The sequence below is a fragment of the Aquarana catesbeiana genome, linkage group LG13 (assembly GCF_042186555.1).
Source record: "Aquarana catesbeiana isolate 2022-GZ linkage group LG13, ASM4218655v1, whole genome shotgun sequence".
In the NCBI taxonomy this organism is placed as follows: domain Eukaryota; kingdom Metazoa; phylum Chordata; class Amphibia; order Anura; family Ranidae; genus Aquarana; species Aquarana catesbeiana.
The window spans coordinates 134,238,744-134,310,832 of record NC_133336.1 but is presented as its reverse complement, the minus strand read 5'-3'; the positions used below and the strand labels follow the sequence as shown (position 1 = coordinate 134,310,832).

The 72,089-nt window shown below is 44.2% G+C and overlaps 1 protein-coding gene across 1 annotated transcript; it reads left to right on the top strand.

The window, feature by feature from the left end:
• The first annotated feature begins 35,456 nt into the window (after positions 1-35,456).
• Positions 35,457-58,044, top strand: PPP1R14D (protein phosphatase 1 regulatory inhibitor subunit 14D). The gene is made up of 4 exons (XM_073610437.1): positions 35,457-35,843; positions 47,546-47,635; positions 53,570-53,602; positions 56,556-58,044. The coding sequence occupies exons 1-4, from the start codon at positions 35,559-35,561 to the stop codon at positions 56,622-56,624; spliced, it is 477 nt and encodes a 158-aa protein (XP_073466538.1). The 5' UTR covers positions 35,457-35,558; the 3' UTR covers positions 56,625-58,044.
• The last annotated feature ends 14,045 nt before the right edge of the window (positions 58,045-72,089 follow it).

Genomic DNA, 72,089 nt, shown 5'->3' with positions numbered 1-72,089 from the left:
TGTTTGATACGAATGAATAATGTGCCCATGAACATTAAAGTTGACCTTTTAAAAGGTTACAACTAATAAAAGCATATGGAGCAGAACGAACGTAATAAAGACAGAAAGAATAGGAACACAGCACAACTACTTACTTTTTTGCAGCACTCTCTGGATCTTTCGGTACTGCTCTGGCTCTCTCAACTTCAGGTCCGACCACCGCTTCCTGAGCTGATCTTTAGACCTTCGTACCCCGAAATTCCGCTCTAGACTCCTGACCACTTTCGCCATGATCTTGGCCTTTCGGATGTTCGGGTTGGGGTAAGGCCCATATTTTCCGTCATAGTCGGACTTCCTCATGATGTCGACCATCTCCAACATCTCCCCAAACGACATATTTGTGGCCTTAAAACGTCTCCTTCTGGATCGGGACGTGCCTGGATCCGCCCTTTCCTCCTCCTCCTCCTCCTCCTCGTTGCTACAATTAGACCGCACCTGCTGTATGTCCGCCATCATGCTCTTCCCCCACTGCGCCGAACGAAAAGGGGCGGGGAATACACTAGAAAGAACGTCAGGGGCGGGCAGAGTTACACGCATGCGCAGTGTGTATAAAGCGTAACACGCGTGCGTATTACGTTTGATCTGTGAGCGGAGGAAGGAGCATTGGACACGCCGATCGTAAGAACGAAGGTAAGAGACAAACTTGTGCCTATACTGCTTCTAGATTGAGGCCTATATTGTAACAAGATTAGGAGAGTTTTGTGTGACATTAGGCTTTGTCTTGTGTTGTGTCTTGCAGTGAACATGGATATCTTAATGAAAGATAATGACTTCATTTCAGTATTCATAGAGATGCTAAGGGAGCTGCCCTGTCTGTGGGAGATTAAACACCCCCATTACAAGAACCAAGCAAAGAGGAAGGCAGCACTGGAGCAATTGTGTGAAATTGTGAAGCAGGTGATCCCCACGGCAGACATCACTTATTTAAAGATTTTCATTGGTGGCCTGAGGAGCACATATCTGAGGGAGCGCAATAAAGTCCTTGATTCGCAGAGATCCGGAGCAGCAGGTGACATCTATGTCCCCAGGATGTTGTACTACGACAGGCTGCACTTTCTGGCAGGCCAGACTGAACCCAGGCCATCCCTCTCCAGTCTTCCTTCCACGCTTCCTTCCCCCCCAGCTGAGGCTTCTGACGCCCAACCTGGGCCTTCCAGGCCACATGTGGAGGAGCCCAGATTGAGCCAGGTATAGCATTCCTCTAAATATTTCTGCTTGTCCAATCAATGATGTGAACTATATGTTAGTTGGGAGTACTAATTAAGGATTGTGATTGATGATGCAAAACATTACAACCATGTCCCTTTTTCATACACAGGGAAGTCTCAGCCAGGAGGTGGCTGGGCCGAGCCGGCTGGCTGATATCAAGGTCCCTCCACCCCCCCTGAAAACAGAAAGTGGCAGTAGGACGAGTGCCCTAGAGGAGGCAGCTATCAGATTATTTTGGAGGGCTACAGAGGTCCTGGGAGCACCACACACCAGGCAGGAGAACATTGCTGCATTCATAGCCTATAAAATGCAGAGGATGGAGGAGGGCCAAAAAGCCATGTGTGAGGCCCTCATATCAGAGGCTCTGGAGAAAGGTGTGAGGGGCCAAATTACACCTCACACACAGCTTTGGGATGGTCCTCCTCCTCCTCCTGCAGGTCCTACTCCTCCTCCAGGTCCTACTCCTCCTCCTGCCACATCTCCAACTGCACAGCCACAGCCGGGAATGAAGCGTGAAAGGAAGACCAGACAGTGAGGACCCTGGATCCAGTCTGTTGGGCAAAAAAATGCAGCCTCTTGTGGTACCACAGCCTGCGGACACACATGTCATCTGCTGCTATCCAAGTCTCTGTGAATCCCGGACCAGACTGCCCTCCCTTACATATGGACTCCTCAGGCCACCAATTTTGATGTTGAAGAATTGATGTCTGCCGTGGGGGTCCCAGGCTTCGCTAATTTCTCTTGTTGATCCAGTGTTGCCTTCCTCTTTGTTTGGTTCTGATCCCTTAATAAAGGATTTTTGTTTTGAATTATACTCTCCTATGTGTTTTACTTCAAAAAGGACAGTTTGTTTGTGAGGATTCAGGTACATTTCAAATATACAATGTGAAATGAACAAGGGACACCAACAACAAACAATCTCCTTGAGATTAAATAATAAAAGATATCAATGGTGTTGGGGTAACTTGACACACAAAACACACCCAAAAATATTCTGGAGTAAAAATAAAAATAACATTGAACAAAGATCAGCCTTGGAAAAAATCCAAACATTAAAGAAAAAAAAAGGCTTAAAATCCAAAATTAAAAAAAATTAAAAAATATCAAACTGTCAGATGTGACAACTAATAACAATATATTCAGGGAATCCCACTAAAAAAACACAAATAAAAGTTTGTGAGAAGTGTGTGTGAATACGAGCAGCAAAACTACTTAATTCTTGTCACATTATAAAGAAGAAGAGAGTGCGCTGTATTAAACCATTTTTAACATTGCAGCGTGACGAAAGTGCTGTATCCATTGCGAACGCTAAGTTTACCAGAACGAGCTGTCCCGTGTTGGAATTTCTTCTGAGCATGCGTGGCACTTTGTGCGTCGGAATTGACGTGATCGGATTTTGTTGTCGGAAAATTTTATCTCCTGCTGTCCAACTTTGTGTGTCGGAAAATCCGATGGAAAATGTCCGATGGCGCCCACACACGGTCGGAATTTCCGACAAGACGCTCCGATCGGACATTGTCCATCGGAAAATCCGACCGTGTGTACGGGGCATCAGGTGTTGAATATGCTGGCGTTTGCGTATGAGTTTATCAGCTGAGCCGGTCAGAAAAAGATCTAGATCAAAGACAGGCTTTTTCTAGTTTAGAGTTATTAGTGGCAGTCAGGGAGGATTGAAAAGTTTGGTGACAGTCATTAAAGGTAGATTCAAGTTTCGCAAATATAATTTTGCATTCTCTTTTAAGGGCAGTTGCTTGTTGTATTAATCGACCCCTAATAACAGTTTTATGTGCCTCCCACAATGTTAGGGCTGAGACATCACCTGTATCATTGGATATAAGATAATGGGAGAGTGCTTTCTCATTCTCAATACGATGAGAGGGATGGGCTAGTATAGAGTCATACAATGGTATGTTCATGGGAGGGGAATGATTTTGGATGAAATGATTTCTGGTAACATACTAGATGGAATAAGGATATGATCTATCTCTGAGAAGGAGTTATGTGGATAGGAATAATGAGTGAAACGTCTACTGGTAGGGTTCACTTCTTGCCAAGTATCTACTAAGCCATATGTAGTAAGTAAATGTTGAAAAGTTAGGTTTATTGTACCTGTAGTAGGTCCTGGAGGGGATTTATCCAAAAACTGGAAAATAGTTGCATTTGAATCCCCACAAAGAACAACTGTATCAAACTTATGAACCTCTATAACTTGAAGGAGATGGGATAAAAAAGCCGTTGGATGTTTGTTGGGGGCGTAATAGGATACAATTGTGATCGGATTGTCAGAAATATAACCTGTTAGAAGTATATATTGTCCCTCAGGATCAGTTAATTGTGATACAAGATTAAACGGAGTGGAACGATGAAAACCAATAAGGGTTCCACGCTATTTGATCGTAGCGAAGGCAGTATAAAATTGTGGATAGTAGGATGAAAGAAATTTGGGGTAAACCTTATCGGTAAAATGGGTTTCCTGCAAACATATAATAAGAGCTTTCTTAGTTGCAAAAGAACGTAATGCCTTGGTTCAGTTATGTGGAATAGTAAACCCTTGTACATTTAATGACAGGACATTAATAGGAGCCATAAACCAACTAGGACAAACATTATAACATAACAAGCAAAGTACTTACCGAGAGCCAGAACCACCAACCGTAGAGTCGAAAGGGAATAGTAAAAGATAAAGAGACCCCAATAATAATGGCAGGAGTCATTAGGTGGTATGAAGGGCAGCAAGAAATTCCTAAGGGATGAACCACACCAGAGAACGACAGGAAAAATTTATGAGCTATTGTGGAAATATTTAAATTCAAAAATTGTTATAATTTTAACAGAACCATGTCGCCAAGCTCATTTCAGTCATGAACATGGCTAATTAGATAACTCAACCAGCATGAGGAGCTGGGAACCTATAATGAGAGAAGGTGACTAGTTTAAATTCAGATGTCAGTTCATTGTGTCCTCGTTATTGGGTGGTGAATGTTCAAAACGTCCACGCTTATTGAAATTTTGATGTGAAGAGGAGGTAAAGCTAGATCCTGCATCTTTATTTTGCTGCGGAGATCGAGAGGCTGAACGTCTGCGAGACTGTTCTCTAGGCAAGGCTGCTTCAGCCAAACCCATATCAGTTAGGGCCGACTGTAGGTCTTCTGAAGAGCGACAGACGTATTTGGTTTCCAGATGAGTAAATCGGAGGCAAAAAAGGAATCCCCAATGGTAAGTAATTTGGTTTCGCGGAAGTATCTGCAATTGGGGTTTGAATGCACGTCTCTTTGCCACCATAAGTGGGGACAGATCAGTGAAGAGCTGGTAGACATAGCCCTGGAAGCTGAGGGAGTCTCTACCTCTGGCAGCTGTTAGCAGCTGTTCTTTAGTTCTATAGTAGTGCAATTTGGCTATTATATCCCTAGGAGGACCATTGGTTTTGCGTGGAGCTAAGGCTCTATGCACTCTGTCCATTTCAAGCCTGTCAATAGGAGTACCAGGTATTAATTCCTGAAAAAGCACCTTGATAGTAGCCTGCAGATCCAGAACTGATTCAGGGATTCCCCTAATCTTCAGATTCGATTGGCAGTCCCTATTTTCTTGGTCTTTTAAGCGCGACTGTAATGCAAGGTTTTCCCCTTTATGGGTTATATGCTCAGATATGTACTTCTGTGTATTATTATCAATTTCGTCCACTCTTAATTCTTAGTCTGCAGTTCTCTGGCCCAGTTCTCTTATTTCTTTTGTTAATTTGTCTGTTATTTGGTCAGAAGTCTATCTGAGTGGTTTCTGGAGCATTTGTTCAGATTTTTTGAAAATGTCAGGTTGTACAGCTGTTTGTCAGTCTCCAGTGTCACAGTCAGACTCACCATTAGTTGCCAATGTATTCTGGCTGAGAGGCAGAGATTTCTTGGTGTGTGGTCTGCTGCGCTGTGAGGGGGTGGATGACGCCGCCATCATGGCCGTCACCTGCTGTGCCGTTTTCTTCGTTATTTCCACTTTAAATTTGCTCCTTGGGTCTCTCAGGACCATAACTTACGCAGCAGATGGTGCTGGGGTGAGTTGTCTTTAGTTTTGAGCGGTGTGTGGTACCACTGTCACCTGTAGTCCTCCGGTGGGATCTTCCGCGCATGCTCCCCTCGTTTTATTTTTTCAATATATGTTTACAATTTTTCAAGTAAACTTATACATGACTGTGGTTTCTCAGAACACTGTGGGCTAAATACAAAGCAGTGATCATCTTTTTCCAAGCATCTGGCTCTCATGTAAACCCTGTAATGAACTACTATAATGACTCATTCCGTTCCATGTGTGAGTTTTACTTTGAGCTACTGTGCAAATAGGTTAATAGACTTAGATTACAATGTGAAACATATCCTAAAGCTCTACTTACTGTAACAAAAACAACAAAATATTTATAGCCAATATTTTATTTTTGCCTAAAAAAATTGCATGTGATATTTTAGTTATGATCAAACTGAGGAGGAGTAGTGAAGTTCCTCCTTAGGCTCGACTAGGTTGGGGCCTGGAAGTACAGGAAGGTGACTATTAAGGGGGGCACCTTCGTAACAATTCTGACAGTCTATGGACAGTCCCAGCTTAAATGTCCACTACTAGCTTATGAAAGGGGCTGAAGATTTTATAGGTAGATGCCTGACTTGCCTGCAAAGTTCTACATTAGCCTGTGGCAAAGGCAAGGATACTACAAGGTATTATTGAGTGTAGGGATCTTGTCACTATTTGAAGTATCATACAACCCTTTGCCTCTCTACCTTAGACATCCATAAAGTTTGCATCAGGAGACTGAGTGGATATCTGTCATTTGTTCGCTGCTGGTGGGTCAGTGAGGTCGGTGGGTCGGTGAGTGTTTCGGAACAGCTATAGGTCAGAGCCCTGGTTGAACAGCTGCGGGGGGGGGGAGGTCACAAAATCCAGCACCTTTTTTAGGGGGTCATTGCTACAGTAAAATGATTCTTCTATTTGGAATTGTCACAGGGAGACTTGGCCATAATTTAATAACCACAAACAACATTTTTCCAATTTGTGCAATGTTTAAACATCCATCAACTGCATCAGATGTTAGTATTTAAAGTATATACTGTATCTAAAAAAAAGAAGTATGGGTTGGGGCTTTTTTTAGATCAATAATACTTATGACTCATTTATTCTGCAAAAACCTGCGCTCCTTGCAAAGCACCCCACTCCAGAAATGCAATGTCCACGGTCTTCCTGATCACTTTGTCATTTTTTTCTTGTTTTCTTCAGAGTTCATAATCTTCGACTATCTTGACTGGCCAATCCATGGGTGATGTAACTATCACATATTACTTTGTAATGATACAAAATAATTCAGAGATTATACAGTGAACGGTAAATGCAGAAAAAAACAATGCTCGGAGAGTAACATTTATGGCAGAATTTTCATACTTCCTTAAACAATTGTGCCTAGGTTGGACATTTTACTCTTGTTCGTGCGTTTTTTACAACTGTACCTTGGTCAAAGTTTTGCTATCTTTTCAAGAATTATTAAACCAAGGTGTGTCTGTTGATACTGAATGGTCAACTCACGACATACAACAATTCCAGAAGGTAATAAACTTTTAAACATTCATACTCTGACTTAGTTAGGGTGTGTGGAGCATAGAAATGGGTGTACTATCAGGCTAATTCTATAAGGCAGTAATTTAAACTTCCATAATAATCAGGAAAGTGCAATAACCTTGAGAAACCAATTAGAGTTCTGTTTGCTACTGTCAGGTCACTTAAAATATTAAAGAACTCTAGCGGAACATACAATAAAAAAGGAATATAAAGATAAAATAAAAAGGCAGTATTTGCTGCAATGAACTTGTTCAATCCAGAGCTTTACTCTGCAAATATTTTTTCTATCCCTAGATGTCCCCAGTTTTCTGCATTGAATGACAGGCAGCATCATTCAGCTCACTTCCTCTAAGGCAGCCAGGCCATCATGGAGCCACCACCAGCCTGTGACTGGACAGTATCCAAAGTCAATCAACCTTACAGGATACCTCCCTGGCCCTGTCTCTGTATATTCGGTATAATTTTTTGCTTTGCTTTGTATTACAATTGTCTGAATACATTGGGCACTTTCAGTCTGATGACCAGAAAGTGTAAGCATATTCTGTATCCTGGCTATTTTCCAGGGGCGTACCTAGAGCATTTGGCACCCGAGGCGGATCCTATATCTGCCCCCCTCCCAACTTTAAAATGTAAAAACACCCACAAAAAAACACCCTCCTCTGCCAAGAGCACCATTTTTGAATTCTGACATTTTTTTTAAAAAATGGCGCTGTCCCCCCCCTTTTTCTTTCCCCTCTGCTACTATACTCTTGACTCTGTTCTCACCTGTGGTTTCTGTATCAGCGTATTTAAATAAAGAATTTGGGGGAAAAAATGGCGCTGTTGGCTGCCGAGTAAACCGGAAGTGACACTGTGCTGTCGCTTCCGGGTTTCTACATCGGAGACCCGATCAAAGGCAAATCCAGCTTTGTTCGGGTCTCCAGCCAGCCGGCGGACATGCCAGCTGGTGGCTCAGGTCTCCGGGTGGGATGGGAGACCTGGGCGGAGCGTAGGGGGATGGGGATGTTCCCTCCCGCTCCTTGTAATAACAGCCAATGCTGTTAATCCATGGCAGCCAGTGACAATAGACAGGACAGGCGAGAGGTGTCAGTCACTCAGGTGTGAGCAGATCCCACATTTTTGGACAGATCGTACCATGGTCAGGGAAGTTGAGAGCTGAACTGGAGCTGCTATGAGGGAGACATCAGAGTGAGATGGGGAGACAGCTGACAATACAAAGTATGGCCCATACTTTGCATTATCTGCTGTCCTCAGGGACAGATCCAATCCAGAGATCCCACTGTATGGCGATCTCTGGATCGGATCTGTCCCTGGGGACAGCAGACAAAGGCATTATTGGCATTGATGATTTGATTCAGATTATGGAACTGACCTGCTGACCCGCTGATGGCCCCAGGGAAGATGGCAAGATGCTGCTGTGACCTGCTGCTTTCTGGAGGGATCTGATGGCTGCAAGATGTGGGTGTAGGTCAATATACCTGGGTGGTGAACACAGCAACACCCCCCTTATCAGGTAAGCTCACAGCTCAGCTACTATAGGTGGGTGGTGGTCACACAGAAATATACAGCACACGCCTGGATTCCGCACCCTGTACATAGCACACGCCTGGATTCTGCAACTTGTACATAGCACACGCCTGGATTCTGCAACCTCTACATAGCACACGTCTGGATTCTGCAACCTGTACATAGCACACGCCTGGATTCTGCAACCTGTATATAGCACACACCTGGATTCTGCAACCTGTATACAGCACACGCCTGGATTCTGCACCCTGTATATAGCCCACGCCTGGATTCTGCACCCTGTATATAGCCCACGCCTGGATTCTGCAACCTGTATATAGCACATGCCTGGATTCTGCAACCTGTACATAGCACATGCATCGATTCTGCAACCTGTACATAGCATGCACCTGGATTCTGCAACCTGTACACAGAACACGCCTGGATTCTGCAACCTGTATATAGCACACGCCTGGATTCTGCAACCTGTACATAGCACACGCCTGGATTCTGCAACCTGTATATAGCACATGCCTGGATTCTGCAACCTGTACATAGCACATGCCTGGATTCTACACAATAGTACATGCCTGGATTCTGCAACCTATACATAGCACAAACCTGGATTTTGCAACCTGTACATAGCACACGCCTGGATTCTGCGAACTGTACATAGCACATGCCTGGATTCTGCAACCTGTACATAGCACACACCTGGATTCTGCAACCTGTACATAGCACGTGCCTGGATTCTGCAACCTGTACATAGCACACGCCTGGATTCTGCAACCTGTATATAGCACACGCCTGGATTCTGCAACCTGTACATAGCACACGCCTAGATTCTGCAACCTGTATATAGCACACGCCTGGATTCTGCAACCTGTATATAGCACACCCCTGGATTCTGCAACCTGTATATAGCACACGCCTGGATTCTGCAACCCCCTCTTATCAGGTCAGCTACACTATACTCTGTCAGACCAGCACAGGGTGGCAGGGAAGACACAAACACTCCTCCAGCCTCTTCTCACAGCCCACACACCCCCTATCACCAGCTCACCTCTGTTCTCAGCTTCAGATAGGGAGGTCCGGACTCTGGAAGATGTGTATCAGCAGCTGCCCCAGCAAGGAATGATGACACACTCAGCTTGGCTTGGCTGCACAGCAGTGGTGGGTGGAGCTAGCAGGAGGAAAACAGTAAACAGACCAGGCTAGTGCGGCTGTGGCGTTGGGGGTGTTTCAGCTGAAAAAAAACTACCAAAGGGAGTAGACAGAGCCAGGGATGCCCTCAGGATGGTGTTCAGACAATGTCACCCGACCAGGGTGCGGAGCGCACCCCCATAGCAATGCCACATAGGCACTGACGCCCCCCTAATGTGTGGCACCTGGGGCGGACTGTCCCCCGCCACCCCCCCTTGGTACGCCCCTGCTACTGTCCACTCCATAAATCAGTTTACTTACATTTCTACTGATTATACATCTCTTTGATCTAATGCTCTCTCTTCTCTGACAGCTGGCTGCATGTTACCACTTTTTTTTTTAATACATAGTTTATTTTTTTCATACTGTTACATCTCGTCAAATTTGTTTATTATTTTTTAAATATAACAAAGATTGACAAATTGAGTACATATAAGGATGGTGGCACATCATTTAAATAGCAATAAAGCAAAACATGTTGATTTATGAACAGGATGAGTACATAATAATGTAAAAATGTAACGAATAGAGCAACGAATAAACCAAGTATTATATCGAAAGCATTATAAAATTCTATCAGAAGGAAAAAGTAAGCTAGCGACTATTGGTTCATTTTGCAAGAGCAGTAATAAGGAGATCGATCTAATAGGTATATATTAACCACTTCAATACAGGGCATTTATACACCAATTTTTAGCTTTCAGCACTCTCACACTTTGAATGCCAATTACTTAGTCATGCAACATTGTACTTAAACAAAATTTTTATCATTTTTTTTCATACAAATAGAGCTTTCTTTTGGTGGTATTTAATCACCATTGGGTTTTTCATTTTTTGCAACATAAGTGAAAAAAGAGCGAACATTTTGAAAAAAAACACACTTTTTTTTAGTTTCTATGATAAAATTTTGTAAATAAGTAATTTTTGTTCATAAATTTGGGCCAAAATTTATACTGCTACATCTCTTTGGTAAAAATAACCCAAATTAGTGGATATTATATAGTCTCTGTGAAAGTTTTAGAGTCTACAAGCTATGGTGCAAATTATTGAAAATTGATCACACCTGATCACACTTGATGCACTGACAGCCTATCTCATTCCTTTTGGCCCTGAAATGTCAGGAAAGTACAAATACCCCCCCAAATGACCCCTTTTTGAAAAGTGGACAGTCAAAAGTATTTAGTAAGAGGCATGGTGAGTTTTTTTAAGTTGTAATTTTTTCCCACAATTCTTGGGAAAATTAAGAATTTTTTTTTTCACAAAATTGTCATAATAACAAGTTATTTCTCACACACAGCATATGCATAATTCCAGTTACACCCCAAAATACATTCTGCTACTCCCCCTGAGTATGGAGATACCACATGTGTGAGACTTTTACACAGCCTTGCCACATACAGAGGCCCAACATGCAGGGAGCACCGTCAGGCGTTCTTGGAGCATAAATTACACCTCTAATTTCTTAACGACCTATTAAACTTTTGGAGGCCCTGTAGCACCAGAACAATGGAATTACCCACAAACACCCCAACGTATACTTTATGAGGCGTTATCAGTCTTTTGAATGGTTAATTTTTTTACACAAGTCTTCAGAAAACGTGGAAAGAAAATGAAAATCTCCTTTTTTTACGCAAAGTTGTCAATTTATAAGATATTTCTAACACATAGCATGTATATAGCAAAAATTGCACCCTAAAACACATTCTGCTACTACTCCTGAGTATGACTATACCACATGTGTGAGACTTTTACACAGCCTGGCCACATACAGAGGCCCAACATTGAAGTACTACCTTCAGGCGTTCTGGGAGCATAAATTACACATCCCATTTCATTCCTACCTATCACACTTTTGAAGGTCCTTGAGCACCAGGACAGTAGAATTACCCACAAAATTAGGCCATTTTGGAAAGCAAACACCCCAAGGTATATTCTGTGAGGCATAGGCTGCAGATGGGTACTCGGGTACTCTGATGGGCTGGAGACAGGTACTCGGTTAATCTGATGGGCTGGTGACAGGTACTCGGTTACTCTGATGGGCTAGTGACAGGTACTCCGATGGGCTGCACATAGGTACTCGGCTACTCTGATGGCCTGGTGACAGGTACTTGGGTACTCTGATGGCCTGGTGACAGGTACTCTGGTACTCTGATGGCCTGGTGACAGGTACTCAGGTACTCTGATGGCCTGGTAACAGGCACTCGGGTACTCTGATGGCCTGGTGACAGGTACTCGGGTACTCTGATGGGCTACAGATCGGTACTTGGGTATTCTGATGGGCTGGTGACTGGTACTCGGGTACTCTGATGGGTGGTGACAGGTACTCATATGGGCTTTGACAGGTACTCATATGGACTGTGAAAGGTACTCAGGTACTCAGATGAACTGTGACAGATACTCAGATGGGGTGTGACAGGTGCTCAGGTACTCGTGTACTCAGATGAACTGTGACAGGTACTCAGGTACTTGGGTACTCAGATGGACTGTAACAGGTACCCAGGTACTCGGGTACTCAGATGAACTGTGACAGGTACTCAGGTACTCAGATGAACTGTGACAGGTACTTGGGTACTCAGATGGACTGTGACAGGTACTCAGGTACTCAGATGAATTGTGACAGGTACTCAAGGGACTGTGACAGGTACTAGGGTACTCAGATATACTGTGACAGGTACTCAGGTACTCGGGTACTCAGATATACTGTGACAGGTACTTAGGTACTCGGGTACTCAGATGGGCTGTGACAGGTACTCAGATACTCAGGTACTCAAATGGTACTCAGGTACTCAGATGGGCTGTGACTGCTACTCAGGTACTCGGGTACTCAGATGGGCTGTGACAGGTACTCTGGTACTCGGGTACCCAGTTGGACTGTGACAGGTACTCAGATGGGCTGTGACAGGTACTCAGCTGGACTTGACAGGTACTCGAGTACTCAGATGAACTTTGACAGGTACTTGGGTACTCAGATGGACCATGACAGGTACTCGGGTACTCAGATGAATTGTGACAGGTACTCAATGGACTGTGACAGTTACTAGGGTACTCAGATATGCTGTGACAGGTTCTCAGGTATTCGGGTACTCAGATATACTGTGACAGATACTTAGGTACTCAGGTACTCAGATGGGCTGTGACAGATACTCAGATACTCGGGTACTCAGATGGGCTGTGACAGGTACTCAGGTACTCAGATGGGCTGTGACAGGTACTCAGGTACTCGTGTACTCAGATGGGCTGTGACAGGTACTCGGGTACTCAGTTGGACTGTGACAGGTACTCAGGTAGTCGGGTACTCAGATGGGCTGTGACAGGTACTCAGGTACTCAGATGGGCTGTGACAGGTACTCAGGTACTCGGGTACTCAGACGGACTGTGACAGGTACTCAGGTACTCAGATAAACTGCGACAGGTACTCAGGTACTCGGGTACTCAAATGAGCTGTGACAGGTACTCAGGTACTCAGATGGGCTGTGACAGGTACTAGGGTACTTAGATATGCTGTGACAGGTACTCAGGCGGGTACTCAGATATACTGTGACAGATACTTAGGTACTCAGGTACTCAGATGGGCTGTGACAGGTACTCAGATACTCGGGTACTCAGATGGGCTGTGACAGGTACTCAGGTACTCAGATGGGCTGTGACAGGTACTTAGGTACTCGGGTACTCAGATGGGCTGTGACAGGTACTCCAGTACTCGGGTACTCAGTTGGACTGTGACAGGTACTCAGGTACTCGGGTACTCAGATGGGCTGTGACAGGTACTCAGGTACTCAGATGGGCTGTGACAGGTACTCAGGTACTCGGGTACTCAGACAGACTGTGACAGGTACTCAGGTACTCAGATGAACTGCGACAGGTACTCAGGTACTCGGGTACTCAGATGGGCTGTGACAGGTACTCCGGTACTCAGGTACTCAGTTGGACTGTGACAGATACTTAGGTACTCAGGTACTCAGATGGGCTGTGACAGCTACTCAGGTAAATGGGTACTCAGATGGGCTGTGACAGGTGCTCAGGTACTTGGGTACTCAGTTGGACTGTGACAGGTACTCAGGTACTCGGGTACTCAGTTGGGCTGTGACAGGTACTCAGGTACTCAGATGGACTTGACAGGTACTCGGGTACTCAGATGAACTGTGACTGGTACTTGGGTACTCAGATAGACCGTGACAGGTACTCAGGTACTCGGGTACTCAGATGAATTGTGACAGGTACTCAATGGACTGTGACAGGTACTAGGGTACTCAGATATACTGTGACAGGTACTTAGGTATTCGGGTACTCAGATGGGCTATGACAGGTACTCAGGTACTCAGATGGGCTGTGACAGGTACACAGGTACTCAGGTACTCAAATGGGCTGTGACAGGTACTCCGGTACTCGGGTACTCAGATGGGCTGTGACAGGTACTCAGGTACTCGGGTACTCAAATGAGCTGTGACAGGTACTCAGGTACTCAGATGGGCTGTGACAGGTACTAGGGTACTCAGATATGCTGTGACAGGTACTCAGGCATTCGGGTACTCAGATATACTGTGACAGATACTTAGGTACTCAGGTACTCAGATGGGCTGTGACAGGTACTCAGATACTCGGGTACTCAGATGGGCTGTGACAGGTACTCAGGTACTCAGATGGGCTGTGACAGGTACTTAGGTACTCGGGTACTCAGATGGGCTGTGACAGGTACTCCAGTACTCGGGTACTCAGTTGGACTGTGACAGGTACTCAGGTACTCGGGTACTCAGATGGGCTGTGACAGGTACTCAGGTACTCAGATGGGCTGTGACAGGTACTCAGGTACTCGGGTACTCAGACAGACTGTGACAGGTACTCAGGTACTCAGATGAACTGCGACAGGTACTCAGGTACTCGGGTACTCAGATGGGCTGTGACAGGTACTCCGGTACTCAGGTACTCAGTTGGACTGTGACAGATACTTAGGTACTCAGGTACTCAGATGGGCTGTGACAGCTACTCAGGTAAATGGGTACTCAGATGGGCTGTGACAGGTGCTCAGGTACTTGGGTACTCAGTTGGACTGTGACAGGTACTCAGGTACTCGGGTACTCAGTTGGGCTGTGACAGGTACTCAGGTACTCAGATGGACTTGACAGGTACTCGGGTACTCAGATGAACTGTGACTGGTACTTGGGTACTCAGATAGACCGTGACAGGTACTCAGGTACTCGGGTACTCAGATGAATTGTGACAGGTACTCAATGGACTGTGACAGGTACTAGGGTACTCAGATATACTGTGACAGGTACTTAGGTATTCGGGTACTCAGATGGGCTATGACAGGTACTCAGGTACTCAGATGGGCTGTGACAGGTACACAGGTACTCAGGTACTCAAATGGGCTGTGACAGGTACTCCGGTACTCGGGTACTCAGATGGGCTGTGACAGGTACTCGGGTACTCAGATGGGCTGTGACAGGTACTCCGGTACTCGGGTACTCAGTTGGACTGTGACAGGTACTCAGGTAGTCGGGTACTCAGATGGGCTGTGACAGGTACTCAGGTACTCAGATGGGCTGCGACAGGTACTCAGGTACTCGGGTACTCAGATGGACTGTGACAGGTACTCAGGTACTCAGATGAACTGCGACAGGTACTCAGGTACTCGGGTACTCAAATGAGCTGTGACAGGTACTCAGATGGGCTGTGACAGGTACTAGGGTACTCAGATATGCTGTGACAGGTACTCAGGTATTCAGGTACTCAGATATAATGTGACAGATACTTAGGTACTCAGGTACTCAGATGGGCTGTGACAGGTACTCAGGTACTTGGGTACTCAGATGGGCTGTGACAGGTACTCCGGTACTCGGGTACTCAGTTGAACTGTGACAGGTACTCAGGTACTCGGGTACTCAGATGGGCTGTGACAGGTACACAGGTACTCAGATGGGCTGTGACAGGTACTCAGGTACTCGGGTACTCAGACGGACTGTGACAGGTACTCAGGTACTCAGATGAACTGCGACAGGTACTCAGGTACTCAGATGGGCTGTGACAGGTACTCCGGTACTCGGGTACTCAGTTGGACTGTGACAGATACTTAGGTACTCAGGTACTCAGATGGGCTGTGACAGCTACTCAGGTACTCGGGTACTCAGATGGGCTGTGACAGGTGCTCCGGTACTCAGGTACTCAGTTGGACTGTGACAGGTACTCAGGTACTCGGGTACTCAGATGGGCTGTGACAGGTACTCAGGTACTCAGATGGACTTGACAGGTACTCGGGTACTCAGATGAACTGTGACAGGTACTTGGGTACTCAGATGGACCGTGACAGGTACTCAGGTACTCGGGTACTCAGATGAATTGTGACAGGTACTCAATGGACTGTGACAGGTACTAGGGTACTCAGATATACTGTGACAGGTACTCAGGTATTCGGGTACTCAGATGGGCTGTGACAGGTACTCAGGTACTCAGATGGGCTGTGACAGGTACACAGGTACTCGGGTACTCAGATGGGCTGTGACAGGTACTCCGGTACTCGGGTACTCAGTTGGACTGTGACAGGTACTCAGGTACTCAGGTACTCAGATGGGCTGTGACAGGTACTCAGGTACTCAGATGGGCTGTGACAGGTACTCAGCTACTCAGATGGACTGTGATAGGTACTCGGGTACTCAGATGAACTGCGACAGGTACTCAGGTACTCGGGTACTCAGATGAACTGCGACAAGTACTTTGATGGGTGGTGACAGGTACTTTGATGGACTGTGACTGGTACTTTGATGGACTGTGACAGGTACTTTGATGGGGGAGGCAATCAGTGTGGTTGGTGTACACTGTAAGCGGTAACGAGCTATTACCGCAATCTCCTTCTAACACACGATCGGTGTGTGAGGAGGAGAACCCGGTAACATCTTGTTACTGCGGTTTGTTGACATTCTGTGACCGGCTGTGATTGGACACAGCCGGTCACCTGGTAAAGAGCCAATTTCATTGGCTCTTTACTGCAATCAGGGTTGGGCTGTGTCAGGGTGACAAGCCTCATCCCCAATCGCCGCTCTGCACATCTCCTAGGGGCGTGCACGAGTACCATGCATGTGGGCAGTACATGTGAGCGGCTGTGATTGGACACAGCCAGTCACGTGGTAAAGAGCCATTTGTTAGTGGCTCTTTACACGGATCTGGGATGGGCTGTGTCCGAGGGACACACCTCATCCCCGAGCGCCACGCTGCGGGCTCCCGGGGGCCCGCAGGAGCGGCGAGAAGCCGAAGACGTCATATGATGCCCACCCAGGATGGGAGATCCCATCTGCGGACGTCATATGACTATAGCCCGGTACTGAAGTGGTTAAAAACAGAAGAGATAATCTGTTTATAAGTACCACACGATATGAAAAGAAAGGTAAAAAACAAAAAATAGGATTAGATAGGGAGAAGAGGGTAGAAAAAAGGGGGGAAGGGAATGGTGGCGGGGGGGGTTGCAAGTGGTGATGTGTTTCCAAATGAATAGAAAGTATAGTCAAGGCAAATAGAGTAAAATTACCAAGGCAATAATAGTGTGTCATCAAAGTCTGGAGGCAAACAATGCTTAACCCAAGGAAGCCAGAGTTTCTCAAGTAGACTGTTTCGGTCTCTTTCGATTGCTTTCATTTTAGCATGAGTAAGAGCTTTATTAGTTCTGTGTATGGTTTCAGCTAGAATAAAATATTGAGTTTTCAATGCCTTAGCAATGGTTTGTTTTGTGGCTGTTAGAAGCTGTAAAAAAAGGCAAAATAGATTCTATGTGATCCCATCAGGTTTCAGGTTCAATAGAGCTATAGCGGGATTGGGCTGTATAGGTGTATCAAATATTTTGGAGGCTAAGTCAAAAACTGCCTTCCAGAATGTTTGGGCAATTGGGTAATCCCACCAAATATAAAGTTGAATGCCAGACTCTGAACAGCTGCGAAAACAAGCTCCAGGGTAATCAGAAGCATATTTCGATAGTCTTGCAGGGACCAAATACCAACGGGTTAGCACATTAAAGATAATTTCCACAGCAACAACATTAGAAGAAGCAGACTTAGTGGCGGACCATATGCTAGACAATTCAGTAGCATTAAATGAGCGATTAAGGTCTAGTTCCCATTTGGAGACATATGAGGGGGGACCAGTGTTAGTACTAGCAAAAATTAGCTTATAGAGAAACTAAACAAGTCCTCTGGCATGAGGGTCAGAAATACATATGCGTTCAAACCATCTGGGATAGTTAGGAGTTGGAATTGAGATAAGGTTGGAAAAAATGATTGATTTGCAAATATCAGAACAGTTCCAATTGAGGAAGTCCAAATGTATCACACAAAGTAGGAAAAGAATGTATGGAGGAGGCAGGTACCAAATTATATAAAAGGGATAATTTACCTGTATTTCATGCTTTGAAAGAATAAGGAGCGATCCAGGCAGGGTAAAAAGCGGGATTTTTAACAAAAGAAAGGAGCGGTAAATGAGGGGATTGAAAGCCGAGAGAAGTTTTGAATATGTACCAGATGGATAAAGAATGTTTTGTGATAGGATTGCGAGTAAAAGTATGATCAGTTGATCTTAACTAGGGATGAGCCGAACACCCCCCGGTTCAGTTCGCAGCAGAACATGTGAACAGGTAAAAAGATTTTTTCGAACACACAAACATTGTTAAAGTCTATAGGACACAACGTGAAAAATCAAAAGTGCTAATTTTAAATGCTTATATGCAAGTTTTTGCCAAAAAAAAGTGTTTGGGGACCCCAGGGGAAAAAAAGTTTTAAAAATGTCCGTTTTTTCAGGGGAGCAGTGATTTTAATAATGCTTAAAGTGAAACAATAAAAATGAAATATTCCTTTAAATATCGTGTCTAGGGGTGTCCTTAGTATGCCTGTAAAGTAGCGCATCTTTCCCATGTTTATAACAATGCCACATCAAAATGATATTTCTAAAGGAAAAAATGTCATTTAAAACTGCTTGCAGGAGTAATGTATTGTCGGATCCCGGCACTATAGATAAAAATACCAAAAAAAAAATGGCGTGGATGTCCCCCCCAAAATCCATACCAGGCCCTTCAGGCCTGGTATTGATACTGAGGGGAACCCCGCACCCAAATTTTTTTAAAAAATGGCGTGGGGGTCCCCCAGACACTATATACTCTGAACAACAGTATATATAGTATCTCACAAAAATGAGTACACCCCTCACATTTTTGTAAATATTTTATTATGTCTTTTCATGTGACAACACTGAAGGAATGACACTTTGCTACAATGTAAAGTAGTGAGTGTGCAGCTTGAATAACAGTGTAAATTTGCTGTCCCCTCAAAATAACACAACACACAGCCATTAATGTCTAAACTGCTGGCAACAAAAGTGAGTACACCCCTAAGTGAAAATGTCTAAATTGGGCCCAAAGTGTCATTATTTAGTGTGGCCACCATTATTTTCTAGCACTGCTTTAACCCTCTTGGGCATGGAGTTCACCAGAGCCTCACAGGTTGCCACTGGAGTCCTCTTCCACTCCTCCATGACGACATCACGGAGCCGGTGGATGTTAGAGACCTTGCTTTCCTCCACCTTCTGTTTGAGGATGCCCCACAGATGCTCAATAGGGTTTAGGTCTGGATACATGCTTGGCCAGTCCATCACCTTTACCCTCAGCTTCTTTAGCAAGGCAGTGGTCATCTTGGAAGTGTGTTTGGGGTCATTATCATGTTGGAATACTGCCCTGCGGCCCAGTCTCGGAAGGGGGGATCATGCTCTGCTTCAGTATGTCACAGTACATGTTGGCATCCATGGTTCCCTCAATGAACTGTAGCTCCCCAGTGTCGGCAGCACTCATGCAGCTCCAGACCATGACACTCCCACCACCATGCTTAAAAAAGAAAGAAGGACGGCGCCCTCTAAGTGCAGCATGTATGTTAAAAATATTTATTACAATAGATAAAAACACTCACATTTGAGTTGCTAAAAACCAGCATGTAAAGTAGTTTCATCCGCATGCTCTCGGGGGATGTGGGTGTCACGGGCCAGTGGGGGGTTCCTGGGATGTGAGTCCTGTGACCTGGGTCCTGGTAGCTGTTCCGGTGGTGCCGAGGGTCCTGTCAGAGTCCTGGATGTGAGGCCGAATTGCAGAGGGGGCGCCCCTTGCGGCTAAGTGCAGCGTAACCCTGGGAGTGAGACAGGGAGTACGGTGCCCAAAGGTGCACGGGTTGCCAGATCGCTGTTGCTGAGTAGCAGATAGCAGGGAGCTGCTGGGGTGCGCTGGTAAGGTTGAATGGCAACCGTGCAAGGAGGGATTCCAGGTATGGAGCCGTGGAGCAACCAGGAGCGGAGTCAGAGCCAGGCCAATGGTCATTCAACACAGGAATCAGTCCAAGGTGAGGTACAGCAGGATAATCAGGAACAGAGAAGGTAGCCGAGCCGGGGGTCAAACACAGGAGGACGATCAAGGTACAAATGCAGAGCCGAAGAATAGTCAGGTCCAAGCCGGTGTCAATGCAGGCGGAATACTGAAGCAGTCAGGCAAGCCGAGTAGTAACAGGAAGCAGATATCACAACAGGAACAAGGAACACAGGAACAAGGAAAACAGGAAGCTGATGATAATCCAGCAACCAGCATGCACCAGCAGCAGGCTTAAATAGGCAGAAGGTCGCCACCATGAGGAATACTGGCAGAATTACCCGTCCTACGGTTATCACCCTGACAGGTCCTCAGAGCCTCTGGGCGGCCAGGATGTCCATCATGGATCCTCCGTGGAGCGGCGTGCTGACCCGCGTCTTCACTTCCGGGAGCAGGGTGAGGCGGGCGGTGCTTCGCGTTCGGAGCATGCGTGCTCCTTCATCAGGCTAGCCTGATGAAGGAGCACGCATGGAGGATCCATGACCGACATCCTGGCCGCCCGGAGGCTCTGAGGACCCTCGGCACCACCGGAACAGCTACCAGGACTTAGGTCACAGGACTCACATCCCAGGAACCCCCCCACTGACCCGTGACACCCACATCCCCCGAGAGCATGCGGATGAAACTACTTTACATGCTGGTTTTTAACAACTCAAATGTGAGTGTTTTTATCTATTGTAATAAATATTTTGAACATACATGCTGCACTTAGAGGGCGCCGTCCTTCTTTCTTTTTTATTGTTCCAGAGCTTCTTCTAGCTTTTATAGACTGGCTGCCTTCCATTGATTCAGCATAATTTTTTCCTTACATGGGCTAATACCTGAACTTGTGAAACATTAACTACCACCACCAAGTTCCCCCTCTCAGGAACCCCCAACCCACCCCCTTCCCCCCATCATTTTTAGTTATATGTACTCGGCTATCTCCATTGTGTGTCATATTAACCCCTTGATTGTTTATTTATTTCCACCACCATGCTTAACTGTAGGCTAGACACATTTGTCTTTGTACTCCTCACTTGGTTGCCGCCACACACTTGACACCATCTGAACCAAATAAGTTTATCTTGGTCTCATCAGACCACAGGACATGGTTCCAGTAATCCATGTCCTTAGTTTGCTTGTCTTCAGCAAACTGTTTGTGGGCTTTCTTATTATCAGGAACCATGAATCAGACCGAGACAGAAGTAAAGTTAAATCACACTTGTTTAATAATAATAATAATAATAAGGTAAACAGAGTAAGCAGAGTCAAAACAAGCCAGAGCTCAGTAACCGGATCGGGTAGTCAGCCAAGCAAATGTCAGAGAGCCAGAGATAAACGTAGTAGTACAGCAAGCAGGATCAGCAGCCAGAAGGAACGTCAGCTGAGCAAGTCTTCAACAGGAATGCAGGAGAAAGTCTCTGTGAAGATGACAAAGGCGAAGACAGAGATCAAGTGAGCTGGACGACTTTAAGTAGGCAGGACTGATGAGCAGAATCAACAACAGCTGGGTAACTGTGGAGAGAGATGGGAGCTGGCAATTAGCCGACAGCTGAGCGGCTTGCTCAGAGAAGGAAGGGCTGAGCCCAGCCCTGACAGTACTCCCTCCTCAATGACCCCTCCCCCTCAGAGGACCACCGGGCTTGAGGGGAAAACATCTATGGAAATCACAGGGGAGGACAGGGGCATGTACGTTCGAGGATGAGACCCAACAGTGTTCCTCTGGACCGTACCCCTTCCAATGCACCAGGTACTGTATGCGCCCACGGAACCTACGGGAGTCAACAATGGATTGTACTTCATACTCCTCATGGTTCTCAACCAGTATAGGGTGAGGACGTGGCACCGAGGTGGTAAAGCAATTGCAGACCAAAGGTTTCAATAAGAAGACATGAAACACATTTGAGATGTGCATACTAGAAGGAAGGTCCAAGGCATAAGCCACTGGGTTAAGCCTGTGAAGGATACGGAAAGGCACAATAAAACGAGGTGTGAACTTCAAAGAAGGAACAGGAAGTCGGAGGTTTGCGAGATGACAGCCAGACTCTGTCCTCAACCTGATAGGAAGGCGCAGTCAGGCGTCTGCGGTCAGCATGGAGTCTGTACCTATCCTTAGCATGTTGCAAAGCCTCCTGAACTTGTGCCCAAGTTGAACGAAGACCACGGAGATGCTCCTCTAACGCAGGAATACTTTGCGGAACAAACGAGTCAGGCAACATGGAAGGTTGGAAGCCATAATTTGCCATAAATGGGGACAAACGGGAAGCAGAATTCAAGGCACTGTTGTGAGCAAACTCTGCCCACGGTAATAGGTCTGACCAGTTGTTATGATGGTCATAAATATAGCAATGTAAGAATTGCTCCAAAGACTGATTGGCTCGTTCTGCGGCCCCATTAGACTGTGGGTGATATCCAGAGGAGAAAGCAAGCTGAATTTCCAACTGTGCACTGAATCAATCACCTTGGGTAGTCCATGTAGGCGAAAGATCTCCCGAGCAAAAATGGAAGCCAGTACCTTAGAAGTGGGCAGCTTCTTAAGTGGAATACAATGACACATCTTTGAGAACCGATCAACCACCATAAGGATAACAGTGTTGCCTTGGGAGTTGGGTAACTCCACAATGAAATCCATAGACAGGTGGTTCCAGGGCCTCTCTCCATTGGGTATGGGTTGTAGGAGGCCCACTGGAAGGTGTCGTGGAGTCTTACTCTGAGCACACACGGAACAGGCAGCTACGAGGGCAGTTACATCAGCACGCAGACTAGGCCACCAGAATTGTTGGGAAATGGCCCAAAAGAGTTGATTTTTCCTAGGGTCACCAGCAGCCTTGGGAGAAATGTAAGTCTGGAGCACGGCAGTACGGAGACTCTCTGGGACAAAACAGCGGTCACAAGGTTTCTCAGGAGGAGCATGGACATGAGCAGCAAAAATTTTGTCACCGAAAAGAGAAGTGAGACTGGTGTGAACCGTAGCCAGAATACGATCAGCAGGAATCACAGGAACCAGAACCAACTCCAACTTGGAAGTGGAGGAAAATTGTTGTGACAAGGCGTCAGCCCTTACATTCTTAGTACCGGGTAAGAATGAGACAATGTAATTGAAACTTGACAAGAAAAGAGCTCATCGTGCCCTTCTGGGAGAGGGGCGTTTAGCCTCAGACAAGAACCTGAGATTCTTATGGTCAGTAAGAATGAGAAGCGGCTTAGTGGTACCTTCGAAGAGATGTCTCTATTCTTTCAGTGCTAAAATGATCGCCAACAGCTCTCTGTCACCAATCTCGTAATTGCACTCCGCGGGTGACAATTTCTTGGAAAAGTAGCCACAAGGATGCATAGCGCTCTCAGAGGTAGGACGTTGAGACAGAAGGCCGCCAACACCAGTCTCAGAAGCATCAACTTCAAGGATAAAAGGTAACGTAGAATCGGGATGTGCCAACACAGAAGCAAGAAACAAAGGCAGCCTTGAGACTCTCAAAGGCCTTAATGTACTCTGGAGACTACCTCTGTGGGTTACTGTCCTTTCTGGTCATATCAGTCAGGGGCTTGACCAGAGACAAGAAGTTCCAAATAAACTTCCGATAATAGTTGGCAAAGCCCAGGAAACGCTGCAGAGGACGTAAACCCATGGGTCTGGGCCACTGTAGAACTGCCGAAAGTTTCTCTGGGTCCATCGAAAAACCAGCAGTGGAAATGACATAACCCAGGAATTTAACCTGTTCACAATGGAACTCGCACTTCTCCAGTTTACAATAGAGATTGTTCTCTATTAGTTTCTGAAGCACACGACAGACATCTGTGTGGTTGCTCTCCAGGGACTTGGAAAATATGAGGATATCATAGAGGTAAATCACCACACATAACTGCAACAAATCTTGGAGGACATCGTTAATAAATTCCCGGAAAACTGTTGGGGCGTTACAAAGGCCAAAAGGCATTACAAGGTACTCATAATAGCCTGTTCTGGTATTAAACGCAGTTTTCCACTCGTCGCCCTCCTTAATCCTCACGAGATTGTATGCCCCTCTCAAATCAAGCTTTGTTAAAACCGTTGCTCCCTTGAGGCAGTCAAATAACTCCGTAATCAATGGAATCAGATAGGCATTCTTAATCGTGAAATGATTGAGACTCTATAATCAATACAAGGTCTCAGTTCACCACTCTTCTTCTTCACAAAGAAGAAACCCAAGCAAGAGATTTGCGGATGAAACCTTGAGAAAGTGCTTCTGCAACATACTCCTCCATGGCCCTATCCTCCAAGACCGACAAAGGGTAAACCCGGCCACGAGGGGGCACCAGATTGAAGATCAATTGCGCAATCATACGACCAGTGTGGAGGCAAACTACCGGCTTGACCTTTGTCAAAGACAACGCTAAAATCGCTGTACTCCTCCAGCAGGGAGGAGAGTGAGGAGGTGCACAGGACCTTGGCTACCTTCTGGAAGCATGTCTTACTGCATTGTGGTGACCAGGAGAGAACCTCAGCACGGAGCCAATCAAAAGAGGGGTTGTGCCTCTGTAACTAAGGATAACCAATAACCGGCAGAAACTTAGGTGAGGAAATAACTTGGAATTGGATTATTTAATGGTGAAGAGCCCCTACAGCTATGAACAATGGAACAGTCTCATGAGTCACATGGGCAGGCTGTAGAGGTCTCCTGTCAAGCGGAATCGAGTGCTTCGATACAAAGGCAGCATCAATGAACAGGCCTGCAGCCCCAGAGTCAATCTCGACGTATGACTCAGCCCAAGAAAGGGTAACCAAAACCAGGGGCTTATCCTTCTGGATAACTGGGGACGAAACAATGCCACCTAAGGTCTGTCCATGACAGGACCTCAAGGTTCGGGTGTTCTCTGGACAGGTAGGACAAGACTTCAAAAAGTGACCTGCCTGGCCACAATAAAGGCACAATCTCTCCCTCCTCCTAAGGGTTCTCTCATCCGCAGAGAGACGCGTGAAGCCCAAGTACATGGGTTCATCTTCACAGACCGACTCGGTACCAGGAGGCATGGGAGGTGAGGGAGGCAAGGGTGGGACTGCAAAGTTCTGAGACAAATGTACAGGAGGCTTCCGCAAGCACTCCTAAAAGGAAGTCTTTCTCTGAGTCTGGAGTCAATGAGGATGGCAAACGTGATCAATTTCTCCAGCTCAGTGGGTATATCCCGGGCTGCTATCTCATCCTTGATGGTATCCAAAGACCACGAGAAAAAGCAGCCACGAGGGCCTCATTGTTCCAAGCAACCTCTACTGCCAGAGTACGAAATTCAATGGCGTAGTGGGCAACAGTTCTCGTACTTTGTTTGATGGACATGAGGCACTTGGCAGCAGAAGCGGAGCATGCGGGAACGTCAAATACCCTTTTAAAAGAAGCCACTAACTCTGAGTAACTTAAGACAACAGGTTTTTGTGTCTCCCATAGAGGGTTTGCCCAGGCCAAGGCTCTCTCAGAAAGCAAAGCTATCACGAAACCTACTTTGCTTTTGTCCGTGGGAAACGCCTGGGGCAGCATCTCAAAGTATATCTCAACCTGGTTGAGAAACCCTCTGCATTGGACTGGATCACCCCCAAATCTCTGGGGAAGCAGAGCAGAACCAGACATACCTCTTAAAAGGGGTAATACTGGAGGTGGGAGACTGGAGTAGCAGCAGGGATGACCTGCAACACAGGTTGTACTGGAGCAGCCACAGTGGGAGATTCCAGGTGAGCCGTGTGATTTAGGAGCGTTTGTAATGCCATGGCAAACTGAACCATGCGATGATCCTGCTCATCCAATCTGGAAAAAATATTACCAACAAGTGGATTGACTGCATCTTCTGAATTCATGGCCTTCGCCTACTGTCAGAAACCATGAATCAGAGTGAGACAGAAGTACAGTTAAATCACACTTGTTTCATAATAATAATTAAAAGGTAAACAGAGTAAACGGAGTCAAAACATAGCCAGAGTTCAGGAACCGGAACGGATAGTCAGACAAGCCAAAACGTCAGGGAGCCAGTGATGAGCGTAGTAGAACAGCAAGCAGGATCTGGAGCCAGAAGAAATGTCAGCCAAGCAAGTCTTTAACAGGAACACAGGAGAGCGTCTCTAGAGATGTGACCAAGGCAAAGGCAGAGATCATCTGGACTGGACAGCTTAAGTAGGCAGGACTGACGAGCAGGATATCATCAACAGGTGAGTCACTGTGGAGAGAAAGGAGCTGGCAATTAGCCGACAGCTGAACGGCCAGCTCAGAGAAGAAAGGGCTGAGCCCAGCCCTGACAGTGCCATTCTGACTGAAGCCTAAGGCAGCGCTGCTTGTTTTTAAGCTTAATTTTCAGGTGAGAACTCCCAAGAACCATTACATTAAGTGGCAGGGATTATTAGCAGACCGAGTAACAATATTTACTGGTTGAAGCTGAACCGGGATACGGTATAATATGGCAGAAACGTCCCTTCAGGAGCAGAGCTCTAAGCTGGTATGTCTGCTCAGTCAGGCTCTGCCCATGCACCTCCACATACTGTTATATCTCAATCAGTTCCTCTACTTTAAAGACTATAAACTGCTGAATAAAAAACAGAGAAAGCTTTGCTGCATTCATGTTTGTACCCAGAGTGCTGCTGGCTATGGTTTCTACAGGCAGGCACAGCACTGGATCGAGATCAGACTGAGGTAAGTAGAGAGGGATGAGGGGGTGATACACATACTGAAACATTTTTTTACCTTAAAGTGGTTGTAAACTCTGTTATACCACTTGTACCAACAGGTAAGCCTATAATAAGGCTTACCTGTAGGTACTGTTAATAACTCCTAAACTTGCACAGACATCATTGGCGCATGCGCTCTGAAGGTCCAGCCTACAGTGCCGGACCTTAAGAGCCCGTGCTGGAAATGGTGACTCCCACACGCATGCGTGGGAGAGACTTTATTGCGGCTCCAGCCACGCACAGCGCTAGAGCCCACGAACTCGGAAGAAAAACTGGGGGGAAGATGTCAGCTGTCTCAGCGGTGAGCAGGCGCCACTGGAAGGGCTATGGTAAGTATTTCATAATGTGCTAGTATGCGATGCATACTAGCACATTATGCCGTTGTCTTAGAGGGTTTTTTTTTATTCTCCATCGGCTTACAAACACTTTAATGCAGGAAATGTATTCATGTAAAAAATGTTTAGGTTTTACAACTTTAAGCTGTATACGCAGACAAAAATTTTATTTGTAGTTTGGAACAGAGTAGAAAACAGCTTTCTATCTGTGGTACCATCCCTCATTTCCTCTGCTAGTGAAAACATCACCATGGCAGGGTATTGGGAGGCTACATGTCTACGTTTGCCATGTCTATGTTGGAGATTTCCCTCTTTTCCTGCTACAGTGTCACTATCATCAACGGGATAGGGATAGGAAATCTTCCCTATGGATCACAAACAGCAAAAAAAAAAAATGTAACTGTTGAAATGTTTTTTTTTTTTTTTTAAAGATTTTTTAATATTACCAGCAAACAGAGGTTAAAAATACTGTCAGAACCCTTACATAAAAGGACCCATAACGATACCAGGGCAGCATCATTCGACAAATCAGAAAAAAAATGACCATATTACACATGTCAGAGGCTATACATTTTTAAAAATAGACCTCAGAGGCCAGTAATTACTTCTCTTTTTTGAGCCCCCATAAAGTTAACAATACACCTCAGTACAAAATATACTGTTCAAACAATACAACAAATTTACACAAAAATAAAATAAAAAAACAAGAAACCAAAACATTCCAGTCCCAGTAGTGTGTGTGTGAAACTGCTCCCATGATCCACAACCCAAGGGAATCCCTCTACATCCCTTGCCATAGCCTTTCAAATATCCACTTCCTCCTTTAACATATCAGTAGAGTCAATCCAACGGAGCCACACCTTCCCCATTTTTTTAAGGAGCTCCCTGGGCCTCATATGTCATACAGTATAACGGAAATGTGTATTTACTAATTTCAACCACATTACCAAAGTTACATTTTTAGAATGTATCCACCTCCTCGCAATAAGCTTGCGGACATAAAAGAAAAGAAGTCTGAGAAACAGATTTGTGGCGGCATTCTTCCTCAATAATTCCTAGTAGACCTAATAAAGGATTACATACAGTATATCACAAAAGTGAGTACACCCCTCACATTTTTGTAAATATTTTATTATATCTTTTCATGTGACAACACTGAAGAAATGACACTTTGCTACAATGTAAAGTAGTGAGTGTACAGCTTGTATAACAGTGTAAATTTGCTGTCCCCTCAAAATAACTCAACACACATAAAATAAATATGTCTAAACCATCATTAATGTCTAAACCACTGGCAACAAAAGTGAGTACATCCCTAAGTTAAAATGTCCAAATTGGGCCCAATTAGCCATTTTTCCTCCCCAGCAGGGCCGTCTTTAACGCAAGGCAAAAGGGGCAGTTGCCCTGGGCCCTGTCATTGCTGTGAGGCCCAAAGGCCACTTAAGCCCTGCGCTGCCCGCAGTTTTTGCGGAGTAGCGGGTGCAGCCGATCCCCTCCCCCCCATGTTCTCCCAAGCGGCTACATTAATTATACAGGAGAGTGGGACAGCTGCGGGCTTCATGTGTTTGAGCCCGCTCGTCCCGCTTCTCCCTCTGTCAGGAGCTGCGCACCGGAGTCAATGACAGAGCGAGAGCGGCACTTCGTGTTCCTCCCACCCCCGCCTGGCAGACCTGTGTAGCACACAGCCGAGTGAAGTTTTCTGGCTGTGTGCTGGGTCTGATAGGCGGAGACTGTGTTGCACCACCGTGTGATCAGGTAAGAAAGAACAGCGTGGAGAGAAGGGGCAGGGGATCCATATGTGCAGACTGCAGAGAATTGCTGGTACAGAGGTGGACATGGGGGGGGTACAGAAGTGAGGGGTGGACATGGGGGGTACAGAGGTGGACATGGGGGGGTACAGAGGTGGAAGGGGTACAGAGATGGACATGGTGGGTACAGAGGTGGAGGGGTACAGAGGTGGGCATGGGGGGGGGTACAGAGATGGAAGGGGTACAGAGGTGGACATGAGAGGTACAGAGGTGGAAGGGGTACAGAGGTGGACATGAGAGGTACAGAGGTGGAAGGGGTACAGAGGTGGAAATGGGGGGTACAGAGGTGGACATGGGGGGTACAGAGGTGAACACAGGTGGACGGGGAAACACAGGTGGTGGTGGGGTACAGAGGTGGACATGAGGGGGGACGGGGGTACCGAGGTGGGCATGGGGAGGTACAGAGGTGAACACAGAGGTGGATGGGGGTACAAAGGTGGACAGAAAGATATAGAGGTGAACATGGGGGGGTACAGAGGTGGATGGGGGATACAGAAGTGAGCTATGGATGGGGTGGTAGAGAGGTGAGCTGTGTATGGGGAGGGGAGAAAGAGGTAGACAGGGAATACAGAAGTGAGCTGTGGATGGAGGGGTACAGACGTGAACGTGGAATACAGAGGTGAGCTGTGGGTGGAGGGGGGTACAGAGATGAGCTGTGGATGAGGGAGCAGAGGTAAGCAAAAGTGATGTGCAGAGGTGACCAATAGATGGTAACTTTGGGGGAGGGGAGGATATGCAAGTACTGCCCCTTGTGCTGATTTTTTTCTGTGCCCTGCATGATACAAACACCTCAAAGTACACACCCCCAATCCCTGTGTGTCATCCTGGACTCCTATCTCCCCCTTCCCCCCCATCATCTTGAACTCCCCCATCTCTCCCCCCCAATCATCCTGGACTCCCATATCCCCCCACCCCCACCCATAATCCTGGACTTCTCTATCTCTTCCCCCCATCATTATTATTATTATTATTATTATACAGGATTTATATGGTGTAAAATGCAATACATAAGTTTACGTGTGTGTTTTGTTTTTTAGAATGTTGGGGTGGAGAGACAATTTGCATGGGAGGGGGGCCAAGAATTTTTTTTGCCCAGGGCCCAATCAATAGTAAAGATGGCCCTGCTCCCCAGGTGTCATGTAACTCATTAGTGTTACAAGGTCTCAGATGTGAATGGGGAGCAGGTGTGTTAAATTTGGTATTATCGCTCTCACTCTCTCATACTGGTCACCGGAAGTTTAACATGGCACCTCATGGCAAAGAACTCTCTGAGGATCTGAAAAAAGAATTGTTGCTCTACAAAGTTTGCCTAGGCTATTAGAAGATTGCCAAGACCCTGAAACTAGCAGTTTAGACATTAATGGCTGTGTGTTGAGTTATTTTGAGGGGACAGCAAATTTACACTTTTATACAAGCTGTACACTCACTACTTAACATTGTAGCAAAGTGTCATTTCTTCAGTGTTGTCACATGAAAAGATATAATAAAATATTTACAAAAATGTGAGGGGTGTACTCACTTTTGTGAGATACTGTAGGAGGAAACAAAAGCTTGCATAACATCAAGCGAGTCACTTATGTCCCCTCCCTGTGGCAAACGAATAGCAGCTATATGCACTAGTACATAGTCAGGTCTCCCCAGGTATGCTAGCAAATGACTATTCTTGTCTCCAAACTCGTATACACCGCCATTTGTCAAGCATATTCTTGGTGGTTTGGGCAGACAAGACCGAGCGGAGTTAATGGGTCGCCTGCTGCCAATCAACCAATCTACCTGATGTAGGTTCACGGACATCAGCAAGAGAAACCGACATCTCCCCCTGTCTGTAAAATTGCTACTATGAATTTTGCTACTATGCAATACATTTATAATCATGTGTTTTACAGATTTTTTAAGTGATTGGCTTCATCTAAAGTCCCGTTGACCCATGTTTCTCCTTCAACGTCTGTCCCTCCAATACTGTAGAAGCTAGCTGACGCTTGAAACTTTGTGTCTCAGAAGAGAAAACCCCCCTCAAAGTAATCTTAAAGGCCTCCCATTAAAGCAATTGGAATCAACTGGCACCATTCTCTACCCAGTAATAATGAATAATAATTGTGGAAAAGTGCAATCTTAACATACTCTTCCTGCAATCAGTTAACCGCCATTCGCCAGTGACGGGATACCCCGCTGGACTCCCAGATGAAGATGCTGGGATAAAGAAGAGTGATCAGAGATCACTCTGGGGAGATATTGGACTGAGTCAAGCAAGCCCATTCCTGCCCCTTCAGCAAGCACAGTGTCAATCCTGGATAGTGACTTATGTGTCTCTGAATAACAAGAATATTCTCTGTTGTCCGGATGCTTATATCTCCAGACATCCAGGAAACTGTAAGTAGACAGCCATACCACAAAAAGGACAGGAGAGCCAGAAGATCCCGTCCTCCTATCTGTGAAGGGATCCGCCACTGCATTAAAGCCCCCCAAAATAAAGAACTTTCCTTAGGCGACCGCCAAAGTCACCTTAATCATGTCATATAAATGAGTACGTGAAAAAGGGGGTCACATAGACATTAACCAAGGTTAAAAATACATTCCAGACTTTGATTACCAAAATAAAGAAACAACCGTATGGGTCGGTTTTAACAGCTAGTACAGAAATGTGCAGTATCTTTGTCACCAGAGTGGATACCCCCAACATAGGAGGAAAAAGTAGCGTAATACACCCCAGCTATATGAGCCCTTTTTAAATAAGAACTCTGGGCAAAAACTTTTTACATGTTTTTTTTTTTTTGCTAAATTCATACCTTCACTGAATATGCCATCCATCTTCTTGTTAACTCAGTAGTTTCCTTGAAATAGCCTGGTCATTTTTAAATAAAACCGTTAATTCCCAGTGGTTTCCGGTTTGTAAGACTGGTGGCTGCTATTCCTCCGATTTCCTCAGCCACCTGTCTTGGTACAGCCCATTTGTCATTCTATCTACAGCAAGCAGGGATGTACTTCTGTCCCTGCTTGCTGTAGTGGGTGGGGACCACCAGTTTGTACCACCCATAGAGGCAGTACAGGCCGTGTCCTAAAAATGACAGCCCCTCTGGGCTGCTCTGAAGGGCCGCATCCAAGGTGCAGGTTACGCTGCCCGTGAAATAGTTTAATATGCAGCAGATAGTGAGTCTTGCAAAAACCGCTCAGTGTGTGAAACTGTCTGGTAATGTAACTGCTCGCAAGGAGAAGGGCAGCTGTCAAAACTGAGTGGTGATGTCGGGGGTGGGCAGGGCCAAACAGCTATCAAACACCAGCCAATGGGATGATGACAGGGAGGGCTGCTATGTTTCTGTGCCTCCGCCCCCCTTTCTTAAGCAGCCCAATCATTGACTGGTGTTTGATAGCTGCTCGGTCCTGCCCAACCCTGACATCGCTACTGAGTTTCGACAGTTGGCCTTCTCCCTACAAACAGTTATATTACTTGACAGTTTCACACACTGAGCGGCTTTTGCAAGCCTCACTATCTGCTGCATGTGAAACTTGGCCTCTCCTCTGTCAGTGCCATGAGTGCTGCCAATCAGTGCCAATCATTGCCACCTATCAGTGCCCATCAGTGCTGCCAATCAGTGCCCATAAGTGCCACCTATCAGTGCCAATCAGTTCCCATCAGTGCTGCCAATCAGTGCCCATCAGTGCTGCCTATCAGTGTCAATCAGTGCTGCCAATCAGTGCACATCAGTGCTGCCAATCATTGCTCTGATGCCAGAGCTCCAGGATTCCGCACATACACAGACCCACATTAACATCAGGGGGTACAAAACACTGAAGGTAAGGGATAGTAAGTGAGTCACACACAGTCCCGGGACCATAAAAAAACAAATACATGTCCAAAAAGTAGCTGTAGAAAGGGCAAAGTCCCCCCCAAAAAAATCCCCCTGAGGAAATTTCACGGGTCCATACAGGCCTACAGCACCGGTTCTTGGGAGTAAAATGTTAGAAAGAAACAACAACAAAAAAAAAACATCCATGCAAACATTAATGTATATGAGTAAAATATACTGAACATAATTCCAAAAGTCTCAAGACTTCTCCAAGTAACAGAAGCAGGACAGAAAATAACAGGAGCCAAAAGAAAAAAATGAAACAGCTTTAGCTCGGTATCATCAGAAACATCAGCAGGGGAAAAGAAAACGCCCCCCCATCCCATATGCCACATAGAAGAGCAGTATCCTCAGGGAGGCCTTGGAGAGCTATCCTCCCAAGGGCTACCGAGAGCATCAAGCCATCTAGAGACATCAGTTGGGGTGGTAAAGAAATATGCTTTCCCCTTATCCACTACCCTCAATTTGGCTGGGAATACAACATGCTGTAAATCATATTTAGATCCCGGAGACACTTCTTCACATGCTGAAAACTGGCCAGATGTTTCTGTGTAGCAACAGAAAAATCAGGTTAGATAGAGATGCGACAGCCATTAAATGTCAGCTCAGGACAACTTCTTGCAGCCCACAGTATGTTTTCCTGATCACGAAAATGGAGGATCCTGCAACCATGGGACGAGGAATCGCCCCAGTTAGTGGTGCTTGAGCTGGGATACGATGGGCACGCTCGATGGCAAACAATCTGTTAAAGGTATCGGCCTCCATATTTTCACTAAGCCATAACTCCAGGAAATCTTCAGGATGCTGACCCTATGCGCCTTCCGTGAATCCTACCAGGTGAATGTTATTTCTGTTCATAAGGTCCTCCATATCCGCCATTTTAGCAGTATGCTCAGAAAGGGCCTTTTTAGAGATCTGAGCTTCTATTTCCAAAGGTCTGACTGTGTCCTCCAGAACAGTGGTTCTCAACCTCAGTCCTCAAGTACCCCCAACAGGCCATGTTTTGGGAACTTCCCTTAGATAAAATTGCTCTTACAAGTACCATGTCATTGATATTGATTTAAAGCAGCTGTGCAAAATAAAGGAAAACCTGAAAACATGGCTCGTTGGGGGTACTTGAGGACTGAGGTTGAGAACCACTGCTTCAGAACACTGATACGCTGTTCAGCGACAGCTGTCCGCTCTCTCACTTTTTGAACATCGTGCTTCGGAAAGGAGAATTCTAACTTCAGTCCTTCTATGTGGTCTGTCACAGTGGACTGGCAGAGATGTATAGCAGCCATTATCTGTTTAAATAAGGGTTTAGGATCCCCCTTCCCCTCCTGCTCACACTGTGCAGACCTATCTCCCAGCCGGTCCAGTGACTTCCCCTGGGTTTCGGCCCATTACATTGGGTGAGAGGACTCACCCAACCTGGTGCAGCATTATTCTCCATGCCCCTGACCTGGAGCTGTGTGCTGTGTATCTCCTCAGCCATGTCCGCATGGCTGCCGACACCATCTTGGGGTCCCCAAGCAAACATTGCCAGTTGCTATCCCAGCGGTTTAGACACCGCCTGTCCATACTTCACCATCCCAGCAGACACCGGAGGGGTCACTGACAGTTCTCCGAGCCAAAGGAAGCTAATAGCGGGCACTCTGCTCATAGGATCATTGTAGCTCTCTCTCTGTGCTGCCTACATGTCCAGCGCCTGTTGAACTGTTCTTTACTTACTTTATTCAAAAAAGGTTAGAGACTCACTTTAAAGCTGAAATGTAATCTTTTTACATTTAGACTCCCTCTCCCTTTCTCAAAATGCTAATTATTATTATTATTTTTATTATTATTTTTTTAGAAAACCCTTTATGTTGTCTGTACATACCTTATTTTAGACCCAGTGATGTCATCACTGTGTTTTTATGTTTCTCAATGCAATGCAGGCAGATCATGGCTGGTGGGAGGGTCCGGCAGGGTGCTGTACATAGCTTCCTGAAAACATCACAGCACCCCATCTTAGTACTCCTCTCAGGAGCCCTCAGCCCTGATGCAAATGGTAAGCGGTCTCTTTGGAGGAGGTATGCAAATATCAAAGAGCCTTGATGAGTAGATAGTCTGGAGAAAGAGGCAACCCTAGGCAGGTTTCATTTACATGCAGACTGCCATGGACAATGCCCACATGTCATGCTGAGCCTCCAAGATTGAAAGAACTGAAACTACTGAATAAAAGGGTGGACCAGACAGGCTGGGGACAAAAAAACTAGATGATGCTAGATGTTCCACTGCTAGTAAATGACTTGCTGCAGATTTTAAGATACGCACGATAAGCAATTTCAGTAAAGGAGAGGATCCTCTACAACTGTGCAAGACTGAAGGTAAGGCTGGAGTTCAACATTAATATTAAATAACTTGAAATTTAAGTCGTAGCTTCCTGTCCACTTGAGTCCTGCTGAAAAAAGCCTGAAGTTTTTCTGTTGCACTACAATATTAAATATTAGGAAAACCTGTATGAAAAAGTACTGACCCTGCAAATGCTGAACCCTCTATTTAAAAACAGTTGTTGCCTGACTATTAGGTAGAGCCAAAGGCTTCATACTTTCACTTACCCTGCTGGTTATGGAGATCAAGACACTTAACACAAGACTGACTTCACTAGCTGCATGCTTGTCCAGGGTTTGTTATTCAGAATAATGAGGACAGAGATAACCAGGCAACAAATATTATTAAAAGGAAGTGGACTATGACTGAGTTTTTTTCTCAGTAAGGTTTTGTAACTATTTATACATCAGACAAGTTCCACGTTAGCAGTATGTGGACGATTGTAATGTTAATGAACTATAAAACTATTGGTGTTATCTTGCAGCTTATCTCTTTAGAGTGATATAAGATAATATGTGAACATTTGATCTCTATCTGGCCTGGAACAGTGAAACACAAGAAGCTGGCAGAGACTTTGCTTCCTTGTAGCTGTACCTTTGTCACAGTCTTTCCCTGTCTCCTGATCACATGTATTCGGATCCTCTGCACACCTGCAGACCTACTTCATTTAGAAGAAAATTGGATCAAACTGAACAAACTCACAGGTCAGTGTCTCCGAGTGTGACAATGGCTACCAGTGACAGCACTGCTCCTCGGGTCACCTTCTTAAATGTAGAAAAACAAGACGATGAAGACAAGACATCCAAGAACCTGGGGAAACTCACAGTGAAATATAACCGCAAGGAACTGCAGCGCAGGATTAAACTAGAAGAGTGGATTGACGCTCAAATACAAGAACTTTACCAGACCAAGGTGAGGTTACAGCGCATGATAGTTTTTCTTTACTACTAAAGTAGTCCACCTTGAATCTTGTGGCTCAATAGCCAAATTCTATATACAATGCATTGCAGATTGCAGTAACTGCGTTGATACTATGATAATTGTGTCGTATCATGTAATATTATTAAACTGGATAAAAATGCTTGTCAGTTGTTATCAAAAAGAGAAAAGTCTAGCATTTTTTCCTGGCAATTACACAAAATTGTTATGAATATAAATTGCAGCGCTAATAAGTCTAAACAAAGAACAATAGTGATCTACTATCATAAATAGCCCACAGTCTTCAAAATATATGTGACAACATAACCAAATATCATTGATAAATTCATGTAATGCATAAGCCCTGGTGCAGCTTTGAAATTGCGCTACTTCAGATAGATCAGTGCGATTTGTATCACCGATTCTATTGCAACTTGCGACTTCATTTAACAGAAGTCTATGCAAGTCACAATGAAAATCGGAAAAAAGTAGTGCAGGAACCTTTTTCATAATTGCTGAAACATGAGTTGTGGCGATATGAAATGTTCCATTGCTGGCAATAGATGCGACTTGCCATGCGATTTGACAGTTTCAAATCGCATGATAAATCGCACCAGTGTGAACGAGGGCTTAGTCCACCATGATGAATAGTGATTAAAATAAACAATAGTCCAATCACAATAGGCCCATCCAAATGTGTGTGAACTTCCTTCATCAAAAATCCAAAAACTAATATTTGTGTTTTACCTTCCACCAAATATGAGACTGCGCACTCACCACATGGACGTGCTGCTAAAGAATGAAGCAGCAAAACAAGTTCAATCTGTGATCCCTGGATCCATCCACTCAATAGGTTTGGCACTGTTAAAATCCTCTTCTCTCATGGGAGGCAGTATATGCACTAAGCACTCATAAGACACCAACAGCCAAGAGATAATAAAGCTATATAGTGTAGTATTTATTTTAAACCTTGTGTTACAAAGTGCAAAGCCAGTACTTTTAACCACTTCAGCCCCAGGAGGATTTACCCCCTTCCTAACCAGAGCACTTTTTGCGATGCGGCACTGTGTCGCTTTAACTTGCAATTGCGCGGTCATGCGACGTTGCACCCAAACAAAATTGACGTTTTTTTTTCCCACAAATAGAGCTTCCTTTTGGTGGTATTTGATCACCTCTGCGGGTTTTTATTTTTTGCACTATAAACAAAAAAAGAGCGTCAATTTTGAAAAAAAGCTATATTTTTTACTTTTGGTATAATAAATATCCCAAAAAATATAAAAAAACAATTTCTTCCCCATTTTAGGCAGATATGTATTCTTCTACATATTTTTGGTAAAAAAAATCGCAATAAGCGTATATTAATTGGTTTGCGCAAAAGTTATAGCATCCACAAAATAGGGGATCGATTTATGGCATTTTTATTATTATCTTTTTTTTTTACTAGTAATGGCGGCGATCAGCGATTTTTATCGGGACTGCGATATTGCGGTGGACAAATTGGACACTTTTGAAACATTTTTGGGACCAGTGACATGTATACATCGATCCGTGCTATAAAAATGCACTGATTACTGTATAAATAACACTGGCAGGGAAGGAACACTACATGGCGATCAAGGGGTTAACTGTGTTCCCTAGGTGTGTTCTAACTGTAGGGGGGATGGGACTGGCTAGGGGAAGAGAGAGATCAGTGTTCATACAAATCCCCTGAAAGAACTGGGATTTGTGTATTTACACACACAAATCCCCATTCTCGTTCTGTAAGGAGCAATCGCAAGGTGCCCGGCGGTCACCGCGCCTGCCGGGCACTCGCACCGGCTCCGGGGACACGCACACCTCCGGAGGTGTCTTAAAGAGCTGATGGCTCGCGCAGGGGAGCCAACCTGCCGCAGTATAACTGCGGTGACTGATCCGGAAGCAGTTAAACCTTGTGGTACAAAGTGCAAAGCCAGTACTTTTCAAACATCCGTAAATAAAAGAGTTAATCCAAAGCCGCATGTAAGCACTTACATCAAATGCTGCCACAGACCTGATTGCTGAGGGCTGCTTGATGTCACGCTCTATGTTCCTTTCAACGCGTTTCCTGCTCCTGCGCATCCTCAGGGGCCTCAAATACAAGAACTTTACCAGATCAAGGTGAGATTATAGCTCATGGTGTTTTTTCTTTACTGCTAAAGTAGCCCACCTAGAATCTTGCAAATCTAGCCAAATTCTATATAAAATGCATGTAACTGCACTGATATTATGATAATTATATCTTATCATGTGATATTATCAAATGTGATAAAAATGCTTGTGAGTTTTTATCAAATAGGGAAAAGTCTAGAATTTTTTCCCTTACAATTAGACAATATTGTTAACTTTGGTTATTGAGATCCCTTTAGGTGAAATACTATTTCACATGGGATGGCAGTGCACCTGTCATGTCATGAAAATACTACTGGATAAAAAAAAAAAAGAAAGTGAAAAACATTAAGTCTACCTTAGGGCTTTTTCACACTGGTGGCCAGGGGGCAGAAGAAAACAAGCAAGACACACATTTATGCATGTAAAATAATATCCCCCTGAGTCTAACCTTAGGTTTAACAAGTAAAAGTAAATATCTTTTTGAATAAATACGTTGATACTAAGAAAATACTGTATGTTGGAAATAGAAGGAGTATAGAAATAGTTGTATCCTATCCAGTGTTTTATTTCATTGTGTCACTTATTTGCTGCCATATACGTTGGTTTATTGTGATATTCACAGATGATTTGTTTAGATATAATTAAACAGCAAAACTCATTTAAAATGGGATTTGTGACCTATAATAAGACATTTCAATTTTAGACTAGCCATAAATAGACGGTACGAGCAAAAAATAGCCTAGTGCCTCCATTGTTAGTCTCAATAAGCACAAAAAAGAAATCAGAGTTAAAATAACACTCACCATAGTAATTCTGAAACAAAAGAACCCATTTTAAATGCAATGCTATAGAGGCAGCATTACATATAAAAAATTAAGGGACAGCTATTATACCAGCTATTTTAACTAACAGAAAGTGATGAATCCAGAGAGAATCCAAGAGCAATCTGATAATCCTAAAAGTGTCATAATATATGATTATACAATACTAGAAAGATAAGGCTGTTTGGTTACTGAAAACTGGGAGGTAGACTAAGGGCAAAAAACGGAAAATTGTATACTCACCTTTCCGTAATTTTCCTCTCCTGACGCATCTTCATGGCAGCACACACTGGGTTGTGACTCTGCTTCCACAACCTGACAGGATTAGTCTAGCTATAAAATTTGAAGAGAGACGTCCCCCCCCCACTATTCTCTGTATATATAATCTAGAAACAGGGAGGGTTCCTGTGTGCTGCCATGAAGATGTGTCGGGAAAGGAAAATTACGGAAAGGTAAGTATACAATTTTCCATTTTCTTGACACCTTCATGGCAGCACACACTGGGAAATAACTCGCCAGACGGGTGGGTGCAAGAAAAAATGTAAGTTTATTATTATTAAAGAGCTGTAGAATTGGCTCTAATGATGGATCTGCCAAAGTCTGCTGATGTTAGCTGAGCAGAATCTATCTTGTAGTGAGAAATGAATGTATTTCTGCATGACCAGGTCGCTGCTTTACAGATTGTTTCTGGTGAAACTCTACAGTATGCTGCCCATGAAGTCGCCACTGCACTGGTTGAGTGCGCCCTGATGCCTTCCGGAATAGCCAGTTGACGAATAGGGTATGCCTTTTTGATAGAGTTAACCAGCCAGGATGCAATTGTTCGGGAAGTTGCTGGATGACCTTTCCTAGGCCCATGTGGAATTGTGAGGAGAGTATCCGACTTACTGAAGGAAGCTGTGGCTTCCAGATAGTTGGTAATGCCAGTTTTCACATCCAATGCATGAGGTTCGCCTTGGTTGTTAGTATGGATGGAAGGATGATATCCTGATTGTAATGAAAAGAGGATGATACTTTGGGAATGAAATGGTCCGAGGGTCTAAGTACCACTCTATCGGGATAGAAGATTAGATATGGTTTCGTTATCAATAATGCTGTAAGTTCCGAAATTCTTCTAGGCGTTGTAATGGCGATAAGGAAGGTTAACTTCAAAATCAGGTTCCAAAGAGAGATTGACTCAGCCGGAAAAAATATCTTACTGACTATAGAAGTTAAACTAACCAGTCGGTAGTTATTTGGCTTTGATCCCTTTTTAAATATAGGCACCACATTGGCCTTATGCCAATCCAGCGTTGCTACACATTAAATAGTCTCTAAAATGGTTTATAAATAACAGAGCCTAAATATTTGAGGACATGTGAGTGTATGCCATGTTGTCCAGGTGCTTTTTTCACCTTAGTTTTGTATAAAGGTTTTTGGACCATATCAATTTTGGATCATTAGCTATGTCAATACTATTCAATAATCTTTGATCAACTAGCGCAACTCAACTAAAACCAATAATAATAAAATTAAAAAAAAAACAAACAAACATCCAGTTGCTGCTATACCACAAAACGTTTTCATGACACTTCCTAAAAAATAAACCCTAAATCCAGTCGAACAGACTGATTAAATCCCATTAAAGAGGAAGTAAACCCTGATGGTTTTTACTTCCTCTTTATTTCCCTGCAAAGGTAAAGCATAATGGGCTACTATGCATCGCATAGTAGCCAATTATGTGTCACTTACCTGAAACCGAAGCCTGCGATGTCACCGCTGTCCCCACTAGCAGCGAGCATCCATCTTCACCCCTCTTCCTTCCAGGGCCTCGAACTCCGGCTCTGTGAGTGGCCGGAGTAGCATGACGTCACTCCCGTGCATGCGCGTGGGAGTGCCAGTCACGGCATGACCCCATTAGAAACGGCGCATGAGCCATAGACTTCGACACACAGCTTTTTTGTAAACATCTCCTAAACCGTGGGGGTTTAGGAGATATTTACAGCACCTACAGGTAAGCCTTAATATAGGCTTACCTGTAGGTAAAAGTGGTTGCACAGGGTGTACAACCACTTTAATAATGGGTCTCCCTGGGAGCTTATTTAAGCTTTTATGAATCTTAGGTAGAAAATAAATAATTGGGGTTCTACATGCTACAGGATTCAAATAGTGTGCCTCTTTGTTATTAAGCACATTTTTCTTTTTTCTTTTCTTAATCAATTTATCTAACTTGGACTCATATTCAATCATGGGTTTTCTGTTAAGCACCTGGGAAGTATCTTTATCAGATAGTTGCCCTATGGTCAGTTGAATGGGCTTTGGGATGCTTGGACCTGATATACACAAAAAATATCTGCTGAAATGTCTCAAATTTTGTCTGAGTCATAATTACTTTTGGTATAAGGATCAATATTTTTTTACAAGAAAAGGGTGTTGCCATGGGGGCTAGATTTGGATTGGGAGGAGGAGAAGGGTACTGATAGAACGCTCCAAGGAACTTATTTGTTATGAAAGATTCAAAGTTGACCTTGTGCTAAGTTGGAAGGGGGATATGGCTTCCTTAGAGGTATTTATGGAGAAGATGAACAGAAGTGCTAAAAATATTAAGTTAAAATGGACTATTAACTGCGAAAGTAGAATTTTTGGGGATTTGGAGATACAGTATATAAAGAGCAAGATCAGTTGTATAAACCTATAGTATCTCACAAAAGTGAGTACACCCCTCACATTTTTGTAAATATCTTTTCATGTGACAACACTGAAGAAATGACACTTTGCTACAATGTAAAGTAGTGAGTGTACAGCTGGGATAACAGTGTAAATTTGCTGTCCCCTCAAAATAACTCAAAGCGGAGCTCCACCCAAAAATGGAACTTCTGCTTTAAGTGTAGGTGACCCCCTGACATGCCACATTTGGCATGTCATTTTTTTTGGGGGGGGGGAGCAGGTACCCTGTTTTTACAGGCACCCAGCTCCCACTTCCTCCCTGGTGCCGCGGCGTCGGAAGGAAGACCACCTCTTCCTCCTCCCTCCCTGCAATCTTCTGGGACACATCACAGGTACCAGAAGATTGCCCGGCCAATCACAGCACGTAGCGCGGCTCGCACATGCGCAGTGCGTGCCCAGCTGTGAAGCCACAGCCAGGAGCCCACAGTAACAATGCCGGCACCACAGAGAGGATGGGGAGAGGAGCAGGGCTCCGTGCACCCACATCGCTGGACCGTGGGACAGGTGAGTGTCGGATTATTAGAAGTCAGCAGCCTTCTAGCCTTATATTATAGGGCAATGTCCTTGGTGAGGATTTTGAATTGGTGCCATGACTCATCAAATAAAATATGAGTCTCTTTGGAACAGATAATGGCAGGAAGGAAGTTGGCGGGAATTCCTTGGATCACGAGTGTAGATAGGGGCCTTTCAAAATGGCCATCACCTTTAACTCAGAGTACATTAGCGACCTGGGATAAATTAAATGAACTGGGAGATTATCACCCCTGACCCCATTGGAGGGGTACCCATGGTTCCCTCCGGGAGAAGAGGTGGGATCTTTGGGATCATAGGGGAGGGATGGAGACATGACATGTGGCAAATTTGCTCCACATGGAATGCTAGCCTCCCTCCCAGATTTGGCATTAAGGCTGGGAAAGGTACCTATGCTGGAGTGGAGATACCATCAATTGGTGTGTTTTTTCAATAAGCTGAAACCATTAATGAGGCCATTAAACTCTCTTACTGTATTTGAATCTATGTGTGTACATATATCAAGCCCTAGACATTTGCTGTCGCAAATGTATAGACTGGTCCTTGGGACACAAAATAAAACAATTCCCTTTTTCATTAGAGAATGGGAAGGGGAGTTAAAGCAGGGGCTCTCTAGGGCACAAATTAAAAAGATTATTGACCTAACACACTCTACATCTATAAGTTCATGGATTCAGGAGATGTCATATAAATTTCTAGCTAGGTGGTATCGGACTCCAGTAAGGCTGGCACAGATGTACCCGACCGCAGATCCTAGGTGCTGGAGGGGGTGTGGGCAAAAGGGTAGTTATCTCCATCTATGGTGGTCCTGTCCCATGATTAAGGTATTTTGGGAAGAGATTGCTCCATGGGTCGAGAGGTTGTCCTCTCGACCCATGGAATTAACACCCTTAAATTTTCCATTTCATTGGACACCAATGTCGATTAGATCATATAAGAAAAGTATTACTCCACATCTATTGAATGCAACCAAATTGTTAATGCCCAGGCTATGGAAACAGACTAGATGTTGGACTGGAAAAGAGAGGTCAATTTAATAATGGAGGCTGAAAGATGGGTACATACAATTAAAGATAGAAAGGAAAAATTTAGGGTAATATGGGCAGGTTTTGAACAATGCTCAATGTATATCGTGTAGAGTAATAATATATAAAGCCGCATGGTCTCTGGGCTCGGATGCCTCTGGGGGGGAGGAAGAGAGGGTTTTTTTTTTTTTCTCTCCCTTTCCCCTTTCACCTCCCTATCCCCCCCTTTCTTCCATTTTTCAAGGTGATATAGGTAGGGGGAAGGAGTGATGCACTTGATGTCGAGGAAGGTGGGATTAATAATGGGAAGAGGGGACAAAGCACATAGGGGGGAAGGGTAAAGGAAGGTGGATATATAGGATGGGGGGGTAGAAGGAGTAGATATGGTTAAAGGAAGATGAGGTGTATATTCACTATAGATAGGTAAGGGATGGAGTATGTCTTATAGAAGCCTCGTAATTATTAGTATTATTTTTTTTTTGTGTTTGTTTGTTTTTTCTTTTTTGGATGTTAAGAGTAATATGGACATCACTCATAGAAGCCTCTTAAATTTTTTTTCTTTCTTAGTTTGGGTGAATTGGGAACACATTTAATATAAGGTATTTGGAGGAAGGAGGAGGGGTGGAGGGAGGGGGGAGAAGGGAGAGTTTCCCCCTTTTTTTGGGGAGGGGGATTGAGAAATGGATAACAATGTGTTGACTCTTTGTGATAAATATAAATATGTTATGAAGGTGGTTTTAATGGATATGTTAAATTTAATAAAAATGTAATAATTAAAAAAAAAAATTAGAAGTCAGCAGCTACACTTTTTGTAGCTGCTGACTTTTAAATGGGTGGAACTCCGCTTCAACACGCAGCTATTAATGTCTAAACCGCTGGCAACAAAAGTGAGTACGCCCCTAAGTGAAAATGTCCAAATTGGGCCCAATTAGCCATTTTCCCTCCCTGGTGTCATGTGACTCATTAGTGTTACAAGGTATCAGGTGTGAATGGGGAGCAGGTGTGTTAAATTTGGTGTTATCACTCTCACTCTCTCATACTGGCCACTGGAAGTTCAACATGGCACCTCATGGCAAAGACCTCTCTGAGGATCTGAAAAAAAGAATTGTTGCTCTATATAAAGATGGCTTAGGCTATAAGAAGATTGCCAAGACCCTGAAACTGAGCTGCAGCACGGTGGCCAAGACCATACAGTGGTTTAACAGGACAGGCCTCACTATGGTCGACCAAGGAAGATGAGTGCACGTGCTCAGCATCATATCCCGAGGCTGTCTTTGGGAAATAGACGTATGAGTGCTGCCAGCATTGCTGCAGAGAATGAAGGGGTGGGGGGGTCAGCCTGTCAGTGCTCAGACCATACGCCACACACTGCATCAAATTGGTTTGCATGGCTGTCGTCCCAGAAGGAAGCTTCTAAAGATGATGCACAAGAAAGACCGCAAACAGTTTGCTGAAGACAAGCAGACTAAGGACATGGATTACTGGAACCATGTCCTGTGGTCTGATGAGACCAAGATAAACTTATTTGGTTCAGATGGTGTCAAGCATGTGTGGCGGCAATCAGGTGAGGAGTACAAAGACAAGTGTTTATTTCCTACAGTCAAGCATGGTGGTGGGAGTGTCATGGTCTGGGGCTGCATGAGTGCTGCTGGCACTGGGGAGCTACAGTTCATTGAGGAAACCATGAATACCAACATGTACTGTGACATACTGAAGCAGAGCATAATCCCCTCCCTTCGGAGACTGGGCCGCGGGGCAGTATTCCAACATGATAACGAACCCAAACACACCTCCAAGACGACCACTGCCTTGAAAAAATTAAATAAAATATTTACAAAAATGTGAGGGAGTGTACTCACTTTTGTGAGATACTGTAATTATTTGAAACCAACCGATCGCAATACTTATTTGCTATTGGATAGTTACCATCATAAGTCCTGGTTACTGTCATGAATCTGTAGTAATACTTTCATGCCCTGTCTGTCTGCTTACCTCTGGTCTGTGTATCAGCCTTAGGGCCTGCACTCTCACACCTGCATGGTTAAGTGATCTTCCCTCAGCATGGCTCCACCCTAGCCTCTACAAGATACACTACTTAACATCAGGCTGTCCAAGCCTGCCTTGCTGTTCAATATTGTGTGTTTGTCTTCCTGTGTGTCTTGCTGTGTGCTCTACATCTGATTCTCTTTACCGATTCTTGGCTTGTTCTTGACTGTCTCTGCTTCATATCCCGACCTTTGGCATGTTCCTTGATTATCCCTGCCTGCTTGTTGACCGACCTTTTGGCTTATCTCCTGACTATCAATTGTTGTCCTGGTCTGCTGCTTCCTCTCTATCTTCCAGTAGCCTACCGTGAGTGTGAGCTAGGAGACCCTGGGGGCCGTGACCTGGAGCCAGTTGCAGCAAAGTCCATCCCCACCATCAGGGGCCCTGGTGAACACCTGCTGGCTCTTAGACTCCATGGCCTGGGGAATCTCATGCTCTAGCTCCCAGTGTGTTCCTTGTTGGTCCTCCAGAGGACCTGCTTTCCTGACCCCAATGGGGTGCATTTGTCACCTGGCTTCAGGTGACCTGACAGTTACTTAATATACCTAAGGGGCAATTTGTAAGGAATTGCTCTAGAGAGACAGACAACAGTCAGAAATATTAATAAATAGATTTGTAGAAAAGTAATATAAGCTGAAAAAATAAAGGTGATGAGTATGGACAGAAACAAATTGCTTCAAGATGGAAGAAAACAGGGGTCACAAAATTAAGAATTTAAGATGGTTCTAGATTATAATATGCAATTTAGACAGGTTGAAAAAATTGTTAAAAAACATTGGAACATCTTGTTGAAAGATAGAGTATTGGGTCCAATTTTACCAGCGACCCCAGGGTTTATATATAGAAAGGCATCTTCATTGAGTGATAAACATTGTTTTGTTTTTTAGTGGGGTTTCATGCATGTGGTAAGTGTATAGCCTGTTGCCATTCTAAAGATGATATAAAAAAGCAGAAAGAATTTATGTCTACCAGTATTGGAAAAAATTATAAAATTAAAGATTTTATTACCTGTTCCACCATTGGTGTTATAAATATGCTAGAATGTGGCTGTGGGCTACAACACATTGGATGCACTTCCAGAACTATACAGGTTAGGGCAGCTGAACATATTAAATATTAAGGAAGGGGTTATTACCCACAGTGTATCTAAACATTAAATTGGTTCATAATAAAGTAAAATTTGGGGCAATTGAAAAAGTGGAGAAACATTGAAGGGGAGGATAACTACATCAGACAATTAAGCAGGAGAGAATCTTTTTGGATTTTTGAGACTAAGGTTCTCCCATCCAGAGGTCTTAATGTGACGTTTGATCTGAGCTACTTCATTATTGACCTCTGAGAGGGGGTGCCCCATTTTTAGCCTATTTTTTGTTTATTTTATTTTGTGTGATCCTTGTCCTATTTTAAATTTTTTTTTTTATACTTTACAATTTCTAATAATTGTTTAGGATCTTAAGTAATAAATACATTGTTTATAGAGATGTGTTTTAATAGACTATGAGTTTAAGATGATTGCAGTATTGATTAGTAAACTTGTAAAGGTGGCGCAAGATGATTTATATACTTATCAGTTGCTCCGAGTATACCTTGTTATGTGGGAAGTTTTATTGATTGTTTTTTATTTACTGATATTTCCGGTTGGTGCATGAGAGTGTGGTATCTCAGAAAGTTTTTCTTACTATTGTGCTTAGGGTGACACCGGGGGCAGTCCCAGCCCATGCACTTCTGGGAGCAATAGAGTAGGACGGGCTGCTGGGATGCCAGCCGCTTTGCATATTTCCGGGAGTCATACTAATGGATAGTGTATATTTTAAGACCTGATGAAGGGAACGACGTGTGGTCCCCAAAATGCGTTGGCTCCATATTCCTAGTGGGGACACTATAAAACTTAAGAGAGGTTCTAATCTTTCCCCACTCTCATACAATGTGAAAGGATCATTGACTTTACCTTATCTCCAGAGAACTGGCAAAATAGTCAGGAAAATCTCCCTGATCCAATTGGGGCAAAGCTGAAAAATCCCAACAGAGGGTCTGACACAAGCTTGTCTGACTGTTGGTTTTTGAGCCATATGCATCCTTCCTATGCCTTATTTGCAGCTCTCAGCTAGCTTAAGGATTTTAACATACTGAGGATTCTTCCTAGTTTATCCCAAACAAAAGGAAACGTGGAAGCCAGCTGGAATTGAAAAAAAACTTCACTAAATTCCATGTATCTGAATAGTAAAAAAAAACCCAATGTAATACCACTGTAACTGTAACCATGTTCAAAAATCTCTTATTTCAGTCTCTTATATTAGTCTTACCCATGCCTTTATTTTGAAATTGCATAGGCACTAATTGTAATCTTTGCTCCAGTTGGTCTCTATTGACATTCAAAATCAATGTTTAGTTCCAAAATGATATGTTATTCTATTCCAACATTTTGTATTTCTCACAACAGGAGGGGCTGCGGGATGAATCTGCAGAGCCAGAAATTGATATTGATGATCTTTTGGATCTTTCAATAGAGGAGCAAAAATGTAACCTACAGGTACAGACCTTCAATTTTTAATTGTAAAATATGTGAAAAATGACTTCCAGTATACTACTTGCAAAAAAAAATAAAAACTAATACAAAAGGCTCTGAAGTTACCACTTATTTAAAATTAATTTATGAATACAATCAAAGTTTTAAAAAACAAAACCGAGTAAGTTTTAGCACATTGTTAGAATTTGAGTGTTCAAACTAATTGGGAGAATTAGGGAATTATCTTTAGTTTTTAGTACTTTTCGAATGTTTCCAGAGGGGGTGCAGTGTCAGCTTCAGGGCCATGGTCTGTCTAGATCAATCTGCGAGGACAGATGTAGACGTTCCATCAAATTTTCTGTGACCTTTATCATTGGCAGCTCTTCTTAATATCCTCTTTAGTTTGAAAAAAAATGGACTGATTGCTGATCAAATCCCTGAGTTTTGAAGGGTCAGGGCTTTTGGGTCCATAAGCTCAATGTTCTCTGTCAATAAGGAGTTCTGCCTCAGGGTGGGGTAGGGGGGCATTAAAATTCCCTGTAAGGTTGGACTAAGATATTGAGGGCCAGTAGCTTCTGTTAGTCCCCTCACCATTGTGTTATTTCATCTATTGCAGTTTTCCAGGTCGTCATTGGACATTATAGCAACTCTAATTCTGTGGTTAAGTTCTGTGGTAGTAAGAATGTTTTTTTACATTTCAAAAATACTGTAAATACTTTTGTTTGGGTGTCTTAATTCTGCTTCTAAAGTGGTCGGTTCCATCATTTATGTATTTTTAAGTATCTGAACAAGGCTTTGGAGATCATCTATTGTAAGTAACGATCGTATGTAAGAGTGTACTTCCCAGGCTACTGTATATCCACTGGTTCTTTGACAGAGGATTGGGATATGCTTCCTGACCCAAGGAGGAGAGCAGGGGTTGTAGGGCTGTCCTTGCCTGAAGGATTCCAATGTAGTTCATGTGTCCAACATGTTCTGTGCCACATGAGAGGAATAGAAAAAAAAAACAGCATCACGACTTCCCAAAATGGACCTAAAAGTAATTGAGGATGGGTCTCTTCCCTTATTCTCCCCTATCATGAGCTGTATTGCTGAGGAGAGGGGGAGGCATACATGAGAGATTAAAGAATACCCTTTCAAAATACAATGCTCCATGAATCTAGTTTGTATACTTGTGATTTTTTTTTGCTTCTGGAAACATCTACACTTCTGAGCATGCTCAATTAATTGATTGGTTTTGATGGTCACAAATGTGGGAGCCCTGATATACGGGTAGCTCTCGCCTTGTGATCTTCATCTTATGAGTAAATTTTGGTTACAGTGAACTGCATGTGGGTTTCTGTGAACCAGGTGGAACAGTCTATGTTGGAGAGCCTAAAGCGGAGTTCCACCCAAAAGTGGAACTTCCACTCGTTGTACTCCTCCCCCCCTCCGGTGCCACAATTGGCACCTTTCAAGGGGAGAGGGAGGAAGGATACCTGTCTTTCATAGGAGACAGGAGCCTCAGCCATGGTATTGATGTCACCGCCCAGGCTCCCTCCTCCTCCCTCCTCCTTCCCTGGCCGCCGGGCCAGTAGGAGAGAGAAGCAGAGCCTCACGCATGCGCAGTAGGGTACCCCTACTCGCAATGGAGGTGGCATGCACCCGACAGCTGATGGAAACATCAGCTGCAGTGCCGACATCGCTGGACTCCAGGATAGGTAAGTGTCTGATTATTAAAAGTCAGCAGCTGCAGTATGTGCAGCTGCTGGCTTTTAATCTTTGTAGCGGTGGGCAGACCTCCGCTTTAATAAACTTTACCAAGGCTTTTAAACAGTTAATAGCTTTTTTTTTTTTATTTTGAGGAGCAGCCAGCGATTACTGGGAGGCTGCTCTCTGAGTTGGAGGATTTGTGAGGAGGTGCGCCTATAGCAAATAATATTCTATGGTCTATGTGCACCTTAACATGCAGCTAAACCCACATATGTTACAATAAGGAAAATTTTATGAGGATATCTCAAAGATTTATAATAAAATTAAGAAATATGTAATAAGAACACATGTAGTTGAGCATTTCACGGTACAGTAAAAATAGAATACGGGGGAATAAATGCATACAGAGTAGGACATGTGTTTAGTTAAACCGTATAGATATGTAACAAAGAGTAGCTGGCTTCTAGAACATTGAGTCATCTCCCTCATACGCTGCAACAGCATAACCGGGTGTGCTTATAAAAAATGACCCTCTCCAAACAGGATAGTGTGCTATACCTGTAGGTAAATAAGAGAACCAGAAACTTCACTAGGTGGAAGAGTGGGTTTTATGTTAAAGTTGGCACTGCCTCCACGCAGGACAGGGCCTCTGTGAACAGAGGGGATTCCTCTCCTAGGAATTAACCAATAATTTAATCAAAGTAACTGGGAGTGGAGAAACTACTGCAACCAACATATAACATTAACCATAAGTATATAGATGCACACCACTATGGTAATAATACAAGCTTTATATAGGAAAAGATTATTAATAGTACAAACATCCAGTGAACAAACAGGTAATATCAGCAAAGGGCCCAACAAGAGTCCTGGTGGATGTGTGCACACAGGCCCGGATTTACTCCCTTTGCCGCCCCAAGGCCGAGTCCTTCAATGCCGCCCCCCCCCCCACACACACACACACCACCATTCACGTCCTTTATCGATGACTGCTACAATAGATCAATTAAAAACATATCTCCACACATGAGAACACTGAAAATAACTGGCTTTAATTGTACAGACTGAAAATACTTCAGGGTAAGCGCGCGAGGGGTAAGGATTTTTCGTGGGCAATTTTTCAGGGCAATCGCTGGTGTTGGTGCTTCAATCATCCCCCAGGACCATGGTTGGTATGGTGTCAGGATGATTGAAAAACACTATTTCTATCATTACATTGTAATATAAAATGAAATAGTTCAACTCACCATAATGCAGAATCATTGGGAGCCCTGAGCGTGTCACTTGCCACCATCTCTTGTCACTTGACACGCTGCCTGCCACCAAGTCACTTGCCACGCTGCCTGCCACCAGATGGGGATGTCACTTGCCACGCTGCCTGCCACCAGATGGGGAAGTCACTTGCCACACTGCCTGCCACCAGATGGGGATGTCACTTGTCACGCTGCCTGCTACCAGATAGGGAAGTCACTTGCCACGCTGCCTGCCACCAGATGGGGATGTCACTTGCCACTATGCCTGCCACCAGATGGGAATGTCACTTGCTATGCTGCCTGCCACAAGATGGGGAAGTCACTTGCCACGCTGCCTGCCACCAGATGGGGATGTCACTTGCCATGCTGCCTGCCACCAGATGGGGATGTCACTTGCCACGCTGCCTGCCACCAGATGGGGAAGTCACTTGCCACGCTGCCTGCCACCAGATGGGGATGTCACTTGCCACGCTGCCTGCTACCAGATAGGGAAGTCACTTGCCACGCTGCCTGCCACCAGATGGGGATGTCACTTGCCATGCTGCCTGCCACCAGATGGGGATGTCACTTGCCACGCTGCCTGCCACCAAATGGGGAAGTCACTTGCCATGCTGCCTGCCACCAGATGGGGATGTCACTTGCCACGCTGCCTGCCACCAGATGGGGATGTCACTTGCCACTCTGCCTGCCACCAGATGGGGATGTCACTTGTCACGCTGCCTGCCACCAGCTGGGGATGTCATTTGCCATGCTGCCTGCCATCAGATGGAGGAACAGCAGTGCGAGCAATGAGAGATGTCATCTCTCTCCCCCGCTGCCACACCACATTACTGGTGTATGTATCTATCATTACATTGTAATATAAAATAAAATAGTTCAACTCACCATAATGCAGAATCAGCGTGTCACTTGCCACCATCTCTTGTCACTTGACACGCTGCCTGCCACCAAGTCACTTGCCACGCTGCCTGCCACCAGATGGGGATGTCACTTGCCATGCTGCCTGCCACCAGATGGGGATGTCACTTGCCACGCTGCCTGCCACCAGATGGGGATGTCACTTGTCATGCTGCCTGCTACCAGACAGGGAAGTCACTTGCCATGCTGCCTGCCACCAGATGGGGATGTCACTTGCCACTATGCCTGCCACCAGATGGGGATATCACTTGCCACGCTGCCTGCCACCAGATGGGGATGTCACTTGCCACTATGCCTGCCACCAGATGGGGATGTCACTTGCCACTATGCCTGCCACCAGATGAGGATGTCACTTGCCACGCTGCCTGCCACCAGCTGGGGAAGTCACTTGCCATGCTGCCTGCCACCAGCTGGGGATGTCATTTGCCATGCTGCCTGCCATCAGAAGGAGGAACAGCAGTGCGAGCAATGAGAGATGTCATCTCTCTCCCCCGCCACCACACCACATTACTACCTACGATTTTTTTTTAAATGGCGCCGGGCGGCGCAATCACGCTACTGCGCATGCGCCCCCCGGCCGAGCGTGTACGAGCTTTCCAGAGCCCGGCTCGCGGCCATCTTTTCTATGGGCATCGGTGCCAGTGCCCCTAATAGGCTTTAATGGGCTGCCCGAAAGGGGGGGCGGCTGCAAAGTCGCCGCAGGAGCAGCGCCACCCCTTCACCACTGCCGCCCCGAGGCCTCTCCTCGGTGGCCTTGTGACAAATCCGGCCCTGTGTGCACATATACCTGGATATATATATTTATTAATAAAGATATATCCAGATTAATGTTGCTGGGGTTCAGTTGCAGGGGTCCCTTAGGATGATCACAATGTGGCATCCGTCTTTGTGTTGCAGACCTGAAGACAAGATCAGTGGTGATGGGGAGATCCTTCAACCATTGTCCTAACAGCCGGCTGCACAGATTCTCACCAGCAGAAACCATAGTGTGGCACTGGAACTCAGAGTCAGTCTATCTAACTTGCGTAATAGTCCCTAGTTGTTTCTAATCTGTCACACAAATGGATATCGAACTACCAAAAGTGGCCATCAGATGCCTAACCTGGCTCTGGCCTATTGAGCCCTGAGCTAAAACTAGCTATAGAATCCCAGACCAGAAGGGACGGGATTAACAAAAATAATAAGAGCTGCATATAAACTCTATTGCAATAAACAGGTTCACCTACTAATATACTGGAAGATGACCACTACAGACATACAGTAGCAGAGACCTAGCTATCTGGCACTGTGCATGTGAGATAATAACAATGGGATAGAGATACATTTGTCACAAAAATTTTGATACACACGCAAGAAGCTATGGGCATCTGCAGTTAAACTATTAGAACATGCAAATATTTGCCTAATAGTCTCTGCTTTTGGCCTGGGTGAAATACAGCAGCACCTGTGCCTACTTCATAACTCTGTGATAATTATTTAGCACAAGCTATTTACAAATACAGACAGGGCAACAGATACTTGTATGTGTGTAGTAGAAACCACAGATCAAATGCTCACCCAAAAAGGGAAGTTCCGCTTGTCTGCCTCCTTCCCCTTCTCTTTAAGTTTTCACACATTATTTTTTATGGGGGGGTGCGGGTATTTGGTCTTAACACTTCTGGTTTGACACATTCCACTTCCGTCAATGTGGTGATCTGTGCAGAAGTTCAACCCCTCCTCATAAGGGTCACCATAACTATTGTCCCCATTGGAAGATTTTCCCTCGATTCCTGTTATGGTTGCAACTCAAAATTTGGGATTTTCATTCACTTTCACGCTTGGTGATAACAGAGAGAGGGTGAATGACAGGTGTCAATCTGAAATTAAAAAAAATCCTTCAGTCATACTTTCAAAATAAAGGAGCTTTATTCATGAAGAGAAAGGTGTGCAGTGACATGTTTTGCGCTCCCCTTATTATGAATTACATTGCATAGTGATGCAGACTAGATATTAGACTGAGTTTATACATGAACCATTGTGTACAATAAAAAGTATAAAAATGGTGATTGCTGGAAGCATGACACAAAGATTATACTTTATATATTTGTTTTGCCAGGATATTCTTCAAGAATGTATCAGACCTACACAAGTAAGTTACACTGATTTGAACATGCACATTTTCAAGTAAAAGGTGCCTTTTAAATACTTTGCATCAAATTACCCTCTAGCCATCAGAAAGCCATAAAAAGTGCAATAACCAAGGATTGTTGCTTGGACCTTAATTTTATTTTTCTTCAGTTTTCTTAAAGGGAGTGTACAGTAGTACACTCAGGAATAAGTATTGTTCAAAATGTGTTTTATTTATTAAAAAGTCAGGTAAATGTGAAGCATCGCTTATAAATTGTTAACCTTTTGTCAGGTCACCTGAGGCCAGGTGACAGATGCACGCTGTTGGGGTCAGGAGTGCACGCTAAGGTAGTGGACCTTACGGCTGACTGCCATGGATGGAGCTCTGGGTGGTTAGGGAAAGCAGGTCCTCTGGAGCACCAACACGGATCACACTGGGAGCTAGAGCCTAAGATCCAGCGGGTGTTCACCAGAGCCCTTAGTGGTGGGGATGGACTTCGCTGCAACTGGCTCCAGGTTGCGGCCCCCAGGGTCTCCCAGCATACGCTCACAGTAGGCTACTGGAGGATAGAGAGGAAGCAGCAGACCGGGACAACAAGAGATAGTCAGGAGATAAGCCGAAAGGTTGGGGCAACAAGCAGACAGGGGTAATCAAAGAACATGCCAAAGGTCAGGGTATGAAGCAGACAAGTCAAGAACAAGCCAAGGGCGGTAAACAGAATCAGACGTAGAGCACACAGCAAGAAGCACACAAGAAGCCAAACACACAATATTGATCAGCGAGGCTTGGCTGCAGTGCACAGGTTAATATAGTGTTCCCTGTTAGAGGCTGGGGTGGAGCCGTGCTTACTTAAGCAGATAGGTGAACAGGGGTTGGTCTTTAAGTTAATCAAAACAGAGAGGTAAGCAGACAGACATGAACATTACTGCAGACTCATGACACCTTTACTGTTTTGTGACCAGTAGGTGTCAAATGTAGGTCTGGTACTCCAGGCTTTCAGCTTGTTTACTTCTATACTGTGAATACAGAGCTGAATAGCAATTTAAATACGCACTTTAGTTGGCAGGTGCAGTCAACAAGTAAACTGCTTAATGCTGGGCTTTCTTATTAGACAGCCCAGCTTTTACTGCACACATAAAACACTGAGGCAACCTGTATTAAATGTTTATACTGTATGTAAAATAAGGATATTTAATAAACAGTAAAATAATAATCAATATGTTTATAAACCTTAACAGAAATGAATGTAAAATTAATCAAAAACCACTATCATTTCCCTTTTTAAAGCTACAGATTGGCCTAATACTGTCTTTAGCAAAAACGTAAATATAGCTTGTGTGGTAATAACAAATACATTTCTGCTGGAGATAACTAAATTATTGTTCCTGTGAATTCTAAAGTGATACCTTTTTGCTCTTCTTTTTCATTAAAGCTCTATTAACACAGTATTTCTTTTTCTGGCCTGTGGGCCAGATATAGCCCTTTGCTCATCTTTATCCAGCACTTGGACTATTGCTCCCACTGGTACAAGGTACAAGGCACTTTTCTTCCCATTCACTACAATGATGGATGACTACTATTTCTACTGCCACCATCAATGGGGCAAAATTCCTCCCACTGACACCAATGATGGGGCACGATTGTACCTACTGACAATAGGGATGGGTCACTATTCTTCCCATCAAAACCAATGATGGGACACTATTCCTCCTACTACAAATCAATATGTAATTCCCTACTCCCACTGACAACCAAGCCTGGTGCATTTTTTAGTCCTACTGACACTGTGGCATTTTCTACTCCCATTGGCCACAGTCTGGCCCCCCTAAAGTCTGAAGGTCAGTAATCATGTCCTTTGTTTAGAGAGTTTGGAGAAGGGAGTGAAAACTAGTGGGGTGGGACTTTGGGGGCACACAGGTAGTAAAACTATGAAAAAGTAAGAATCATTTTTGAATTTTATTAACTTGAAGTTACAAAAGTGGACATAGTTATTAAAAACAATGCAATATACAAATAACATCCGTATTACATATATCAAGTGGATCCTCCCCTGCATATATTTTCTAAAACCCTACTAGCGATACAGTAGCTAGTACAGTTTTAGAAAATATATGCAGGGGAGGATCCACTCGATATATGTAATACGGATGTTATTTGTATATTGCATTGTTTTTAATAACTATGTCCACTTTTGTAACTTCAAGTTAATAAAATTCAAAAATTATTCTTACTTTTTCATAGTTTTACTACTTGTGTGCCCCCAAAGTCCCACCCCACTAGTTTTCACTCCCTTTATACAAAGCATAGAGACGTTGGCACACTTTTTTCGAGAGTACCTACAGTGTCACCCTGTTTTTAGGTACTGAATTAACTGGGACCTTTTTTTGAATTAGAGAGTTTGGAGACCTCTGTTCTAGACAAAAGTATGGGCCAAACAGTGGATAAAACCCTATGGCTGGCAATACATGGTTCAAATCCATTAATAGGCAGGCTGAATGTACCAAATTGATTGATCGATCAAACTTGGGTACAACCAGCCTGCCGGATTATCTTGCGATTATCGCTAGTGACTGCTATGGCCTCTAGCAATAATCACTGTCTTTTCCCAGCGGGGACAGATTCCCCTGCCCCCGCCAGGAGAAGACAATCGCTGATTCCCCTATCAGCACTGTCTGTGTTAATAGGGGAATCGTGTGGATTTCTTTTCTGCAATCCGTGGTTGCAGGGAAGAAATTTGCATCGTGTATGGCCAGCCTAAGTCCTGCTAACCACAATTAGGAAATCTGGGTGGAGTATATAAATTTGTACCAATGAGTGGACAAATCAGTCAGATTCACTATACAATAGATTCTCTAAGTACATTAAAACTAATCAAATGGACATGAAGTAAAGTTTGGGAACTCTCATTTGAAAATAATATCCTTGCTGCTTACTGCACCACCACGTTTCCTAGATTTTCAGTTTTGTATTTCAGAAATTCACAATGGAACTATTAGAGCGATTGAAGGGATTGCGAAAAATTTCAGCCTTGCAACGCAAATGATGATCCCGAGAAACATTCCTAAGACTTCATTCTTCAGAAACCCATTGTGATACTGCTATGACAAAGCAGAGACGGTGAATTCTTGGACATATATTTCATATCAGAGTTTTAATATGGCAATTCTAACTTAGTATATGAAAAAAGAAATGAGAAGATACTGAGTTTTTTATGTGGATTACCCTTTTCATACTCCAGTGAGCCTGATGGCAGTGCTGCAAATCCAAAAGATAGTGAAGGTGACTGCAGTAAAAGCTGTAAAAAAAGCTGACCTCCAACCTATCCACCATGATGTCTCTAATGACCACTGCTGTGCTTCCATTAGTCCACTGCTTATTGAAAACAGCCTGTTTAATATGACATCATGGAGCCCTTTACATAAGTTCTGAACACATGCTTATCTTCAAGTGATGGAAAATACAGTTGTTTATTAGTTTTCAATGTAGACAATACTAAATGAATGTTATATACAGAATTTCAAGTTATGACTAGTTAGTGTTTTTTTTCCAGAATCCGCTCAGCACTGCCTGCCTTCTGGTAGCTACGAAAAAGTTAACAGCATATACTGTATGGATTCTGGAAGAGAAGGAAGTTGCTGTAAGATCAAACTTCATTATGTATTGTGGCTTGTAGTGGCTACATGAAAACCAACAGAAGAAAGACATTAGTTTCCTTTTGTCCTGCATTTTTTCACCTGGTAAACCTACTGGTAGCACACTTCCTGTCCTAGGGCGATAGTCCTTACTGTAACTATAGAGGAGCAATACTGTCACCCTAGGGCAAGATTACATAAACCTTTCCCTCCCATTTTCTCGTTCACCTACGTTCTATGTTCACCTTTGTCAGAAACAAGCTTATGCAGTCAAGGGGTCCCAGTAAGTATTAAAAAACTGTGCAGCTTTGTAAAATGTTCATAATTGTTGGTGCCTAATCTGTAGGCCATTTGCTCACCCCCATCCCCCCCACACCCCCGGAAGCCTGGCTGAAAACCCCCCATGATCTTCCTTGTTGCTGGGACTCAAAAACCATTGGTCTTTGCTCCTTTAATGCTGGGAGTGGGCGCCCAATGGTTTTTAAGTCCTGGGACCAAGAGCTGAAAACACTTATGTAACTTATAAGAGTCAGCACAGGCAGAGAGCACATGAAGTTATTAGCTCACCAGTTTTCTGGGAGGATCAACAAGTATTTTTTTTCACTTGTTAAATCTCCGCTGTTCCCACTGCCAGGTGAGTCTTCACTGTTCCCATATCACTGCACACTGAAGGGTGCAAGCCCTGTACATCACAGTATTCACAACATAAAGAGCTATGATTTAGCACCAAGAATGGCGTGAAACATGTTAGCTGTATGCTATATTCTTATTTGTACATTGTGGATTGTTGTTGTGAATTTGCTGCATCAATAAAGGTGATTTTATGGAAATGCGGACAGCCAGACTTTCTTCACATTGGTATTTTTTTCAGTTGTCGAACAATTATAATAAAACACTTTCAATTGGATATTCATCACACTAAAAGGAAGAAGTTTATTGCTAATACACTTTAATGATATCTGTCCACAAGTATTGAGCATTGCAATTACTAATAGTACAGACATAGTTAAAGTCAGGTAGTGACATCACTTCTAGTGAAGATGAGCAAGTTATGGTACTTAACCAACCCGCCCTATAGCAGAATGACAGTCAGGAAGTGGTTCAGTTATCCAGACTGGGCATCATATGACGTCCAGCAGGATAAGCCACGATCACGCGCCCGCGGGGGCACGCAGCACGGCGATCGATGTTGTGGTGTGTTAGTCTGACACACTGCATCTTTCATCTAGGTAAAGAGCCTGTATCCAGTCACAGCTGATCACAGTGTAATCAGGAAAAGCTGTGTATTGACTTTTCCTCTACTTGTGCTGACAGACGCGAGTAGAAGAGAGCTGATCGGCTGCTCTCCTGACAGGGGGGTCTGCACTGATTATTGGTGCAGGCCCCCGAGGATGCCCACCCAGGACCACCAGGGATGCCCAACCATGGCCACAAAGATGCCCAACCATGGCCAGCAAGGATGCCCACCCATGACCACCAGGTAAGCCCGCTAGAGCACACCAGGGATGGCAATCATTGCTCATTAGGATGGCACTCTATGCCCATCAGTGATGCCTGCTAGCACATCTGATTAGTGCTGCCTATCAGTGCCATTTATCAGTGCCTCCCATCAGTGCCCACCAGTGCCACCTATACGTGCCCTCCAGTGCCACCTATGAGTGACCATATGTGCCACCTATGAGTGCCCATCAGTGCCACATATCAGTGCCCATCAGTGCCGCCTATGAGTGCCCATCAGTGCTGTATATCAGTGCATCTATCAGTGCCCATCAGTGCTGCTTATCAGTGCCGCCTAGCAGTGCTGCATATATGTGCCATCTCATCAGTGCCACCTCATCGGTGCCAATCAGTACTGCCTCATTTGTGCCCGTCAGTGCAGCCTCATCGGTGCCCATCAGTGAAGGAGAAAATGTACTAGCTCTATTTGTGATGAAAAAATTATAAAAATGTTGTTTGGGTACAGCGTTGCATGACCGTGCAATTGTAATTTAAAATGTGAATGCTAAAAGCTTGGTCTGGGTAGGAAGGTATATAAGTGCCCTGTATCGAAGTGGTTAAATAACAACTTTACAAAGTACAGCATTTAAATATTATTACAAAACACCTAAAAAATAAGTACATGGTATAAGTGACAAAACCCACCAAAAAGTCCAAAAATACTGTATATAAAGAATGTATATAAATTATAAAAAAACAATATGAAATATAACATGTACCATTCCATAGGACGTAATGCGTAAGGCTGAGTTTCCGGATGATATTATCACACTGAGCAGAGGAAAGCCAAGTATATTACTGGGATGATATTTATCGATTCAGATAGACTATTATATGTTGGTTTTAACCCTTTTATGTGAGTGTTCTGGATACTTTTGAGCATTTTTTATTTATTTTTTGCAAAATTCTTTTTATTGAGTTTAACAAAAATATACACAATATTGGCAGAGAAACAAAAAAGTATAGTACATTAAAAGAAAACAAAACATTTGCCTCTTCAATTATGCACATTCTAAAGCCTCCATCAGGAGGAAAGTTGGTGTCAAGACCAGTGAGGTGCCACCCACATCATACCATTATTGTGAGTAGGGATGGGCCGAACACCCCCCGGTTCGGTTGGCAGCAGAACATGCGAACAGGCAAAAATTTGTACGAACACACAAACACTGTTAAAGTCTATGGGACACGACCATGAATAATCAAAAGTGCTAATTTTAAGGGTTAATATAAAAGTTATTGTTATAAAAAATGTTTGGGGACCGGGTCCTGCCCCAGGAGACATGTATCAATGCAAAAAACTATTTTTAAAACGGCCGTTTTTTCGGGAGCAGTGATTTTAATAATGCTTAAAGTGAAACAAAAGTGAAATATTCCTTTAAATTTCGTACCTGGGGGGTGTCTATAGTATGCTTGTAAAGTGGCGCATGTTTACCGTATTTACAACAGTCCGAGAGCAAAATGAAATTTCTAAAGGAATAAAAAGTCATTTAAAAGTACTAGCATTAGCACCGGCTGCTATAATGAATTGTCGGGTCTCTGCAATACTCATAAAAGTCATTGAAAAAAACGGCCCGAGGTTCCCCCACAGTGCATTACCATGCCTTTTGGGTCTGGTATGAATATTAAGGGGAACCCCAAACCAAAATTTAAAAAAAAAATGCGTGGAGGTCCCCTCAAATTCCATACCAGGCCCTTCAGGTCTAGTATGGATATTAAGGGGATCCCCGTGACAAAATTTTAAAAAAAATGGAGCTGTATCTGTGTTCCTGTATCTGATCCTGCTGACTTCTGTGTTTGACCCGGCTTGCTCCTGACTTCGCTTGATCGCTACCTGCTCTGACTTGGCCTGTCTCCGGACTTTGTTCTGCCTTCTGCTTATCTGCCTGATCTCATGTTGCCAACTTCTGCCTGTACCCTGATTATTCTTTGCCTGCTGTCTATGCCTGCATCTGACCATCTGTTGCCGGCCTAGCTTGTCTGACGTTGAATGCAGTTGTTCATCTGCCCTGCGTGCACCTGCTACCAGCTGCTGTCTACTGCTGCATGCTGTCTACTAGCCAAGGCTCTGCTGTTCCCGTTGTCATCTACTGTTCCAGCTACTGGGCCAAATCTGGTGACGTACCTGCTATGCATCACTATGTCCAGCGGAAGACTACACAGGCACCCATACCTCACTGAGGTCTTGCAACCACTGTTGCAACATCAGTGGTCCCCGAGCTGGGGCTGTACAAGAGGCCTTCCTCTGCACGTCAGCCTCAGCCACAAGGTACATGACAGAGACATCCATCATAATACATCAACGTGAATGAAATAAGTTAATGGTACACTTGTTCTGGTAAAATAAGTACACACAGTTTTTGCAAAGCATAAGAAAATGAGCAATAAGAACACAAGAACTCAGTCAGAAACTTTACTAGTAGATGAGATCCAACCACCCCACAACTTTTCAAACTTAAAAGGCCCCTCCACTCGAGTAAACAGCTTTGTAAAAAGGGACTGCTTTATTTACTAAAGATTTCCATGTCACCAATGTTGGCGCAGAGGATTTCTTCCATGATAAGATAATCAACTTCCTAGCATAAAATAATAAAAGAGTAAGGAGAGTATTTATTGCTTTCATGGAAGCCAGAGGTTCAACCAAACTTGACAAACAGACTTTGACAGAGAGGGGAACAGAAATGCAAGTGACTGATGTAATGCATGTTAAATCCGCCAAAAGGGTTTAATAGTAGAGCACTCCCAAAATGTATTCATAAAATTTGTAGCTGTGTGGAGCATCTCCAGCAAAGAGAGGACTGGTCCCTGTATATCTCAGCTAGCCTGGCTGGGGTAAAATAGACTCTATGTAAAAATTTGAAGTGTATCAAGCGTTCCCTTGATAAAAGTAAAAGGGGCCTTTCCAGATATCATCCCAATCGTCACGGTCCAAACTGGGGGCTGCAGCGTCCCAGGCCAATTTACATGGTCTCAGTAGTTTAACCATTTCTGGGAAAAGGTCTTTATAGATAGTGAATAACGGTTTGGTCAGCGAGTCATTTCGGGTTAATAATTCCAGGTCGCTGGGTTTGAGGTTAATAGGGCCAGGTCCAAATTCAGACAAAAAAGCATCTCTCGGTTGAATATATCTGAAAAAATGCATGTTGGGTAAGTGGTACTGCCTTTTCAGATCGTCAAAGTTCATTAGGGAACCGTGAGATACTATATGTTGTAATGTCTTGATTTCATATTTAGTCCATACCACTAGGTCAGGATAATGACAGAATTGTGACAAATGTGGGCTTCTCTACAATGGGATACAGGGGGGAAAACTGACCAGAGCCAGCTAGTGTAGACCTATGCACCACATGCCATGCTTTAATGACTGAGCGCATAGAGGAGGTAAAAGAGTAAGGTGATTTCGAGCCTCTATATACTAAGTGACTGAGGGTATCTTACGATCCCACATAGGCTGCCTCTAGAGACACTGAGGCATCATCAAATGGAGTAAATGGCTAGCGAGGGGTCCCCCCATGCCACAGAAATTAAGACAACAGACTGTTAATAGATTTGAAAATTGATTTGGGGATCCACATAAGGGAATATCTAAAGACATATATAAACAAAGGCAAAATGTTCATCTTAATGAAAATGTTCTTACCAATTAGCGAAAGTGGAAGGTTTTTCCAAGCAGTCAATTTATGTTTTAAGAGTGAGAAGAGGGGAGATGTTCAGAGAAATATAGTCTGCCACTGAATTTGTTATCACCATCCCTAAATACCTAATCTGCATAACACATTTAAGAGGAATAGTCGGGTCTACGTGTCCTGGCACGGGGTGAGAATGTAAAGGTAGAATTTTAGATTTAGTCAAAGTCACTTTCAAGCCAGACTACCGAGAAGCTGTCTAAGATAGATAATTCAGCCTGTAGGGAAGTTCCAGTGTCTCTAAGAAAAAGTACTAGGTCATCAGCGTAATGGGCCTTCGTTTCAATGAGACTAATCTAATCCCCTGTAGTTGAGGAGAAGAGCACAACGCTAATGCCAGCACCTCCATCATGATCGCAAATAACCCCAGATAGAGAGGGCAACTCTGCCTGGTACCACTAGATACTGGAAAGGTGCCAGACACATGACCATTGAGTCTGAGATCAGCCACCAGATGCTCATACAACAATGAGATCCATTTAAGGGACATCAGGCCAAATCCAATGCGACTTAAGACATGTCTCATATACTGTACCTCCAGTCTATGGAATCAAATGCATTTTCCAGGTGAAGAAACACCAGGACTCCCCCAGTGAAAAACTTGGGACTAAGCTGGGTGTGCATGTACACACTACGAATGTTAATATCAGTAGCTTTTTGGGGCATAAAGCCAGTCTGATGCAAATAGATTAAATAATGTATCACCTGGTGGTTGAACTAGATGGACTTGTGTCTTTTTTCAACTAGACTAACTATGTAACTATGTAAACCTAGTCAGCTTAGTGAACGTAATTTTGGTGAGTATTTTAAGTTCCATATTAAGCAGTACGATTGGACAATAAGAACAATATAGTTACATAGTAGGTGAGGTTGAAAAAGACACAAGTCCATCAACTCCAACCTATGTGTGTGATTATGTGTCAGTATTACATTACATATCCCTGTATGTTGCGGTCATTCAGGTGATTATCTAATAGTTTCTTGAAGCTATCAATGCTCCCCGCTGAGACCACCGCCTGTGGAAGGGAATTCCACATCCTTGCCGCTCTTACAGTAAAGAACCCTCTACGTAGTTTAAGGTTAAACCTCTTTTCTTCTAATTGTAATGAGTGGCCTCGAGTCTTATTAAACTCTCTTCTGCGAAAAAGTTTTATCCCTATTGTGGGGTCACCAGTACAGTATTTGTAAATTGAAATCATATCCCCTCTCAAGCGTCTCTTCTCCAGAGAGAATAAGTTCAGTGCTCGCAACCTTTCCTCATAACTAAGATCCTCCAGACCCTTTATTAGCTTTGTTGCCCTTCTTTGTACTCGCTCCATTGGTCTGTAATTCCCAGGGATGTTTTTTGGGCCCTTTTTAAATATTGGTGCTACATTGGCTTTTCTCCAATCAGCTGGTACCATTCCAGTCAATAGACTGTCTGTAAAAATTAGGAACAACGGTCTGGCAATCACCTGACTGAGTTCCCTAAGTACCCTCGGATGCAAGCCATCTGGTCCCGGTGATTTATTAATGTTAAGTTTCTCAAGTCTAATTTTAATTCCGTCCTCTGTTAACCATGTAGGTGCTTCCTGTGTTGTGTCATGAGGATAAACACTGCAGTTTTGGTTACTGAAGCCCCCCGATTCACTCGTGAAGACTGAGGAGAAGAATAAATTCAATACCTTTGCCATCTCCCCATCCTTTGTAACCAGATGTCCTTCCTCATTCTTTATGGGGCCAATATGGTCTGTCCTCCTTTTTTACTGTTTACATACTTAAAGAATTTCTTGGGATTTTTTTTGCTCTCCTCCGCTATGTGTCTTTCATGTTCTATCTTAGCCGTCCTAATTGCACCCTTACATTTCTTATTGCATTCTTTATAAATTCTGAATGCTGAGGATGATCCCTCAACCTTGTATTTTTTGAAGGCCTTCTCCTTTGCTTTTATATGCATTTTTACATTGGAGTTAAGCCATCCAGGATGTTTGTTCGCTCTTTTAAATTTATTACCCAATGGGATACATTGGCTAATGCCCTTATTTAATATGCTCTTAAAGCAAACCCATCTCTCCTCCGTATTCTTTGTTCCTAATATTTTATCCCAATATAGTGGGTCTTTATCAGGCTTAGCACCACATGAGCTTCACAGAAGGATGACGGTGAGGTCAACATCTCCAAGCACTCTCCGTACAGCTTTAGCAATCTAGGTATAAAAAGGTCTGAGTAGTTTTTGTACCATTCAGCCAGAATCCCATCAGGACCCGGTGATTTGTCATTGGGACAGCAGCTGCCAGCTCTTTCTCCGTAAAAGGGTCATCTAGTTGTGCCCTGACTGAGACGGGTATTGCTGAGATCTGAAGGGTATCTAGATCAGTAAGAACATTTTCTTCATATGAGGGAATAGGAGAATATACAGTAACAGGGAATAGTAATCAACAAATGCATGCATAATTGCCTCCCTATCTCTCACCAAATTGCCATCCGAGAAGTAGATGCAGGTGTAACACCCCCCACCTTAGGTAGGTAGGTTGCTAGAGGTGGTAGTTTTTTGTTTCAGACAGTGCAGGTAAATTTAGGCAGGTCCAGCTAAAGGCCTTTTGATCTGGGGGCTGGGAGAGGTTTGAGAGTAGCAGCAGGTGACTGACATGTGGCTTCATCTCTCTGGTGCCTCCCTCTGGTTTCTGGAAGGTTCTGGAAAAGAGGTGGGGAGAGAGGATTGGAGTGACATGCGGTGTATCTGGGAGCCCTGACCAATCCCCAGCTAGGATTGGCAGGGGGCAGGCCTCCTATACCCAGGGTCAGCCTGCTGGGGGAGGAGTTGTCAGGCGGAAGAACTGAGTGATGGAGTGTTAGGCTGTCATTGCCTTCAAGGGAGCCTTCTTTCTGGGGGGGGGGGGGGTGACCTTGGGCCTGGAGCTTGGGAGCTGGGAAGGAACCTCTCCATACAACCCAAATGAGATGTGTCCTGAACAGGAGCAGGAGAAGGACAGCAGGGAACATTGCCAGGCAAGTCATCAGGTGGGATCCATCCGGGGTCCATGAGTGACAGGCACAGTGAGAAGATCTGGGAGAGACATGCCAGGAGTGAATGTAAAGCCAGAAGGAGAGACTATGATGTCGCTGTGTTTAGAGACAAGCTGCCACAGCCAGGAGGGTTGGCAGAGTTTGCACAGGACTGACTGGGAGCAGTAGTCCACCAACTTACAGCTAGCACAGAAAGTACTCTTTTCATTGCTATTGGTTGCTACATCAATGGGGACTGCAGACCCCTGCTAGCAAATGGCGAATCTTGAACTGTTAGGGCTTATTAAGAGTGGTGCCTAACCATGTGCTAATTGTGTCAGGAATCAAGCATTGCAGTAGAGAAAGCAGTGTTGACTCATAAGTGATGTACTGGAGGTGTATGAAGCTTTAGAAACTGCAAGTACAGATTCCAACTATCTTTTTCATCTCCTTGAATTCATTTATCTTGGCATCCCATGTTCTCCTTACCCCTTCCAAGTTAAATCACTCAATAAACAACAAAAACAAGCTGATGGACTGTTCATTGTCTAGTAAAGTGTGACTGGAATTGAATGCCTGGCTGAGCAGGGTGACAGGTAGAACTACAGTCAGCGACCCTACGGGTACACCCCCCCCCCCCCCCCCGCTACACAGGGAACCACTGTATTTGTTTTTCTATCTGCAGTTATTAGGGCAAATAATTTCTCGTTTTTTTTGTCCCCCTTTTCAAACACCCCCCCCCCCTTTTTTTGAAGACAGAATGGGTAAGTTCCTGATAATGTAGAAGTACCCATCTAGCTATTTGTAACTCAGCCAAAGAGGTCAGGGAGGGCAAGTCAGCATGAGTTTTGGTGCAGCTCTGTTCCCTATCTTGCAATTCTTAAGTGGAGTCACATGATGTCAGAAGGGGGCGGGGTCACCCGGTTACATTACTGAGTGTCACCACGAAAAGACTGCAGTCGGCGGGACGCCTCCCATGGAGGCAGAGTTTTTCAGTTTTGTTTTTTTCTCAGGATCGTCAGCGCCTTGATTAAAGATGGATGGACATCGCGGGACACTTTTTTTTTTTTATTTAATAAAGGCATTGTCAAAAACTGTCTCCTGTTGTTTTTACTTTTTTGACACTTTTTTGGTGAATGGGTAGGGGTACAATGTACCCCAATACCCATTCACATGGGGGGGCTGGATCTGGGGGCCCCTTGTTAAAGGGGGCTTCCAGATTCCGATAAGCCCCCCCACCCGCAGACCCCCAAAACCACTGGGCAAGGGTTGTGAGGATGAGGCCCTTGTCCCCATCAACATGGAAACAAGGTGTTTTGGGGGGGACTCCAAAGCACCCTCCCCATGTTGAGGGCATGTGGCCTAGTATGGTTCGGAAGGGGGGTGCTCTCTCGTCCCTCCCGTTTTCAGCGTCCTGCCAGGATGCATGCTTGGATAAGGCTCCGGTATGGATTTTGGGGGGACCCCTACTCCATTTTTTTTTTTTACATTTTGGCACAGGGTTACCCTTAAAATCTATACCAGGCCCTTGGGCCTGGTATGTATTTTGGGGGGACCCCCATGCCATTTAAAAAAAAAATATTGGCATGGGGTTCCCCTTAATATCCATACCAGACCCGAAGGGCCTGGTATGGACGGGGGGGGGGGTAACCCACGCCATTTTTTAAAATGATTTTTTATGTATATTGCCGGGATCCGGCAATACAATACAGCCGCAAGCAATTTTAAGTGACATTTTTTCCTTTAGAAATGTAATTTTGCTGCGGTACTGTTATAAACATGGGAAAGATGCTCTACTTTACAGGCAGACTAAGGGGACCCCCCCAGGCACGATATTTAAAGGAATATTTCATTTTTATTGTTTCAATTCAAACATTATTAAAATCACTGCTCCTGAAAAAACGGCCGTTTTAAAAACCTTTTTTTGCATTGATAAATGTCCATGGGGCAGTACCCAGGTCCCCAAACACTTTTTATGGCAATAACTTATAAGCCTTTAAAATTAACACTTTTGATTTTTCACGTTCATGTCCTATAGACTTTAAGTGTTCGCATAAATTTTTTTGTCTGTTCGCATGTTCTGGTGCGAATCGAACCGGGGGGTGTTTGGCTCATCCTTACTGTTGAGTATTAGTGTCAGGAAGCTAGTTGTTAGCTAATTGGACAGAGCATAATTCCCAATCCCCATTAAATTAGTGGGTACGATGACCGGCAGGTATGGAGATGCAACTCGATGTACATCTTGTGGCATTTTTGCATTCCTTGATCACCCTATCGAGGGCGAATACTGCTGTGCAAAATGTAAGAACATTGTTTCCCTGGAAGCCCAGGTCCTGAATCTAAGGAAGCAACTGTCAACACTGAGAAGACTCTCCATACTGAAGGAGAGTTGGGATCGTACCCGGCAGGTGCCGGCAGGGCCAGCACAGAGGTGGGTGGAGACAAAGAGGTGCAAGCACCAGAGCATAGTAGATGGGTGACAGTCAGGAAGGGTAGAGAGGAAAGAGTCGGGGGGCCTATCTTGGGCTGGAACATCCCAAAAAGTAGGCCCCAACTGTATGCTGTCTTCGACACATCACGCATCTGTTGGACAGATTACTGGGAGGGGCTGGAGAAGACCCGGCTGTCATGATGCACGTTGGTACCGAAGTCAGAGGAAGATGGAGTGTCCTAAAAAAAGGTTTTAGGGACTTAGGAGCTAAATTGAGGATTAGGACCTCCAAGGTAGTATTCTCACAAATACCACCGGTACCTTGAGCCACACCAGAGAGCTGGTGTAGAAAGGAGGGGTTCGGTTCCTGGAGAACTGGGCTGACTTCTTGTTTACTAACACCAGGAGTCTGGCAGACAAGATGGGAGAACTAGAGCTGCTATTGTACAAGGAGGATTTAGATTTTATGGAAATTTCAGAGACTTGGTTCAACAGCTCTCATAATTGTCTAGCAACCATTCAAGGGTATTCCCTATATCACAGAGATAGGGAGGGTAAAAAAGGTGGAGGGGTATACCAGTATATCAAAAGTGATGTACAAGTGAATGTGAGGGACAACATCACAAATGGGGCAAGGAAGGAGGGGGAATCCTTATGGGTAGAGCTACAAAGGGAGGAAACCAAGAGGAAAGTAATACTGGAAGTATGCTATGGGCCCCCTAACCAGAGGGAGGAGGGGGAGGAGGATCTCCTATCACAGTTTGGAATGGCGGCAAGGATGGGAAGTGTCATTATAATGGGGGAGTTTAATTATGCAGACATAGATTGGGCAGAAGGAACCACGCATTCGTCTAAGGCTTGCCATTTCCTAAATGTCTAGCAGGACAATTTCATGGGTCAGATGGTAAATGCACCAACAAGAAACAAAGCGTTACTAGACCTACTGATTACTAACAATACAGACCTGATCACAGATGTAGACATACGGGGCAATTTAGGAAACAGTGATGTTAGTTTAGTTAGTTTCAGTATAAATTACACAAATAGGAAAGATAAGGGGAATACAAAGACACTGAATTTCAAAAGAGCCAACTTCCATAAACTACGCTCCTTGCGATATTATATGGGATAAACTCCTAGAAACAATGAAAAATGGGTGTGCTTTAAGAGCAAATTAAATAAGGGTATTATCCAGTGCATCCCAATGGGAAATACATTTGAAATAGCTAATAAAAGTCCTGGGTGGCTTAACTCCAACGTAAAAATGCATAAAAAGCAAAGGAGAAGGTCCTTAAAAAATACTGAAAAAAGACTGAGGGTCATCATCAGCATTCCAACTTCAATAACCAAGCGATAAAAAATGTAAGGGTGCAATCAGGGCGTCTAAGATAGAACATGAAAGGTGCATAGCGGAGGAGAGTAAAAAAAATATCTCAAGAAATTCTTTAGGAAATATAAATAGTAAGAGAGGGAGGTCAGATCATATTGGCCCCATAAAGAATGATGAAGTGAATATGGTTACAAAGGATGGAGAGATGGCGAAGGTTTTGAAAATTCTTCTCCTCAGTCTTCACGAGGGAAACGGGGAGCTTCAGTAACCAAAACTGCAAGTTTTATCCTCATGACGTGTCACAGGAAGCACCTTCATAGCTAACAGAGGATAGAATTAGGAATAGACTTTAAAAACTTAACATTAATAAGTCACCTGGACCAGATGGCTTGCACCCGAGGGTCTTTAAGGAACTCAGTCAAGTAATTGCCAGACCATTGTTTCAAATTTTTACGAACAGTCTACTGACTAGTATGGTACCAGCTAATTGGAGAAAAGCACCAATATTTAAAAAAGGACCAAGATATATCCCTGGGAACTACAGACCACCAGGGGATGATAAGGGATTATATACAAGATTTTAGTAATGAAAACGGTATCATTAGCAGTAATCAGCAATCTATTAACCTTCTATGAGGAGGTGAGCTGCTATCTAGATAAAAGAAGGCCTGTAGACGTGGAGTTTTTTTGCAAAGGCATTCCATACAGTTCCCCATAAACATTTACTGTACAAATTATGGTCTGTCAGCATGGACCAAAGGGTGAGTACATGGATTGAAAACTGGCTACAGGGGCGAGTTCAGAGGGTGGTATTAAATGGGGATTACTCTGAATGGTCTGGTGTGGAAAGTAAGGTCCCCCGGGGTTCTGTCCTGGGACAAATCCATAAACAACTCCATCTCAGTATTTGCGGACAATACTAAGCTAATCAGGGCAATAATTTCTCTGCAGGATGTGTAAACCTTGCAAGAAGATCTGAACAAATTAATGGGGTGGGCAACTACATGGCAAATGAAATTTAATGTAGAAAAATATAAAATAATGCATTTGGGTGCCAAAAATATGGATGCAATCTACTCACTGGGGGGAGAACCTCTGGGGGAATCTAGGATGGAAAAGGACCTGGGGGTCTTAGTAGATGACAGACTCAGCAATGGCATGTAATGCCAAGCTAAGCTACTGCAAGCAAAGCCAACAGAATATTGGCATGCATTAAAAAGGGGATTAACCAGAGATAAAAGATAATTCTCCCACTCTACAAAACTCTGGTCCGGCTGCACCTGGAATATGCCGTCCAGTTCTTGGTTCCAGTCGTCAGGAAGGATGTGCTGGAACTGGAGAGGGTCCAGAGAAGGGCAACAAAGCTAATTAAGGGACTGGATGACCTTAGTTATGAGGAAAGATTACAAGCACTGAACTTATTCTCTCTGGAGAAGAGATGCTTGAGAGGGGATATGATTTCAATGTGCAAATCTGGTGACCCCACAACAGGGATAAAACTTTTCCGCGCAAAGGAAAAGACACGCAGCCATTCACTAAAATTAGAAGAAAAACTGTGAACACTTAAACTGTGTAGAAGGTTATTTACTGTAAGAGCGGTAAGCATGTGGAATTCTCTTCCACAAGCAGTGGTTTCAGCAGGGAGCATAGATTATTTAAAAAACTATTAGATAGGCACCTAAATGACCACAACATACAGGGATATACAATGTAATATTGACATAAAAGCACACACACAGGTTGGACTTGACTTTTTTCAGCCTCACCAACTATCTACTATGTAACTATGTAACGGATGGGGAACTAGTGTCTCAGCTTCCCCTTCAGGCTCTGCCCACTGCAGAGTCACTGGTCGCTAGGAGACTGTCAGCTGTAAAGCTAACAGTGTCCTTAAAAACTAATGACAGTAAGAGGGTACCAGCGGAAAACATGCCGCTCTACTGCACTGCGCACAGGGACAGGCACTTTGCCTGTCTCTGTATGCCAAGTTAGAGTAAGTCTTAATTACCTCCAGTTTCATTATCTATAAACTGGAGGTAATTATTTTTGAATTTGGTGCATTAATAGCACCACTTTGTAAAAGTGAAGTTATTAAGAACTACCTGAATCTGCTGTATGTGTTGGTAAAGTTACAAAAAGTGGCGGTAGGTATTTTTAAATCTAGTGCAGGCCATTTTAACCCATTTACTACCAAGTCTCTACATTGTATGGACCTGACAGCAGGGGGCTCTACACACACTCTCGGTGGCTGTAGCCACCAGGAGTGTGTGTATATCTGATAAGCAGACGGCCGTCTGTCAGTTGGACACGATCCAGCATCTAGGCAGGCACCTGATCGCTTCCAAACACACCTGGTAATGGCTGTCCCCATCTCCCCCAGCACATATGCCCACACCATGCATTCTGGGCTCCGCATGCCCACCGCCATGCCCAGGGAGGAAGCCAAGCAGACATGTGTCTGCTCTCCTCCCCTTCTTCTTGCTGACCTGGAAACGACAAATAAAACGCCACTTCCGGGTCCCAGTGTGAGTTTGCGACCTGCACTGCATTAGATTCATTGGAGGACAGGACAGACATTGGGGGTTCTTTAGACCAATGTTTCTCAACTTCAGTCCTCAAGTACCCCCAACAGATCATGTTTTCACGATTTCCCTCAGATGAAACGGTTGTGGTAATTACTAAGGCAGTGAAACTGATCTAATCACCTGTGCAAAATAATGGAGAGCCTGAAAACATGACCTGTTGGGGGTACTTGAGGACTGGAGTTGAGAAACATTGTTTTAGACCCCTGTTGTCTCATTAAAGTGGAACTTTAGTCATAAAATGAAGTCCTGCTAGATAACTTCATGCTGGCTCCTTTTGCAGGTATAGAGCTATGTAGAACATAAAAAATAAGTGCCTATACTGTTTAAAATCCAGTAATACACTGTATCATCCCGCTCTGCAAATG

What these genes read in the sequence shown, in the direction of transcription:
- PPP1R14D (XM_073610437.1), top strand. Translation starts at nt 35,559, where the DNA reads ATGTATTCGGATCCTCTGCACACCTGCAGACCTACTTCATTTAGAAGA. An exon ending in AAGAACTTTACCAGACCAAG is followed by an intron (nt 35,844 to 47,545) that starts GTGAGGTTACAG and finishes TTCTCACAACAG; the next exon opens with GAGGGGCTGCGGGATGAATC. An exon ending in AATGTATCAGACCTACACAA is followed by an intron (nt 53,603 to 56,555) that starts GTAAGTTACACT and finishes TTTGTATTTCAG; the next exon opens with AAATTCACAATGGAACTATT.